This window comes from Glandiceps talaboti, chromosome 17 (assembly GCF_964340395.1).
Source record: "Glandiceps talaboti chromosome 17, keGlaTala1.1, whole genome shotgun sequence".
NCBI classification, from domain to species: domain Eukaryota; kingdom Metazoa; phylum Hemichordata; class Enteropneusta; family Spengelidae; genus Glandiceps; species Glandiceps talaboti.
Window position 1 is genome coordinate 14,656,803 of NC_135565.1, and position 72,089 is coordinate 14,728,891.

Sequence of the window (72,089 nt, forward strand, 5' to 3'; positions counted from 1 at the left end):
CCATGTGCATGAACAGACTGGAGGTGGAGTGGCAGTCCTCGTTGGACATTTGCATATCATAGTCAAAACTGAAACAGCTGAATAGTAATACATGAGTGATGGATTATATACTACTGTAGTACTGACATGCACCCTTTGCGCTTCGCCCACCATGGGATTGAACCCCTGGGTTATGTGGATTGACTGGACGGAATAATATGAAGATAACGTAGGTGTGGTACTGAATACATGTACAGTGGTCCGTCCACAGGGGACCCCAGGAACCGTGTGACAAACAAAACAAAACAAACAAATAAATAAACCATCATTAGTGATAGGTACAAAAAACGTATGTACATGTAGGTATACCCCCACGAATATCTGTTTATTTGCTGGTTTATTTAATTATTTTATTTGTCCCTATATTTGTCGTTTGTTTGTTTATTTGTCATTTATTTGATAGTTTATTTATTTGTTTGTTTTGTTTGTCATACGGTTCCTGGGTCCCCTGTGGTCCGTCAGGAACTAGACCACCTGGTTTCAAACTTGTATTATAATACATATGAGTTTACCGTGATTTATAGTCGAAACCAGATGTCACATGAATAGTTTATATCTGCCTTGGCCATAATCACGGATTCTAGACGTAGTTCCCCTTAGAACCAGAAAATTGTTCAGATGTGTAAATGAATATTACATATGCACCATGCTTTCGCCGTGTCATTTATGAGATGAATGAACACTGTGTGATTGCAAATATTATTACTCAATCATGCATCAATGACAATCATCGCCTCGATCCCTTATTTTCTACGTAATATTTATCAGAACTTATTGCACCACGTTGCCATGGTAAATTATTACTCTTAGTACTTACCGTTCGACGTTTTTAAGACAGAAAGGTTACTTGGTAATCGTAAAATTGTACACTGGACTGACTGCGCTGCTCGCAAGAAGCAGGTCAAGTTACGATTTTCACTTTGCCGCCACTGAACGTCATCACTCTCTGTGTAGTATGACATCATCAAAAATGCGGTAATATTATCATCCTTAAATTGAGGAATGAGTTGTGTGTTATTGTCTGTAGTTTGTTACAAAATCTTTCTACGATAAAATAATGAACTCACATTGTCCATAAATCTTGTGACAAATTATATTATTTGTACTTTTTTTCTTGACCTATATATCTATTACCCATCATGCAATAGAAAAAATGGCAGCAGTCGACGTAAACGAATAACGCAATGTTTTGATGACTTTTTTTTCTAAATGAGAAAGATCTGATATGTTTAGAAAGCTATTAGAGGTGAGAATTAATGGTTGTTATTAGCGAGGGAAATCTGTAATGTTAAGCCCTCTCTTCACATTTTTTCCTACCAATTTTATATGTAGGTGCTGTTGCCTGCCTATTCGTAGTGTTTTACCAGCTACCAGGGGAGTAGATCTGACCTTGGAGTAATTATACTGACAGTATAATTACTCCATGATCTAACTAATACACCCGACAATATAACATACCGGAGTTGAAACAGCTGGTACTGATATTTGTTATAGCATTCAGTGCAATGTTCAAATTTGAATGTATGTACGTCAGGTGCTTCTAATTCTGCTTGATACAATGCAAACACCTTGCCGCTTGGGGACCGCTTGCGGTTATCACGGGTCTAGATTACTGACACGACCCTCAACACCTTACTCCGTATGTAAGCAGGACTAGTGTGGTACTGGAGTGATGTTTGATGTGCTCTATCTAGTTTGTAGTTCTTGTAAGTTGTAAGTTTACCTGTTGAAGAAGTGCATTGAAAGAGTTGATATCCCTAGCTGCATGATCGAACAATTGATGGTAGTAGATTACATTCACGGATTTATCTGTGATAAATTGAATACTGCTAGGTGTGCATTCCATGTACATGTATGTATGTAGTGATCGGTATATTCTGTTTTCTAATTGTTTTAGATAAGTCTTAATTCATGGTGATGATGTTGTTGTGATTGTCAATACCGAATTGTTTATTTTGAACATTTGATGATTGACGAAAATGTCGTTTGAAGTTTCCTTGTACAATGTGTACATGTAAATGTAATCCAAGGAGGCGCTGACTTGAGTACCTAGTCAGATATTATTTGGTTGGTATGACTTCGTTCCCAGTCAGAGATCCAAGTGGTCTCAAACTTGTGAACAATGCCTTCTAATGAGATACAATGTATTGCGCCCTCATTCACTGACAAGCCCACATTGACCATTATGATAGGGTCGCAAATTTGTATGATAGATGCATATTGTTCTAATTACACATAGTAATTAGTGAGCAAGGATGCAACAATAACATCTCATTATCATTCATGGCCTGGAAGTCAACTCTTGGAGAGAAAAGTCATCATTCTTGAGCTGTGCAGTTCAAAAAATTGACTGGAAATCATTTGACAAGGTGCCTTTGAAGGTTGCATGGAAAAGATGTATGATGATCTATTGACAACTTTACATATGTTGCATGGAGAGATCGGTGCCGAACTCAAAAAGTTCTACATCATGTTTGATCACAAGTTTGAGAGCACTTGGATCTCTGACTGAGAACAGAGTCATATTGATCAATGTATCTGACTCCGTACTCAAGTCTGAGCTTCCTCAGACTAATGTATATTAAATTATTCGTGTACGGTTATTAAGCTCAAGATTTGGTGAGTCTATACAGAAGTGATACCCATTTGAGTGTGTTCAAAATTGAGATGATACTTGAGTCCCATCTGTGTACTCTCCAACATCTAAAGGAGCAGTATGCACATAGCAGCATGTGGCATTGTATTGTCAAGTTAAATTACATGTATGTCTCAAATGGCTGAGTAATAATCAAGTCTATGTCTTGACCAATAGTGCATAGGCTATGGTTTTGGTATGTGTATCACAATGATAAATGTTCTCTTCAGAAACCCAAGCATTTTGTTGGCTTTTGCACCGAGATTAGCTTACCTGTAGACTTGAAGAACTAAGTAAACGCTACTACGTATACACACGTACTACATGTACATGTATTTCTGCTATCCTAACTGACCAAGTCTACAGGTAGGCTACATCAACAAATAATGCAATATATACAATGCACATGTACAGCTTTGTATAACTTACAAGAAGCAATACAGATAATTAAAATAAGATAGTTTTTATCACAAGAATTTATTTTCATCGTTTTCAGAAAGCAACTAAACTAATGGGACAGGCACAGACAGTTATTGATGAGAAATTACAACGTTACGGAGGTGTCTTAGGACAACTTGCAGTATTGAAATATGATGATTTCCTAACGGCTGTATTTGAATTGAATGAAATGTAAGTAGGTACATTTGTATGCTAATACCATATTGCTACCATATTTTTTTACTCATATTTTGAGCATCACAGAACTGATGATGTAGACATTTGTTGTCCTGACATACTTGTAAACCTGGAAATGTTCGCGTAAGATTTATTTTCGTTAATTTCGCTACAAAAAAACCCCGCGAAAATAAGTAGTAGCGAAAATATATATTTCTGCATAATGCAATGTACCAGTATGGTTATTAGTGAAAATTAATCTTTGTGAACTACATGAAGACTGTAAAATCGCAAAATTTTCTAGTCGGGAAAATATGCAGGTTTACAGTACATTTTTAGAACAAATAAATTCCATACTGGGCTAGCATGAGGATAAACATTAAAAAAAAAACTATCACAGCTACAGCACCATTGACACTATTTCTACACAAATCATGCCTGAAGTTTAATTTTCAAATATTTTTTTTCAAAATCAAAGAAACAAAACCATTTCATGTAACAAAAGATGTTATCAAAATTAGCTATAAAAAATGTTGGGAAAGAGTGGATTACAGATAATAAGAGTATGATTCAATTCTAGCATGCACTTCCAGCCAAATATGCTGTTGAATAGCACCCTCTACAGTTCAAACAATATATTCCTTTATCTTTATGATAATTGGAATACAATGATTTCCTAGCAGATCATGATGTATGTATGAATGTAAATGAAAAGTAAGGATTTGATAATTGAGATATTACTACAATTGTGTTGTTGTCTACAGACACCTTTTGTATGCCCTTTAGTGTTAGTCATGGTTACCCAGACTCCTGTGACTTGGGGAAAGCTTCAGTAAGTGATTGGAACTTAAGCTAGTAGTACTGTCACTGGACTAGAACAGTACTGATTGAAGGAATATGAATCCTAATTTTCATTTTCATCAACTTTCATGGAAATCAAATTTTTGAAAATCACCTTTGTTTAAGTAGAATAACTAACACACTCCAGAACAGTTGCCACCTTGTAACTTTATGACAGATATCATGCTATGGATCAGCCAGTCTGTGCAGTCACCTTATTTCAGACACTTATGCAACATTCTCTCAGAGTCTCTGGCAAAAGCAGAGGTCAAAAGAGGCAGGGGTAATTGCGAATTCTTTTAGCACCTGTTCTCACTTCTTAAATAATGGACATCAAGCCACTTTGTGGGAGTTAAAACTAAAGTACGCCCAGTGTCTTTGTCAAATCACTCAGCTCTGGAGTAGTACAGTACCGATCATGGTCATCGGTAGGTTATTCAGATTTTGCAGATCTTGTTCCGGACATTAACCATTCAGGAAGGACTTAAGCCTTTGAGGAAAGACTTTGCCATTCAGAAACAAACAGTATCTGGAAGGCTCAAACTTATACCCTTCAAATAACGAACTGACCATGGTTAGCAGGAATCTAACCTTTTGGAATTCGTGACTCCATATCTTCTGTTTTCTTTCAGATCTTGTTCTCTTCCTGATCCACACGGCAAAACACTCCAATTTGAAGTCAAGGAAGGAACAGATAGTACAGTACTATGGAAGAGTACTGTTAGAATCCGATGTAAAAAGGTAAGTTTAACGATCTACCCAAACCGTACAGGAAATGATATCATACTTACCACAGTTGCTATGAAGACAAAGGGATTGTGATAGCTATGATGTACATTTCCATGCAAGTTTTCCCACAAGCCCTTGCAGTAAATTCCCCAAATGGCAGAATACATATACACAAATTTGTAAGTACAGTAGGGCTTGCCTACAGGATTTCAAGGCTGTGTAAGTTATCAAAGTGCTATTTTATCACCTAAAAATCATATGAGAGTTGGTAGCAGTATTAATACAAGTATACATGTACTGAAAAGCAGAAATCAGTCTGACTGAGGTTTTCCATTAAAAGCTGCATTAGTTATAACTGGGGTATTATTTTTGTAATCAGACAAACAACAAGATATTCACTGAAAAATTACAGATTTTTGGGTGCATACCCATAAATTATACATATTGATATATTGCACCACACTCTGCGTACCACTGCAAATGTTTTTCCCCAGAGGTGATTCAATATTGTTCTGGGTGTATAATATTACAAGAGAGTTATCATTATAATATTTATATCTAACAAAATAATTTCCAAAAAATCGTTCCAGTGGTAAATAGTGCAGCGTTAAACAAAGTGAAGTAAGTTAATTCATATGTACAAAGTGAAGTAAGTTAGTTCATGTACAAAGTGAAGTAGGTTAGTTCAACAAAGTGAAGTAAGTTAGTTCATGTACAAAGTGAAGTAAGTTAGTTCATGTACAAAGTGAAGTTAGTTAGTTCATGTACAAAGTGAAGTAAGTTAGTTCATGTACAAAGTGAAGTTAGTTAGTTCATGTACAAAGTGAAGTAAGTTAGTTCATGTACAAAGTGAAGTAAGTTAGTTCATGTACAAAGTGAAGTAAGTTAGTTCATGTACAAAGTGAAGTAAGTTAGTTCATGTACAAAGTGAAGTAAGTTAGTTCATGTACAAAGTGAAGTAAGTTAGTTCATGTACAAAGTGAAGTTAGTTAGTTCATGTACAAAGTGAAGTAAGTTAGTTCATGTACAAAGTGAAGTTAGTTAGTTCATGTACAAAGTGAAGTAAGTTAGTTCATGTACAAAGTGAAGTAAGTTAGTTCATGTACAAAGTGAAGTAAGTTAGTTCATGTACAAAGTGAAGTAAGTTAGTTCATGTACAAAGTAAAGTAAGTTAGTTCATGTACAAAGTGAAGTTAGTTAGTTCATGTACAAAGTGAAGTAAGTTAGTTCATGTACAAAGTGAAGTAAGTTAGTTCATGTACAAAGTGAAGTAAGTTAGTCCATGTACAGTAGAAGAATTATGAAATCAGAAAAACAATATATTCACTGAAAAATTATTAAAATACCGATAAGGCAAAAAAACAAACTGTTTCTGTAAATAGACTGAGTGACAGGTTTGTTTAGAATTAAAAAAAGAAACCGCACATGAAATAAGTTAGTTCATGTACAGTAGAAGAATTATGAAATTTCTTCTTTCACAGTTAAACAAAGTAAAGCAGGTTGAAGAATGTCGGATTATGAATTTACATCAATTTGTGCAACTCTACAATAACATCACACTATGTGTGTCATCTCAGGAAAGGTCAGAGGTCACAGCTAGTCAAGGAGCTGCTGAGAAATTACCAGAAGCACTGGAGGCATCCATTATACTGCAGAGGTAAAATACAGCTAAAATGATGTTGGTTTGGCATTTCACTAATTTGATATGACATTTAATACACACCCTCAGACAACTTCTAATGCAAAACACAATTGCATAGGTACCATGCACAGTGGGGATGTACAAGTAGTAATGTTGACATGTTGAAAATAAAACACTTGCAGTCATTAAATCATCAAGTCCATTTGTAATGTTTTCAATAAAAGCCTGTTTTTTTCTGCACTGTAAAAGAACAGCAATGCTTATATAATACTAATAAACTAACACCAGCCAAGTGTTGGGGTCAAAGGTCAATTTTTATTTATAATTGACAAACTGCAAAGGTGGTCAATTCCGCCATACAACACATTATTTAACACAAAATTTTTTCTTTTTCTTTTCTTTTTTTTTTTGCTGGATGGGTGGGTGGTAGCAATTTGTGTCACAAAGCAAGTGCAGCTCAAGTACAATGGTCACTAAGCACACGTAATCCTCATTCCAGGGACACAGCCTCATACCAGCACATTTACTTAAATGCCACTAAAACAATTGTTATTGTCTACTTTAATGGTTATGTATTGTTTCTTATTTTACACACAGCATTGGTGGGTATGAAGGAGATGTGCATGAATGCTGTATATGTATGGATGCTAAAACTGACATCATTCTCTCCTGTAATCACATGTATTGTGAGAAATGCATCGACAGATGGTAAGTGCTTTAGTTAATCCATGGATGCATTAGGGGAGAATGTATGATGGAAGAGAATTACGGATTACTTTCAATTAACATTTTCTGTGAAGCGATTTTAGTAGATATACATATTATTAAAAATGTAATGCTAAGGCACTGTCTGTGATTAATCCTATTTTCACAAGCCATTGATAGGCTTTTGTCCGACCTGTGTAATTTAAATTGCAGACACTTTGTAGTAATTATGTGTGGCTAATGTATTTTATATCATGTCTATAGATAATGCAGAGCCAGATAAACATACAAATGCATTACTTTTGGTGCTCAGCACTTTTTACTCAATGGCAGCCATATTTGTAGTGAACAATCATGATTTACCAATTAACTCATACATGGAGACTAAATTAAAGTATGTGTGTGTGGGGGGGGGGCTATGTCTTCTATGAATACTTGTTCATACTGTTACATTTTATAGAATTTTTCAGCAAATTTTAAATTCATACTTCACAGTATAAATTCTATCAAAAATGTTTTAATAAAAATTAACATGTGGTGATTCTTAATATTTTCAGGGATGTAAATCATCACAAATGTCCAGTATGTAGACAGGAAATGAAAAATCAGAAAGAGTCTTGGGTATTGCCAGAGAAGCCAGATGAAGAAGAAGTAGCTGATTATGTGATGGGAGTGGCAGATAAGGCAGGAGCTCGAGAACCTCTAGGAAAACCTGTTTAGTAGCTGTGATGTGATTGGTGCAGCAGATATGGCAGAAAGTCAAGAACCCCCATGAAAGCCATTGCAGTTGTATTTGTAAACTGATTTGAGTGGCATATAAGACAGAGTCTTGAGAACCTCCAAGAAAGCCACTTTAGCTGACTTGAGATTGGTAGATATGGCAGGATCGCTCAAACCTCCAGAAAAACCAGTGTAGTTATCAACTCTGTGGAGGTATTGACAAATACGGCAGGATCTTTAGAACCTCAAAGAAAGCCAGTTTAGTTGCAAACTATCTGATGAGATGAGGTTAAACTTGAGAACATTGAGGAAAGCTAGTCAAGTGTTGCAAACATAACAAGGAGTGTGGCTGGCATGGCAGGATCTTGACAACCTCCTGGATAGCTAATATACTATCTCAGAATGTACAACAAGTTGAACAACATATAGTACCGTTATACCACTTAACTTACTCAGTATCATTTACACATGCAAAGCATCATCCATTTTATTTACTCTTAACAGCTAAACTTTGACCGCCATTAACAATAAACTTTTTGCAGAATCAGACAGAAAGTGGGTTTTTTTTGGTCACTTGTTACAATAGACCTTTTGCATAAATCTACAGGATGTAGTAAGTAGTAATTCATGTAAAAATAGACATTTTGCATAGTCAAACAGGAAGCAAGTAGTTAGGAAGCCAAGTACAATCTATAATTTGCACAGTTACTTAGGAAATTTCAACTCATGTCAACGAATGTACAAAATTGCATAGTGTAAATAAATGGTTGATTTTCAGTATTCATGAAAAAATTATGATTTTAGCAACCCTTGACATGATTTTTTATACTCGCTCTATCAAATTCTAATTATTATAAATGTAACAGAGATTACTTGCACTGGTGCACCCGCATACTAGTGGTAATTTCACTGCAAACCATATCGAAAACATTATTGCATACCTGCATACAAATAATATGCATTATGGGACACAATACTTCGCTACACACAGAATTGCACTATGATTTTTATGGAAATTTGCCGTTTCAGATAAACGTGTAATAATAACAGAACCCTGTGCCATGTGAGTTCTATACTCAGGGGTATTTTCCCTTGTGCTTACAGTGTTTTCTGCTGCACATTCACTTGCTAGGCTCATGAAAATAAGGGTGCAGAGAACACTGCAAGCACTCGTACAAATACCCCGAGTACGCCACACTTGCACTGACGTGTCTTGGGGTTCTAGCATATTTCTTGCCCCAATGAATGTATAATTTTCATGAACTGACACCAGTATTTATTATAAAATAATTCTATGCCAATGGTAATATTTATTAAATTCACTCCCTTAATCTTGTCTTTGTCTTTGAACTTCACTCATCTGAAGCCTCAGTTTGTACAAAAAAACCTCAATTTCTATATATAGGATACATTTAATGACTCAATAGTTAAAAGGAAATGCCACTCCGGGAAATAAATTCATGCATTCATAAATGAATGTTCATGACTCCTAAGTGCTTATCACCTTAAGATACATGTAATAATAATAAAATATATTTATTCAGGGTAGCTCAAGTAAGTATTACAGTACAAAAGTAAGTGAAATACTTCTTTCCGTTGAGGCCCTCATACTGGACAAAAAAAAATCATACACACATGCTCAGACAGAACGAAAGCAAAACACTGCACAATAAATTAATGTGAGAAAAAAAATACTCGATGAGCGAATTGTGAACTAACACACAACAGCTGTGACAAAGAATTCGCAAACGGCTGCAATGAATACAAAGTTACATGACTGAACAAGGGGACAGAAACAGCTGAAACTAAGACAATTGGTGATAACTCTTCTTGTACCTGGCTGAAAAACCAGGTGACGTTTTAGCACCTGGCTACTTGGGCTGAGCGTCCAAGTAGTGGGTTTTGTATAGCCTTTTAAATATACTAGTGTTTTCAGCTGTTTTCAAGTTGTCTGGTAGGGAGTTCCAGGTATTTCCACCCCTGTGAGTGAACTTTCGTAGGGCATAGTTATTTTTTGCTGGAGCAATGAAAACACCATTTGCTTTGCTCAGCCTTGTGTTATGCCTTGTGTTATGACTATGTAAATACATATTATGTAGCCTTGAATATTTACTGTTCATATAATGAATATGCATATCTGAGCTAGAAAAATGGATGTGAAAAAGAGTTTCACTTGGTGTTTCTTGGCAATAGCACTTAATTTATGTAATGTGAAATAATGAAGTGACTCTCTACAACCCAGAGTTTATTGAAATACATTTATTTCATGGAGTGGTGTTCCCATTTAACAATTATTTATGTGTAAAATACCAATGTAAATCTTTGAAATCACATTAATTTTCGATGATGATGTAACATTCCATATTCGTGTTTTATCAATATTAGATAAATGGTTAATAAACATGGCACAGTGTTTTTTACTTCTCATATATTTTTTTGTTGCAAATTACACAAACAAAATATAGGCACTGATGGTGCACACACACACACACCCACACACACACACACACACACACACACACACACACACACACACACACACACGTGAAGTGTTACATTTTATCTCGCTATGAACACAATAAACAGTTTTGTGTTTGAATCTTCCTTGTTTCATCCGACAGTGATGTTGATCTGTGTTAACAGTGAGATAAAATGTATCACTTTATATGCTTGCGTGCTGTCAGTGTTTATAATTATTATAATGTAGTTTGTAATAAAAATCTTACGTGAGACATTAAAAAAAGCGTACTGCCTAATTGAAACTCTATAGTCACTTTGGTTTTGTATTTGATGGTGTTCATATTAATTGACTGTACAACATAGCATAATATTTGATTGCTTGCAGCGACTTAGATTGAACTCTTGATCTGTCTTGGTTGATGATCCTCGTCAGAATGACAAATTCCATGCTATTGCCATGCTATAACTTTGATCTGTTGTGTATGACAACCTTTGTAATGGAAATCATTTGATGTAACAAGCCGACAAACATTTTCACAAGAATATTTCTAAATGTTTATATGTTAGTCACCTTTTTATTTCGTTAGAATATTTCTAAATGTTTACATGTTAGTCACCTTTGCATTTCATAGATGAATGTGTCTCTCCAACTATCTAGATTGGTAACGTAATTTCCAAAGAATACAAACAATTCTCTTTACAACATTGTGTAATGAATCGATATTTATATATTTGTCAGTCAAATATTGCTGACAAAAGACGCTAAAAATCAATATCATATTCGTTATATGTTTACGCGATATAATAAACCAACATAGACTGATTCATTAGCCCGACAATCGATTTTCCACCTTTAAAAGGAAAGTCTATTTAGCGTTTTGCATTGGCGTGGTCTTGTTGCTAGACATATTGCATACATTTTCTGGATGTTTACGCAGACACTTGCCTACTAGCTGATGTTGTTGTCTTTGCAAATATGCTACCATTTGATTGTCGCAAAGGTCGTAGTCATGGTTGTTAGGGCCAATTATGTAAAATGTTTTGAACATCATCTGCAGAATAACACGTCCCTAGAAACATCAAAATCACATCTTTTGACCCAAAACACACCTCTGATGATGCAATCATTTTTATTTGAACAATTTTCCGTCTCCACACCCTATAAGTAATGTTCCCATCAAATAGCACGGCAAATTGTTTACACACACACACACACACGCACGCACACACACACACACACACACACACACGCACACACACACATACATACATACATACATACATACATACATACATACATACATACATAACAAATTAAAGTGGCCATATGGATGAGGATTGGGTATTTATTTTGGATTTATAATTTACAAAACAATTTTGTCATGGTTTTGTACTTGAAAAACCAATCTTAAACAACATATCCGAAGTCCTTGTTTGTAACTCAATATCTTGCAAAAGTTTATTAACTAATTATAAATAAAGGTGTAAAATCTTTGTTTTGTACGTCCAATAACAAATTAAACTTTTTACGCATGCTTTAGCTTTTTTGCAAAGTATTGAGTTACAGACAAGGACTTTGCATATGTTGTTTCACGTAGGACGAAGCCATGATAAAATTGTTTTGTAAATTAAAAATGCTAAATAAATACCCAATCCTCATCCGTATGGCTACTCTAATATAAAGAAAAATAACCATACGTTTGTGAGGGCTTGAAGTGACCTATGTCAAGCGGGTTCACAAATGAATGTTTCCACTAAAAGAGTGGTTGGTATCAAAGTAAAAGCCATATCGCAATAGCACAGAGCATCAGTAACATGTCAACAAATGGTTAGCCTTATGTGGTCGATGAGGGCCCACAGTGCACGGACATTCTAGTACAATTACACGGAATATATCGATGCACACAAAACAGCTAATATATCGGTTCTCCAGCCGAGGACAGTTGAGAGAGTCTGGTTGCAACGTTCTAATTCTAGCCGTCTAGTCATAACGTTCTAATTATAGCCGACGACGGGTACGGGTACATGACAATTGCCCCACATTGGTGTATATTGTACCGACACCATATCAACATTACGGCGGCATTGAAGAGACGAAATCCAAGCTGGTGTTTCGTAGAGTTACAGTAACAAACTTCGGCGCAGCACGACTTGAACTGATGACCTGAATTCAATGTAGTCGGTGTTAATCATTAATCTGAACTATAATTATTGATCGTTTGGGTACACCACAAACACGACGTCCGATAGATGTACTGTGCATGGATATTCTCAACCTGTTGTATTTGGAATCATACAAGTTCAGTATAATCGTACCTGGCAGTGTTTGACCTTTACCGTAGTCACTGCTTTTACCATTTCGGGTAAGTTTATTATATTGTTACTAAATTTCCTAAATTCGGCAAATACCTTCCTCAATGATAATCAAAATATTGAACGTCTAATGGCTTGTGTATGCATATACAATTCGTACAGTTCGTGCTGGATACACCCTACATTTTGATAATGGTAATAATTTTCGGATTTCAGTTCTAGGCACATTTGTAACATGCTGTAACGTTAAATTTTGTTTCTATGAATCGAAAGTCAGTACACGATAAGAATTGCGCAGTACTTGACAAGAGATAGGCTTATGAAGTGCAAGTCAATTTTACCACCCCTCAGGGAGCCTTCAGTAAGGAGTAGGACCTTGAGAAACCAGTCTCGCTCTGTTGCGTAAAAATATGACCCTCCGAGTCACCTCCCTCAATTTCTTTTCTCAAAAACATGACCCTCCCCCCTCTGTTGAAATGTTTTAAAAAAACATGATTCTGTAAAGGAATCTAAATATTGAAAAGGACACGTATCTCAGAATCAATTGTTTAAAGGACTTAATCCCACCGCTGCCACCAGTGACAACGTACAACAGTTTAAAATACATTGGTTTATATTTCCAAACTTCTATCGCATTATCACTAATGACAATTGATTACCTGGCCATAGTTGTGTTAATATATTCTTTTGACATTTCATGGTGTAAACGATTATAACGGTGTTGAAATCTACTAAGAGGTCAATATGGACAAACTATCATTTCATATTTATCTGATCTGGAAGAGGTGCACTTACTCTATTGAAATTTAAGCTTATTCATTGGAGAAAAAATGATTTGTTGTCCAATTACACTGGATCGTATTCTAAACGTTCATAATGCTAATTTTTGTGAATATCGTGACCTTTGAAAAAGTATAATTTGCTGCACGACTCCAGGTTAAGTCTCGTAATGTGAGATATTCTCGCGAGGGTTACCGAAGCGACATGCCGCTTTGCGCGCGATTCAGCTTTGTATCGAAATACCACTTTTATTTAGGCAGGCCCACTCAATTTTGATCACAACGGTATGTATCTCATAACGGTTTTTTAATAGTTTGAAATTCACACATGTATATATATTTTCGCTTACATTATTTCAAAATACCTCGTAGCTTTCCTGGTTGATACAACAACGCAAAGCAACAAGAAACTGAACACACTAAAGACACGTACGTATACACACACATCCATCCATCCATCCATCCATCCATCCATCCATCCATCCATACATACATACATACATCCATCCATCCATCCATCCATCCATCCATCCATACATACATACATACATACATACATACATACATACATACATACATACATACATCCATCCATCCATCCATCCATCCATACATACATGCATACATGCATGCATACATACATACATACATACATACATACATACATACATACATACATCATACATACATACATACATACATACATACATACATACATACATACATACACACATACGTATCAACTCTTTCTGATCAGCAAGGCTTAGATAAACTGTATGCGAGACGATGTTAATCTGGTGTAACTTGAACATAGACTTCATTTATCAAAGCTCCGAGTTTGGCCTCGCGACCTCACTCCAAGGCCAGATGCTCACAGCTCGACGGTCAAAAGCCAAGTCCTTGAATCTGCGACGCTATGGTCGTTGCAAAATAATTAAATTCCAATAAGTCACGCATATGATATAAAACAAAGGCCACTAAACTTTAACTTGAGCGACATCTCCAGATATACAATAATAGTGTACCTATTGTCTTGACACCCACGCGATCCATATTCATTTCTTTAATTCTCTAACTGGGGTGTTTGGCGACATGTATAAGCAGTGTCATGTCTGAACCCAAACACATTAATTACGAATTCATGACATATACATAGTGAGGTATATACTATTTCTCGTCAGGCCAGATTGCGTGATAAATCAGTTAAATAATAATAATATGTCGTCTAATTTTGTATTATTTTTGTGATTTTGGCATTCAGTAGCAGCCATATCGGTTAGAGTTAGGGTTAGGGTTAGGGTTAGGATTAGGGTACTGTACTATCAGACCACAGCAATAAATCACAGCTGATATCGTAACCATGCAAGTAATTAATTGTTAGTTGTGATATTGCGATAGAAGTTTGCAAATAATTATGGCTAATCTATGCAAATGCGGGAAATTCAAACTGCTGTACAGAGCACTAGCTTCTGGGTCTTGTTTTCAGCATTTTTTCTGTGCTCCGAGAAACACACAGGTCATGTATCATGTACAAATTGTTTGTGAATGTCGTAGGATGGTAACTTGATACACAAATTAGTTGAAATCAGTCTGTTTGTTTCATAGAATGAAAAAACCTTTCCAAATGAGACAAAGTCCCCTGCAAACAGCTGCTTAGATTGTGTGTCATTCAGGATTATTCAAATATGTGGCATTTGCATGTGAAAAACCCAGATATAGGGAATGTTTATATTTTGGTGATTACTTGCCAGTGAGTCATCAAACATCTATCGCAATATCACAACTGACAATTAATTACGTGCATGGTTACGATATCAGCTATGATTTATTGCTGTGGTCTGATAGTACAGTACCCTAATCCTAATCCTAACCCTAACCCTAACCCTAACTCTAACCGATATGGCTGCTACTGAATGCCAAAATCACAAAAATAATACAAAATTAGACGACATATTGAGTCAAAGTAAAATGCTATCCTCCCCATATCCAATTTTCTGAAATTTAACCCTCCCCGAGAACCAGTTTCTAAAAAATGTCCCCATAATCCCCCCCCCGTGTAATTACTGAAGGCTCCCTTACTAAAGGTAAAGATATGGGAAGGTAAAAATGACTTATCTTTGACATTATATTAACCTCTATTAATAAACCCCAAATTTTTCAAGTTACACTTGATTATTTTCATTTTATTTTGAATGAACAATGTGTTTCCGTTTCTTGAACAATATAACAGCAAGCGTGTACTATTTGTATTTTGGGGAACATACTATATTGAAAGGAAGAAAGGCGAGACTGGGTATATCCTACTTGCATTTTTTTCATGTTTAGAGGAGCCGGAAACTTCATTTTCACCAACTCTGCATACATGTATCGCACGCCATCTTTGAAATGTAGTCGTATAAATGGGTAAATGTGTCCCAGAAACGGCCTTACGTACACAAGGCGTGACACATCGTATATATAGGAAGTAAACAACGTTGTCTAGTTTCACACCCGTTAAAAAATCAATACTAACGGTATCCGTCAACTTTCGGTATTTGGTACGTACATATTTGGTGTTAACATATTCTTTTGACATTTCACGGTGTAAACGATTATAACGGTGTTGTATTCTAAGAGGTCAATATGGATAAACTATCATTTCATATTTATCTGATCTGAGAGAGGTGCACTTACTCTATTGAAATTGAAACTTATTTATTGGAGAAAAAATGATTTGCTGTCCAATTACAATGGATCGTATTCTAAACGTTCATGACGCTAATTCCTATGAATATCTGTTATGTATATACGAGGTTGAGTCTCGTAGTGTCATATATTCTCGCGAGGGTTACCAAGGCGACGTGTCCGCCTTGCGCACAATTCAATTAATTTTTTATATCCAAATCCCACCTGGATAGGCTCACTCTTGTTTTTTGTCGGCTTCGTTCAAAATACATCGTTAGACGTGTAATTACTGAATCTCCCTGCACCATCTTTATCGTTTGAATACCAGAAAATCTTCAATTCTGATGACAGAGGTATGTATCTAACAGCGGTCTTTTAATAGTTTGAAATTCATATATATATTTTCGCTTACATTATACTATAGTAAATTTCAAAAATACCTTGCAGCTTTAACTGGTTGACACAATTAAGATCCCATTTCTTTACTACATGTATTCTAAATAAAATAAACGATCTAAATGTATTACTGTATTGCAACTCATGCATACAATCGGGCGCCAGTGTTTTCTTAGTATCAAACACCTGATGAAGGGTGCGTAAAAATGTCTTTTTTGTTCATTTGGTGTCTGTATGTAGTCAAGTCAAAACAAGGTTTGATTCGGACATAATTGCAATAGAAATTATTTTTTAGTGTATCTAACCTTTCAATAGGAATAGTTGTACAATCGTACAGTGAGTCAGAATTAATTCCTCCTACCCATAGACATGTTACTTACATAGGTTTTTGAACAAATGATATTTCATGAATATTATTTTTTCACTAAGTATGCTAATTAAGAAAGGACATGTTTCATCATGTTCCGCCACTTAGAGTTTTCTAGACTTTTGATATGTTATTCAGCTTAAAATTCTTATCAACATGAGCTAAAAATTATTTCTGTTGCAATTTTGTCGAGGTTCGGCCTAAATTTTAGCTAGATTAATTGGTCATGCGCATGTGCAGTTCATTTCACTAGTAGACAAAATGTAGCAAGAAACTGAACTCATTCAATCTTGCTATCTTAAAGTGTAGAATGACCAGTTTGTTATTGGTTTCTGCGTGGAACAGAAAAGCTGAACGGTGTTTTGAAATTGACTGTATATGTGTGCCTAACATCTCAAGATCGGCGAATTATTATTGTCACTGTTACGAGAAGTGAAAGCGAAACACACACACACACACACACACACACACACACACACACACACACACACACACATACATACATACATACATACATACATACATACATACATACATGTTATTATTTGGGATTATATCGGCCGTATGTAAGTCATTTCAAAAGACCTTGAACAAACCATTCAATCATCTAAACAATTGTAATGCCAGTAAGATGTGGATTGTGGGTGAATGTATTAATTATATTTCTAGTCACACCGCGGACTGCGCATGCCTGATATATTAATTACATTATCATAACACTTTGTTTAAGTTAACGTTTTTTGATCTGCTTGAGCTGAGATGGCACTAATCATACCATATATCGATGTGGTCTGCTATCAATAATCCTTGGAAACAACACGAGAATTAACGTAACAGATGTCGACTCACTGCTTGCTCTTACTCCAGCTAAATGAAGAAACTCCCCAGGCTTACATGGGTTCTCGTTGTGTATTCAATCAACTTTAGAATACATGAAATTATGTCTATATTATGTATGTATGTATGTATGTATGTATGTATGTATGTATGTATGTATGTATGTATGTATGTATGCATGCAAGTATGTATGTACGTACGTATGTATGTATGTATGTATGTATGTATGTATGTATGTATGTATGTATGTATGTACACGTACGTACGTACGTATGTATGTATGTATGTACGTACGTACGTACGTACGTACGTACGTATGTATGTATGTATGTATGTATGTATGTATGTATGTATGTATGTATGTATGTTTATCATTTGCGGTGTAGTGTAAAGGCGTTACCTGCAACAATTGTGTTCTTGAGGATTAGTGCGTCTTCGAATGTAAAAATCACATTTACAACCATTACAGATTGGAAGAAGACTTTTATATTGTCTTTTTAAGATGCGACTTATGTTAGCTTCCGCATCCACTTTCACTAATACAAGACTTCACAATTTTCGCGATTTTTATTATTTTTTTCTCGAGTACGAAAAAAAATGTTGAAGGTCGGCGTAAAAAAAATAGGTAAAAAAAACATTTTTTTAGGGCTTATCGGGAAACACCGTCGATTACCGGCGTGTCGTGTGTACATTGCAAATAATCGGCCATACGCCACATCTCTAAAAGTATCACTATCAACCTATACATTTATTTATCCCGAAGTGGCAACTGAATTCGGGATGAATTCAGTTGTACAAAACGTCATGAATTATCAATATATAAGCATACACGTGATGTAGTTACCAATTTTACAAATTAATACAATTATCTGTAAAAAAAAATTAATTAAAATTGGCAGGTGCATATCAAATTGTGAACATGTATTTTTTATGAATCATAATTTGCATATACATGAACATATTTTTCATTATTTTCCTGATCTTCATTGAATAATTTGTTTTAATGGAAACTCTTGTTAAAAATCAGCCATGAATCACCACATGCTCCAAAAGTGCACATTTGAAAACTTTTAACCTCTTCTGAGACTTTGTGACTCACAGTAGATACAATAAAAATCAAGACACTTGAAACAAATGGTTTCGTGATGGCGACACGACACATTGTGTTTGCCAAAAAAGAAAAAGTGCTAATCCTAACCCGAAGTATCATTTCAATTCTGATACGCGCCAAAAGAGATGCACTTATAAATACATACAACCTGCAGCTTTTAAGTTCAACGACATTGTCGTTAGAGCGAGAGCAAAATTGAGAATAAACCATATACTATAGTCAACGCTTTCCAGCAGTCCTCTTTACGGCATCCAATGCATCGTCGTAAACCACAGGCCTGATTTCGGCACCATCCAATACGTATACCCTTCATGTTTCGTTGCGTCGACAGAAATATGTGCTCTGGTTTGCGAGAATGAGCCAACGTGTTTGCAAATGGAGTTGTCGTGAATGGAATTGAAGCGGTAATATCATTCCCATCATCATTTCTTTTTTTACCACTGTCATATATATATATATATATATATATATATATATATATATATATATATATATATATATATATATATATATATATATATATATATATATATATATATATATATATATATATATATATATATATATATATTATGCTGGTTATTTTCCGGTTGCGCTTGACGTCAGAAATGCTGGACCTGCTGCCGCACTACTAATAAATTGTGCCATATGGATGACGATTGTGGTATTTATTTTGGATTGCTAGTTTATACAGTTCTTATTTATTTTGTATTGTTAGTTTTTCACTGTATTAATGTTGTTTTATTCTCAAAACAATATACAGTGTTGTGTTTAGTCATTTGAGTTGTATGTTAATACTGGAACATATGGAAATAGTGCACTGGAAGAAAATAAATCGTATTATCTCAGCATGTGCACAGGTTGTTGCTGGGATCGGGTTCACTGAGTCGCGCGCACACACACACACACACACACACACACACACACTTTGTTTCATGAAGCAACCAAACACATCTTCGCTTCTAACAATTATTAAAATTTGAATAAATTTTCATGTTATTTCGTGAAATGAAGATGCGAACAACTTACCGAAATGTGAGGCTTGCTTTTCATCGAATAAAATGGACGTCTTAAAATGAAATAAAATAAAATATGCAATACACTCTACAGCGTAAACAGCTATACAAATTCAATGATTTTTTTCTTTTGCGGCGATATTCTTGTAAATGCATTGTTATACAAAACCACGAAAAACACAGATGCGTTTGCTTGCTTGTGGTAAGTAGGAATTACAAAAGGTTCACGAAAAGACATACACATGTAATTAGTGCCCGTAACTTATGCAAGTATAAACACACAGAAGCCATGACTTTACTAATAGAACTCTACACATTATAACATTGAGTCCGACTGCTAATGTTACATAATTTGTAACTTCCACATGTATAAACAAACCCTGAAAAAGCATTGCGTGAACGTACATCAAAGGCCCCCACTAATATTGTTTTTACCTAGTTTTGTCTTTGCGTGATGTCCTCCTTCCCTGGCTCATTTCATTCAATCAACCGCGCTGATATATCATTTTCCTCTGTGTAACATTACCAGAATGCATCAGGAGGCGGTGACAGCGTTGCAGCTTTCTAAGGAAGAAACGCAGGCTTTGAACACAGGTGTCAATTTATTCGTACGGGGCGAGGAAGACAAATATGTGGTCTTCAAGGGAGGAAGCAATATTGAATCTATCAAAGCATGTAGGAATAAATGTAAGCACCAGGGAGGCACTTTTGTGAAGGATATTGAAGATATAGACTCATGGTAAGTTATACTGTATTGTTTTCTTCTTCTTGTATCACTAGTGGTAAGGCTGCATTCACAAATAATGGGCAGGGGGCGGTCGGAGGAATTGAGGGGGGACTTGAAAATGTGGAGGATGGTGGAGGGGGGGGGGGCTTGAAAATTTTTGGTGGGTATTGGGGGGGGGGGACCTAAAAATATTTTCACATATAATAATGATGAAAACACATTTTGAGATACCCAATGTCTTTTTAATAACTTAAGTGTGTGTTGAGTTGCTTATCCCGCCCATTGTTGATCACAACTATTAAACCAACTGTAAAATGAGCACAGGAAGAGACTGCACAATATAGATAACCCAAAATCACTGCAAAATGAGTATGACATAGTCTATGGACAATTTCAAAGCATTGCACTATTTATCATACTCGACATCGGCTGATGGCAGTTGAACTGTCCTGAAGTGAATTTTAATCTTTTAAATAAACGTTTTGAACTATCTTGAACTACATAAATAAATAGATAAATAAATAACAATGATAAATAAAACTCTTCCAAAAAACATGTATATAAAATCCTTTATGATTTCAGGAAGACAGTGTACTTGTGATATTTCTTACAATTTATATTTGTAAAATGAATGTAAACTGGTAAATAAAAAATGTATAAATATAAATAAATTTTGTAAAAATTAAATGGTTTAATCGTTTAAAAGTTAAATTTGCACCATCCTTAATTATTTGTCATCCATTTGTACCTGATTGATTATTGAAAGTTTTGAGCAAAGGGCATCAAGCTCTGCATCTGAAGGCACATTTTGATAAATTGAACACAACTCTGTGTGTAAAGCAGGAGATACTAAAGGAAGCTATCATTCACATGGAGCAGCAATCATTGGTGGCTGCTATGAAAGGACTTCACCGAGAAGAAGAAAGAAAACAGCAAACTGAGAAGCCATATGAAAGTTACGACTGGGGTAACTTGGTAAGGAGTGGAGCTATTGTCAAACTAAAAGAGAAAGAACTTTGTAATAAATATTTAGCAAAATACAACATTCCCATAGCACCAGGAATGATAAAAGCTGACAAGATAGAAGCTATTATATCACACTTCTACCACCAACAGAACATATTCTTCAACCAGCTCTTATACTGACAGTTATTCTGACAGTGACAATGATTCATCTGACTCGGATATAGTGGAAAGGGAGTTTGGGTCACCTGATATCAGTGAGAGTGAAATTTATATGTATACAAGATCAGGCCAGAGAGCAACAACATGGAAGACCAGAAAAATTGATAAATAGTTGTACAAAGAAACAGTCAATTACAAAAGAATTGTTGCAAACTGAAACATTATATACAATAATGGCCACCATTTTACCTGTTATTTCCATGGATCTGCATCATAGCTACCATGGTGTGTATTTGTTTATTTGCTTGCAATACATACAAGACTGTCAGTGTTTGGCTTAAAGGACAGAGTTGCCCTATTTTAAAAGTTTACATGTATTTCTTTTATTTTGAATGCAAATTTGTATATGCTGTTTGCAAAAGACTACAGTAGTCTAATTTTCTCTAGATCCATTAATTTTAAAAACACTATGCAAAAATAATATTGGAAAGTATTCATGTAAATTTGTTAACAGGGTAGGAGAATGGCTTTAAAAAATAATTCAGCACTGTTCAACCAAAAATCATTAGTGAAACTGGAGAGAACTAAAAATCATGTCAAAATTTGACAGCCTTTTAACAAAAAATGGTGCAAACATGAATATACATAGGTTCCTGTATAAAAAACAACTAACATTAATTACCTTGTGTTCAGCTTCAATATACACTCAAGTAATGTTAAAGTCTGTGCAAATGAGTAAAATCTAGAGATTGCAAATGTAAACATGTTCATGCAAGTACATTAGAGACAATGTATGTATGTATGTATGTATGTATGTATGTATGTATGTATGTATGTATGTATGTATGTATGTTTGTATGTATGTATGTATGTATGTATGTATGTATGTATGTATGTATGTATGTATGTATGTATGTATGTATGTATGTATGTGTGTGTGTGTACACATGTGTATGTGTGTGGTTATATATATGTTATAAAAATATATGTGTGTGGGGGGGGCTTGAAAATTTCTGACTATGTGGAAGGGGGATCTGAATTTTTTGGGGTTATAAAGGAGGGGGGGGGACTTGACAAAAAAATCTAAAGACAGACAGATAGACAGACAAAGAAGCGATGGAGTTTAATTTAGAATGAGTTGAAAACATAATATAATGGAATATATGTATGATTACTCAATTGCCCTTTCATCAAGTCTGTCATAAACTGATGATCCTTTAATGACACTTTTTATTGCCATGTAAAGAAAACTAATCGCGGAATGACCCCGTTTTTCTAAGAATTAATCATGTTAGCTGACAGTTCACTATGACCTCCAGTCACCCATGAAACATCATAATACGTCAAATTGTGGACATTACGAATATCGTAAAGTGTATTTTAGTCATCCATCATAGTTCCATGCAATGATAATATTCATTTTGTTAGCAATATTACTACAATCTTTATTACTACCTGATGTGTTTTATAATACACACATTTCTAACCCTAACCCTAACCCTAACCCTAAACTATAACCCTAACCCTAACCCTAAACCCTAACCCTAAACCCTAACCCTAACCCTAACCCTAACCCTAACCCATTGTACATACATGTACAGTGTAATCTTTACAAAACAGAATTTACAGATCATGATTCATTAGCATCCATTACTTTCAATATTTCACTGTCAAGAATAAAAGTAGACCAAATACTAGAGAGTGTTCCCATTCATATGTCAATGTACTGCAGAAGAAAGTAAGCTGTGATGGAGCAAAACTTAGAACGGATATAATTTTTGCCTTTCTCTGTCTCTTGTAGAGGGTGATTTATATACATTGTAATACAATTGTTGCATGTGTCTGTCTCTAAATCTTGCAGAGGGTGATTCATATAAATTATGATACAATTGTTGCACGTGTCTGTCTCTTGCAGAGGGTGATTCATATACATTGTAATACAGTTGTTGCATGTGTCTGTCTCTTGCAGAAAATTCATATACATTGCAATACAGTTGTTGCATGTGTCTGTCTCTTGCAGAGGGTGATTCATACACATTGTAATACAATTGTTGCAAGTGTCTGACCCTTGCAGAGGGTGATTTATATACATTGCAATTCAATTGTTGCAAGTGTCTGACTCTTGCAGAGTGGATTTATATATAGTCATACAATTGTTGCATGTATCTACACTGTATAGTCCGCATGTACAATCATTATACGATGCATGTATTTGTTGAGTCTGTCGAAATTATGACAGGGGCGTTCGCTACCTTTCATGTAGTCATTGTTTAGTATTACAATATATCAACCAATTCTACAAGACAGACTCGCGCAATAGTTACAATGTATATAAATCCATTCTACAAGACAGACACATGTAACAATTGTATTACAATGTATATAAATCCACTCTGGAAGAAGACAGACACATACAACAATTATATTACAATGTATATAAATCCACTCAGCAAGAGACAGACACATGCAACAATTGTATTACAATGTATATAAATCCACTCTGCAAGACAGACACATACAACAATTGTAGTACAATGATGTATATAAATCCATTCTACAGACACATGCAACGATTTTATCCGTTCTGACTTTAGATCTGTACAGCTTACTTACTTTTGCTGTAATACTCCTGACCTATCAATAGTATATAATGTATTCAGATCTAGATAAATATACATTGTACAGTTTATTATCTGGACCAACCGCAGCGAACTAATGTATAATTGTCTCAGAATACCAACGTTCTGTTTTAGATTCAGAAACAGAGAATTAACAAAACAAACAATCTCTTCATCTAAACAATGCTCTATACCATAATAGGGGCTCCTCGGTGAAGTCACACTCATGACCGGCTAGCGATTTTTCTTTGTAATCCACTAGTACTGCTTCCCCAGTACGTCATTAAAAAATGCATAATGCTGGTGGTCTCATTAAGATGTTTTACAACCTGTGTATAAAATGAACAGATGGTTTTCCTTTTAAAGTATGAATTCATTTCACTGGTTGTAATGTTACATATTTAGGGATAGACCATTCGATATCCTGGGGGGGGGGGCTTGGAAGATTGGTGGAGAGTCATTATTTTTTTCCCATCTGCTTGCCTGAGAATTTTTTTTTTTCTCCTTCGCCTATGCTGGCAACTTTTTTTCTTTGCTTCTTTGAGATATTCGATTTTTTTTACGCCAATGTTGAACACCTACATTTGTTGCCACATTTTTCTATTTGGTTTTCGCACAGGATAATAAAGAGAGTAAAAAGATGCTGTTCTATCACACAGAAATTTTATTTAGAAAACTACATATATCATACATGTTTGATTTTCAATTAAATAAACATCATTGACAGTTTTTATGCCATGGTATGATGACACACTGAAAATACAAATCGGAAACTTGATTGGTGAGCTCAGACATTTAGATAGACCGGTCAGTTTCTCCAGCTTGGGGGGTGGGGGGGGTCAGTGTTTTTTCCCATTGGGCCAACAAAAAGTCACTGCCCCCGTGAATAAATTTTCATAGCATCTGACAATAAGCTGTAGAGGGAAGAGCTTTGAGACTGGGATATGTCCACCTCTTGTGTGAGTGTGTGTGAATGGGGGGGGGGGGGTTCTAGGTGGTCTCCCCCTAGAATCCCTGGAGGATTTTTACTTCTAAAGGCAATGTTTAGGCTATTAACAGACACTTTCAGACAATAATTTGCAAGCTTTACAAGACAGCTCTAACAATTGTAAAAAGCAACTACTCATGGTTGAAACATTTTTGAAAGTAAGAGGTGGAGGGTAGAACTTTGATTGAAGGCTTGGACATGTCTACCTCTTATGGAGGGGGGGGGGGGTCCTAGGGAGTCTCCCCTAGAATCTTTTTAAGTTTTTTTTTTTTACCAATTTTGGTGAATCTTATGATAGAAACAGAGACAAGAACAAATATATATATGTACCACAGGCTAACGAAACTGACTGGTCCCTGACGTGTGTTTGAAACTGTTTGTCAAGATTTGACAAGTGTCCTGGTTGGAGAGGTACGAGCAGGTTGAACAGTATACTCGAACCTGTGCATCATTTCCAAGCCAAGACATTTTTTTGTCTAGCAGCAGTGGTCCATCTTTTTTTTTCCATCGCCCACTCGTATCCGGATTTTTTTATAAAGCAAATCCATTTGGCATCTTTTTTTCCCCCGAAATCTTCCACCCCCCCCCCGGGATATCAAATGGGCCACACCTTAGTATCGATTGTAATTAGAGTGAAACTATTGTCATACGTGGAACAGGTTGGAACGTTATATATCATGTATGTAGTTCAGATGTGACCATAGTAATATTTTGGCGGATATGTTTGTCACTGAATGATACAAGAAGGGGATATGCTACCAGTTATGACTCAACTCAAACTCAGAACTAAAAGCATGTACTTACGGTATAAAATAGATATTATTCCACCTAGTTTACGTTGTTCAGCCAAAGAAAAGATTAGTGACCTAGGGGGCCTTGTCAATACGACTCGCTAGACGAGTAGTGAAAACCTTTAATTCGGTCACTTGGGTTTCCTTCGGCCGAAATACTGGGGGATAGTAATAGTATGCCTTCCCAAACTGAATTTATGACAAACCGGGAAATATAAATTTGAAACGTTTTCACTCATATCTCGAGAACCGCAGAACAAGTGGTGTGACGTACAACGACCAGGGCATACAATCCACAATTTTACTTTCAGAAACAATAACTGGGCTTTTGGATGTTATTATAAGGATGAATGTTTGCCTCTAAAATTATCATTGCTGGTGTGTTTTTTTATCATTTAAGTATCCTGCGCTGTACTAAGCATGGCTGGAAGCTTGACAGTTCTAATATGAGATATGTGAACCCACCAGATAGTTTCAAACAAGAAGAGCTTGGTGAGCACATATGCATTCGCATGACATGGACAACATATTTTTTATTTTAGTTTGTATGAATGAGAGAGAGAGAGAGAGAGAGAGAGAGAGAGAGAGAGAGAGAGAGAGAGAGAGAGAGAGAGAGAGAGAGAGAGAGAGAGACAGACAGACAGACAGACAGACAGACAGACAGACAGACAGACAGACAGAGACAGAGACACAGTAAGAAAGAAACAGATGGGGGAGGAGAATGACAGATTGTGCATATTAGTCTGTGAATGGAGGTTACATGCCATGCAGGTCTTTGTACCATAAAACACATATACAAGGGATTTGCTCGTCAGTTCATGTACAAAATTCACAAACCGCAAACTGAAGAAATGATAGAAACATTTCACCTCTACTTGACATCTTTGATATTTACTTAACCAAAACGTTAGACATTCGTGATAATTATCTTGCCATATTTAATAAGCGTATATTATGGAAATGTACACTTACTCAAATTCTGGTAACAAGCACATATTAACTTTGAGTGGTTAAAATATTGATATTATGAGAGTAAAAGTATATTGATTGTTAGTGGATGAAGTTTAAATCCCAAGATAACACGACATAGTTACATTTGCAAAGAGAATGCATGAATAAATACATAAACAAATGAAATAAAATATGAGGACACTGTTTGTAAACCGCTGCTTTGTATGACCATTAGGTTGAAAGTGTAACCATTAGAGATGAAATCTGAATGACTATCAAAACCCCACGAAGGGTATTTTTAAACCCTTTGTAGTTCTTACAGCTGTCTTATTATTTTCCTTACAGTTCCAGAAATTGATGACGATGGGTGTCTTAGGTTAATTGAATTGAGACCACCGCAGCCATGGCAACATGATCCTAGAGAGAAAGGGACCATCCTGCCAGGTGAAGTAACGGTAAGTTATCAATGTCACATTATCATCTTAGCATTCCATCTCTTCTACCCCCCCCCCCCCCTTTCAATGGATAGTGTTGTCAAGTACTACCTTATATATGGCATACACATGCTTTCTCGCCGAGTTATTCTATAGAAACATCCGGGATAGTAAACTGTACAATACGTCATATCGTTCTGCTTTGTGGACGATCTCAGTGTAATACTCGGCATGAGTGGTGGCTGTTACCACAAGACAAAACATATCAGACCACAGAGAGCTTAGGCTCAGTTAGTTTTGTTTGCAAATACATACAAACAAGCAAGCAAACAAACAAACAAACAAACAAACAAACAAACAAACAAACAAAAAACAAAAACAAAAAAACAAACAAACAAACAAACAAACAAACAAACAAACAAACAAAACAGAGAGACGGAGAGACAGACAGAAAGAAGAAGGCGTACGTACACGTACACATATACATGTACATTCATAATGATATCACCCAAATCGTTGTTAGGGTTTAGAAGTTATTTCGTCGAAGCCTCTAGAAAGGTTTAAAATATACTCGGTAAACGACCGCTCCTGATGTTTAATTTGGTTCAAATCACCCTTTGAACCCTCAATGTTTTTCATGCACCCCCCATTTCTCCCCAGGCCCCTTCCGTAAATTCTTACCGCAGCCAGTCGAATTTATTTTGTGAATAAATTGTTAGAAATCGGGTAGTCCCGTTTTGCATATACATATAATTTGTCGGAATGTTTTTGTTTTTGGTAAAAAAAAAATGAGAACATGCTGAAGAGAACTATGACTAGACATGTTTTATAGTGTGAGTTTTTAGACGTAGGAGCGTGACGTGTTGAATGTACTGTGTTGTGTAGCTATGTTTAGCATGATGTAATTTTCCAGTTAGACACAAAAATGGCCACAAAATTTGCAATATTAGTGTTGTGCATTTGCGTCTTTTTACATTGATTGCGACATGTGCGCTGGCGTACAAGAAATTTCAAAATAAAAAAACAATCGACTCTCAGAATCATGGTAGCAAAACATACAATCGGACTACGCATTGTTTTTCCACAAAATATACCATCATAACGAAGCCTTCTTTATTAGTTAAAACAACATTTTCAAAGCATTTCGTATATAAGTTTTCCGTCGTTTCACTTTGATCATTCCATACCCGTGGGGAACTCCGGTAAATTGATCGGGGAACCCCGGTAACATTTACGGGCTTACCGGCTTTACAAAAACACTGTCCATGTTTGGGCAGAAATGCACCAGTTACTTCCACCTGTTGAATAGAAATTCTATGCATAACAACTCACATTTCAATCATCTAGCTCCAATGAACCGTGATTAAAGAGAGACACTGACTGATGAGATATTGCCATTTAATATATTGCCTTTTATTAGATATTCCATCCACACCTGCTTCAATAGAATTAGTAAACATTATACGTACTATATATATAACATTGAATTTTCATATTTCGGAAACAGGCTGGTAGTAATAATGTTTATGGCATACAGTTGCATTTGATCTCACGCTAAATGATCGGTTGTCAAGGGCGACATAGGGCATGCGCAGTGCACCAAATCTTGCCTCAAGATCTCTCTTGCTAACTCGAACCGTACGTGTCATCACGATGCTTCGGTAGGTTGTCGAACAAAGCCGAAAGATTATTGTATCACGGGTCCTGGCGACCTCAACTCTCTGGTCGCTGTAAAAGTAAGAAACATACCCCTCCCCGCTGTGTACTTCCATAGAAAGGGTACTTTGTAAAGGAAAAATCCCTAAACATGGGTCGAATTTTCATCTGAATATTTCCAAATTAGTGGGTAACGTCTTCATTCCTTTTAGAAATACCTTCACAGCATCGTAATGAAGGTGATTTGGATTCATAACAATTGGTCAGTTTTTGCATTATACTTGGGTACATGTTTGAATTTCGCCGGGAAGTACCACCACCTCTGAGTAATAGCCAATGAGCATGAATAGCTCGAGTCCAATATACCTCAGTGTCACAAAGCAGGATATTCACACATTTCCAGATAAAACTATATTACTACAATTTCTTCTTTCAGTTCACGTACTTCTCTCATGCATGTCTTGAGATTAAATTTGGTGACGTCATCATGTTTACTGATCCATGGTTGACAGGTCCATCTTTCGCTCGTGGTTGGTGGCTTTTACACGAACCTCCTGCCGATTGGCTAGATCGACTGGCTAAAGCTGACCTCATCTACATAAGTCATTTGCATTCAGACCACCTCAGGTAGGTTAACATAGGTTCATAGGGTGGGAACTTCATGTTTTAATACTATCATATTTTTACATAGCATCGATTGCAGACGTGTGACCGCTACAGTTTTCATCTTTGTTTACATCATATATAAACGTGTAATGTCGACACTTTTGAACATTAGGAGGAGGGACTTACTCCTAAACGAACGACGTTGGTTTTTATTGAGATTTTGCGCCATTGTGCGATCATCCCTTAAAAAGGATTCGAGACATGAGTGTGCAAGGACAACGAAGCTATATAAATGGGGGTCCTCACTTGGAGGAGAGAGTTTGCTGTGTAAGTACTAGTAGAGGAAACACAACGTCAACGAGGTGATTGTTAGCACAACCGAGTTAACTTGCACTTCCTATTATTAGTACAAATACCACGGATCTTTTTGTGGTGATGATTTGATGATCAAAACATCACTGCATCCCCATCTCTTATTTTCACATATACAATATTTACATTCAGAGCAGATATCAGGGGTTAAACTGTAATATTAAGAATTTTAATCCTATGCACTTACATAGGCTACTATGAAGTGTATGCTTCCCAGGTAGTTTAGGAAGTATGAGCGGCCGTTGTGTTGATATAGGTCTCTGCAAAGAGGTAATAATTATACAGCGGTGGGCTATGATCATGACATTCATGTTGGAAGGTGCTTTATAAATTATATGATTAACAAATTAGCATTATTAAAGGTATTTTTTTTTTACATGACAGTAAACAAAATGAAAAGAGTAAAATTGGTAATTCATCAAATATCACATGATATTTTACAGTGTGGGCACAATTAGATAGTAATTAAAGGAATGTTTGTGAAGGCAATATTTCAATAGGTATGCAGATGATCAATCATCTCATTTGAGATTAAAGGGTGGAAATTAAAGACCTGGCATTGAAAGAATTGCATTATCATAATTTATAATAATTGATGGAATGATATTTCTTTCAGTTATCCTACCCTGGAAATGTTGCAAACGAGAAATCCAGACATACCTATATACGTTGGAAACACGACTACACCCGTATTCTGTAAAATGCAACAAAATAATGTTAAAATGAACAATATAAATGTATTAGAATTCGGAGTTTGGAAAGAGGTTAGTTGTATGTATGTATGTATGTATGTATGTATGTATGTATGTATGTATGTATGTATGTATGTATGTATGTATGTATGTATGTGTGTGTGTGTGTGTGTGTGTGTGTGTATGTATGTATGTATGTATGTATGTATGTATGTATGTATGTATGTATGTATGGATGTATGGATGGATGGATGGATGGATGGATGGATAGATGCATGCATGCATGCATGCATGTATGTATGTATGTATGTATGTATGTATGTATGTATGTATGTAAGTTTGCATGCATAGATGGATGGACGTGCATGCGTGCGTGCGGGCGGGCGGGTGGCTGGGCGAGTGGTTGGATGGATTGATGAATGTGAATGAATACACGCTAATAAAGAACATATGAAGAACATAAATGTGATTTGCTGGGACGTTTGCCTACACAAATATACTTTTAGTTTTTTATAGAATTTGATGGAGACGTAAAAGCATTAATTTATCAATGTATTAGTCTTTTTATCTGATGTTGATTTAGTGTTTTTTTTTACTTTGTAAATTTTCGAATAGTATATGTGTTATTCTGATAGTATGAAATTGGATTATCCATCAATTGATGCAGTTGGACCACAGCCAATCACCACTCATTAGTCGGATATTCATGATGAATGGGATATTAATATTCAGTGACGTCGATACTTGGGGTCTCGCTGATGTCCCTAAGCTTTTAATCTGTATATCATTGCCACCTGATCTCTATCAAGTAATCTATCTTCTTTTATTTTTTTTGATATAGATAAATGAAGATCTACGTTTCATGATACTGATGGATGGGGTACACCCTGAAATGGACACATGTATCATTGTGGACTACAAAGGTATACCAAAACTTGAGCTATTGTCTCGACAAGGCGACACATGAAAAGTGTGGCTTTGTGTGACAAAATAGATTGACGTGAGTGGATGCCCCATTTTTATGCAACTCTGACGTCAGAATTTATACAGGTCTCTGTAAAGGAATGGAACAGGGAATACAAAATAGCAGCCATGCTGTCCTTCTAACAACACTCTTAGCAATACATTACTGCGAGGGTGATCATTCTTAAGGTAGAATGTGTAGTGTATTTGTATACTGGGGAGTCTCATTAAACCTGAATATTTATGATTTACTTATTGACCCACCTAGGGTCAGATGAGTTGGCACTGAGCACATGTGAATGAAAATACAAAAAGGAACAGCTACAATAACTGGCAGTTTAGATTATTCCACATCACCTTGAGTTATTACAGAATGTTCCCCTGTTTTGTTCACAGGCCATTTGATTTTAGACACAGTGGATTGTACCAATCCAAATGGTGGGAAACTACCTGAAAATGTTGACATCATGCTGTCAGATTTCGCTGGCGGTGCATCAGGATTTCCCATGACATTTCAAGGTGGTAAATACACAGGTAAGTTAGTTTGTGACGTGTGTTTGTGTTTGTTTGTTTGTTTGTTTGTTTGTTTGTTTGTGTGTTTGTTTGTTTGTTTGTTTGTTTGTGTGTGTTTGTTTGTTTGTTTGTTTGTGTGTGTATGTTCGTGTTTGTTTGTTAGTTTGTTTATTTATTTGTTTGTTTTATTTATTTATTTATCTATTTATTTATTATTTAATTAATTTGTTTGTTTGTTTGTTTGTGTTTGTATGTTTGTTTGTGTGTATATGTGTGTGTGTGTTTGTGTTTGTGTCCGTGTGTGTGTTTATTTGTGTGTGTGTATGTTTATGTGTGTGTGTGTTTGTGTTTGTGTTAGTGTTTGTGTTTGTGTTTGTGTTCGTTTGTTTGTTTGTTTGTGTGTGTGTGTGTGTGTGTGTGTGTGTGTGTGTTTGTATTTGTATTCTTTGTTTGTTTTTCTGTGCGTTCGCACATGTACGTACGTTAGGTACGTTAGTGACTACATCTGGTATGTGTTTTATTCCAATGTTCGTATAACTAATGAAACTTTTGTATTCTTTAAAAATACGATTTCATATATTAATTATTGTTGTCGTGTCGTGTAATGAAATATTTTTTTGTGTAGATGAATGGAAGGCACAGTTCATCAAACGAGAAAGAATGAAGTTAATGTACTATAAAACACAGGTGGTTCGTCAAGTTAATCCTATTGTGTATTGTCCTTTTGCTGGTTACTTTGTTGAGGCACATCCTTCGGATTGGTGGGTGATTGTTTTAAAGTATACCTATATACTGGCTAAAATGTACACCACTGATTGTTAGGATTGTGTATGTACAGGAATAATCATAAAAGTAGTTACTTGACATCTCCATATTCATGTTTCAATGAAAATATACTTAATGAAGAGCATATCACCTGTCTGTCTGTCTGTCTGTCTGTCTGTCTGTCTGTCTGTCTGTCTGTCTGTCTGTCTGTCTGTCTGTCTGTCTGTCTGTCTGTCTGTCTATCTGTCTGTCTGTCTGTCTGTCTGTCTGTCTGTCTGTCTGTCTGTCTGCCTGTCTATCTGTCTATCTATCTGTCTGTCTGTCTTCCTCCTCCTTTTTTCAACCTGTACATCCCTTCCCCTCTCTTACCTCTTTCCTGTATCTTTTAGTATCTGTATGTCTTTGTCTCTGCGCATGCCTTTCTGTCACTCACTCACTCACTCGTTTTCCCAATAAACCCATGAAAGAAATCCCCTAAATAGCCTCAGGAACACGTGACATGTCAAGGAAAGTAAGGCTTCTTTTCAAGCCTCGGAAGCTTTCAAAGTTAATGACGTCCGCACGTTTAAAATTCATTGCGCATTGTTCTGCGCACGACGCATTTAGTAGGAATGAACTGTTAACTCAGTCGTCTGTCAATTGTTTTGCATAAGGTATTTTTCAACAATGATTTATAAGATTTAGTTGTCATCACATGTAGGTGGAAGCAATGAATGTACGTTTTGTTTTATTTTTTCCAATGTCTACGACAAACACATTATAAACCCTCAGTAAGTGTACAGGGCGAAAACATCGTACCGGTACCGTGTACACACAACTACGCATGTTCCAACTGGCACTAATATAAGTTACATACAATCGATAATAGATGGTACGATTTATAAACAAAAAATTAGATAATCAAATCCCAGCATAAATCCTTCTTGAAGACACAAATCGTTTTGTCATGATTGACAAAACAATAATTTCGTTTATCATTTCTGCAAAGGAAACAAACCGAAAAGAGTATCGAAGCTGTTCACAGCTGTTGGTAAATGTGAGCGACGGTCGAATAACATGGGAAACAATTTTCCGAAACATTTTACTCGACGCTATGAGTTTGGCAGGGTACATTTTCGTTATGTTTGTGTACGATTGAAATGACAATTACCAGACTAGCACAGAACAAGACGAGCGGTACTATGACGCCATACTAAGGTCAAAGGTCAATCGCGGCACGCGCCATCCGCATGCGCCTATACAACACTTTTCAAAGGTGAAACAAGGGGCTGTCACTTTGTGGGATAAAATTAATGTGGTGACCATATACATTCTATTAGTTGGATACAAAAAGCTACAGTTACCTTTCACAGGAAGCTTAGATAAGATGGTTAATTGTAGTAGATTTCCTGCAATTCTCTTTTGTTACATAATTTTGAATGAAAAATTATATTTATAGACTCAAAATAACACAAAACAGATGACATTTTTTTGACGATATTTATTAATGTGGGGTATGTATATCAGTGTGGGCTAACAAAATGGAATGAAAAATTGAATAAACTGTAAAAAATATTGAAAGGATATACATGGTTTTCAGAATTCATGCAATATGACAATTTCTAGCTTTTTATGAAATATGGTGAAATATGGTGACCCATACTTTTCCTTTTCATAATTGAATCATTCTATTAGATTCTATACACATGCACAATTTCGTTTGGAATCTATGGTTAATATGAAACTAGTGGATCTCCTAGATGAATATGATGATAAGATGATAAAATGCCGAAGTGTGGTTTTATCACACAACGTGCAAGTTGATAGCGTGCAGTGATCAATACAAGTGAATTAAAGACTGGACTTCTTCCAATCTTCATTTTCCAGGCCTAGAATATTTGAATCTGTACATTGTAGAATTCCACCTAAGACATTAATGATATTTCATCTCTATTTTCAGGTACATAAAAGAAACTAATACAAAAGTCAACCCAAAAGCCTTGAACGACCTGATCAATAAGTTTTCTCCCAATATACGAACGTGGACGCCGATTCCAGGGGCAATCTTAGATCTCGGCAAAATATTGCAGGATAGAAAAGACCCGTAAGTTTATTAATTCATTTCTGAACTGAGCAAGGAACACTCATCAAGCTGAGTATAAACGTATTTACATAATATGAAGGGGTTAGTGCCAAAATTGCTTAACACAATTTCATGTGATTCTTTTCATTTAACAATTTTAATTTTGTTTATGTACGTCTGATTCTTACAAAAAGGTCAAAACTTTATTCTGAAGGCAAAAACATGATTTAAATTGGCTTAGATTTTAAAAAAAAAGACGTGTTTCACAAAGTCCCTGAAAATATTTTCCGATAGTTTACTGTTCTTTTCCTATTCCACAAAAAATGCCGACCGCGAAGACAGACAATGGGGAAAAATCGTAAGGACTTAGGATCATAAGAGCCGAGTACAGAAAATACGTATTATAGGAATATTGGAAATATGTGAAAACTGTCAATTAATAATGATAATGTTAGTTTATATATAGCACTTTCCCAATCTGTGCCCAAAGCGCTTCACAATTATTAACCCCCCCCCCCACTATATATAGGCACAGTCAATATAAATAAAACACATCAAACATTTATTTTCCATAAACCTCATCGAGGTTGCCGGAATGTAAATAATTCTAGAATTGTCATGTTTTACCACGAATTACTGGTTTGTTTTATATACTTTTTAGGTATTATCTATTATTGTTCCTTCTCTTTGTAGAAATGCTATACAAAGTCCACCCAAAGGCTTAAAGGTAATGAAAGACAGGTATGTTGTTCCGAGTATTATGTACTATTGAAAGTGGGTGTGTGCTATTTGCATTTGTTTTTAGCTCCGCTGTCAGTCTGTTACTTAGAATTACTATACTAGAAATTAGAGTGTCGTACTGTTTTGTGGAAATTGCTGAACACTTCGTAGCCTTGGAAATAGTGTTAAGGCTAGTTAGCCTTTCAACTAATTGACAAAACCTAGACGTTCAGGTAAGTTAACCTTTTAATTAACAAAACGTAGATGTTAAGGCTAGTTAGCCTTTGAACTAATTGGTCATATATTTATGTTGCAGTATACATTTTCTCTGTCAAGTTTTGAAAACAACTATACTTGGGAACACTACTTACAAGGGAATGCTGAACCAGTGGAGAAAGCAATTGATCAAAAATATCACAAACTGTTGAATGGCAAACTATTTCACGTAATACATGATTAACACTAGAAATACACCAAATAAGCGAATATAGAATACTTGTTATGTTGTAATTAGCCAAGGGAATAACTAAACGTAAATATGATGTTTTTATTGTTTTAGTTGGGACTTTGACAAGTATATCCATCGAATCAACCAATCCATCTATGATGAAATATTTGCTTACCCAGCATGGATTGAATACTATTACAAGTGGTGTGGCTTCAAAAATTACAATCTAGTGTTAAGGGTAAGCTTTGTTATCACGTCTACGTTGGGTCAGCTAGCCATACTACGCATTGGTATACATGTTCTAGTGTTTTCATAAAGCAGCAAACAATTATTTGAATTTATCTCTAGTTATTTTGTGCCGACAAGTGTGATCTAAATAATATAATTAGAGGGTTAACATACCATAACATTTGAGAGAGAGAGAGAGAGAGAGAGAGAGAGAGAGAGAGAGAGAGAGAGAGAGAGAGAGAGAGAGAGAGAGAGAGAGAGAGAGAGAGAGAGAGAGAGAGAGAGAGAGAGAGGGGGGGGAGGGAGAGAGAGGGAGAGAGGGAGAGGGAGGGAGAGAGAGAGAGGGAGGGCGAGAGGGAGAGAGGGAGGGAAAGAGATGCAGGCAAGGAGGGGAGAGAGATGATGATGGGTGGGACAGACAAGAGAGATTTGAAATAAGATTCAACAATGTAACGACTATTCTTTATGCATTATGTCTACGTAATGCAATATTTTGAAATATAAAGACAGGTAGAATGGATACAATTTCTTAAGTAAGCTGTGGAAAATAAAACGGCTTTCGTGATTACATATGAATTTCGTCAATAATAATGACTGCAATAGTTCATTAGCGTCAAAGGTGTAAAGATAGACCTCACTTTTGTGAACAGATTGACCCATTATTCAGTACACGTGACCTGAGGTACACATGAGTCTGATAAGGTTTGAAACGCGCCTGAAAGTTTATACACAAGATCCAAAAAGGATAATAAGCATATAACCACATTCAAAGGGCGAAATATTAGACTAAATGTATGTTTACGATATAAAAGCCCCTAACATAAGTTTTTTTCTTTTTCCTGTTTGACTGTCGGTACGGATAACTTTTGTACGGATAACATGTATTGTTTGTTGTGCACTATTCTGTAAGAAATATCAAGTAATTCTATAGTTAATAGTTTAAATATTATTTAGATATTTAAATTTTTGCTCATCTGTTATAGTTGTAGTACTTTTCTAACATTATTTCCCTTGCCCACAGATGATAGAAACAAACGATGAATTTGAACCAATTGAAGGAGCTTATGATTATCTTGTTGATTTTTCTGGAGAGGTGCCAACATTTCCAAAAGAACGTCCACACAGAGAACATAATTATCTGGAGGTTAGTGTACACCATTTTACTTTAACAATCCGTTAATATTGCTGTTTATCAATTGATACGTCACGATAACTATATTGCTGTTTTAGACATATTTTAAAAGTAATGTACATGGTAACAGGTATTCTATGACTGTACACATTGACCTATGACGTCACAGATGATTCTTCAATGGCGCCATTAGCAACAGGATTGCAAGAAGACCGAAAGCAATTCAATGTGCATCTTCGCATTGCCAGATGAAACACACATAAATGGTAGTCTGTTCAAACTACAGTGAACACGATATCAATGTCATCCATACCATTACATGTGAATGTGCCGTGTTATCATAGTAGATTCCTGGCACGTTTTTGTTTGAATGTTTAAAGGTTTATTTTCAATTTTACATTTGATATATTAAAGATTTATTTAACAATACAAAGACAGAAAGCAAAAGAAGGGAGACAAAAGGGCAAACGAAAAGCCCAACGAACGCTGACCATACAGCGTTGAGAAAATGTAATAAAGACTGTTACAATCATGTCAAAACAACTATCTGAAATTCTTCAAAAGTGACCATCTCTTTTTAACTTTAGTCTGTCTGTTATTTGTAATGGTAATTTGATTTTGAAACTTATGCAGTTGCTTGATGTAATAAGTCTTGCATCCATAATTTTACAGATTAAGAATCGAATAGGCGTACACAGACAGACTGTTAGGAAAGGAATGATGTGGGATGACCTGTACATAGGCTTTAATAATCGGATTACCAGGACACCTGATACCTTCCACTATCTGTAAGTTTAAAATAGTATGCACACCCGGATTCGGTTTTGGAGTTGGACATGATTAAAAAAGAAAGCATAGAAATGAAGTGTCTTTAGATATAAAATAAACAAAAGATACAATTTTTCGATATTGTTCAACTTTAGAAAGGCGTTCGCCCAGGAAAAAAAAACTCACGTAAAAGACGCAATAACGATGGAATAAAGGTAAATACAGGAAAACCAGCCTATCTAACATCAGATTTTAATCAGATTGCATTGTAATAGTACTTGGATGGAGAGCCGAGAGGGTAGAATGTAAGGGAAGAATATATGGTGAGAACTGGTTCTCTCCATGGAGGTAGGAAGTCCTTCAGAATCCTACCTCCATAAAGATCTTATGATCCTATCTGCATTATACTTGCCGTTAAGCTGTGAAATAAATCTATCTACAAGCATCCTGTTGGTCAATGTGCATTGATTCCTGAGTGAGTACCTCTAAGCTAGCCAAATGAGTGTGATTCCCTGTAAGAAGTGGTTGGTAACAACGAAGTGAAGGTACGTTGAATTTTATACGACCACGTGATCACATATGAGGATATCGGAAATATAAATCATGAACTCCAATTGTCTTTCAGTTTCTGGAATTACATGCAGATTTTACTTCCAATGGATCCCCCTGATTGGAGTTCCTTCTTGCAAGAGCAGGGGAAAAAGGGTGCAAGGTCACGTGATGTTTGGAAACCTTCGAGTTCGGCCATGATTAAAGGTAGATCTGACAGCTTGTTATTAAAATGTATTATTTGTAGATTAAAAAGCTAAATTTAGATTAGGTTGGACGACAAAGATGGGTTATTTGTTAAATTGATTCATCAAGTAATTCACCCTTTTTAACTTTGCCAATTGATCATGAAAACACATACTCAATACCAATACATGTGTCATAAACTAGAAGGGGTATCACACATTGATAATGGAACAATGTGAATAGCATTTTTTGCTAGTTAAAATTGTTGACAAGTATTTACCATGTTAACATTCCCATTATTCAATTTAATTTGATTTAAATGAAAAGGTATGCATTAACCTAAGATAACCTTAACATTAAGTCTCCTCCTATTTGCAGGATTTTCTTTAAAGATATTAAATGTCTCAAAATGAAAACGTCTGTTCATTTCAGTGCAATGCAGATATAACATTATATGAGTCAGTGTCCAAATTAGAATGAAATGTACCAGAGTGAATCTGAACATTTGTGTAGCATGATCAATCAAAATGGTTCAAACGTTCAAATATTTATTATTCTATAAATACTCACATATTCTCGTGTTACCATAAGTGTTTACTGAGCATTCATATTATAGCGTTGAATACACATCGGAATAACGTGTAGCAGTTCGATATCACTTGCATAGTTAAAACCACGAAATAACCATGGTAACCGTACTAAAGGTGATGTAGAGATCAAAATGGTATAAAATTACGCCAGTTTCAAATCCAATTTTGCCACCAAATACGGTTTTAGCGCTAAGATAAGGTGAAGTGAGGTGAGGTGAGGTGAGGCGAGGTGAGAGAAGAGGAGAGGAGAGGAAAGAAGGGGAGCGGAGCGGAGAGGAGAGGAAACGAGACGAGATGAGGGTCTGGGCATTTGTAGCTGGCTGGGGTATGGGGGGGGGGGGTTGAACATGGGTTTTCTCAAACTGAACCCCCCAGTTCCAATGACCAAAGTCACAGTGACCCCACAGTAAAGACCACATTTTCTAAAATGACCCCCCCCCTCCCACATACACCTCTGTATATGTAATAATATATGTCTTACCATAGTGATGCTACTATAACACCATATGAATATAATTGAATGTTGTTATTTATTAAGAGAATACATTACTTTTGGTATTGTTTTTTTCGTTGTACATGGTTATCTAGATTCTATCTAGATTCTATGTCAGGGTCCACAGCATAAATCCACGCGAGACTATAATAGACCTGTTGCCGGTTCCAAGATGCATTGCGCGTCTCTCCATACAATGCCATGTATTTTGTACGCGCTGAGGGGTTGCACGCGCTACTAAGGGGGTGGTTATCACCTGACCGTACCCTGGGTTCACCTGAAAAATCCCTCACTTTTACTGGGGGGGGGGGGGGTTAGTCTTTGTTCTATAAAATCACTCATAATCAACGAGGCCAGTTAGTACAACTCTTTCTAATAAAAAATAGTTTTACAAATGTAGCAAATGTTGACAGAGAGCAACATAAACTAATGTTAGATAATGCTACCTATGGTACATATACACGTTTATGGTATTATAGACACTGCAGTAAAACATGATGTTTCTATGTTGCCCATCTGTTGAACTGTCAACCTTAAACTTTTCTCTGTCCTTCTTTATATCAGGGGAGAAGACAATCAAAAGAACTGGCATTAATGGTTTTAACTTCATGAGCATCGACTTGCGCATCTTAATCTCTGTACTTATCGGAGCTACTGCCATCGCTGTCTGGAAATTTGGATGACAGATCTAGAAATGATCATGTCCACATAAACAAACTCGAATAGTTACCGTTGAAATTCGTCCACGCAACGCAACGCAACGCAACGCAACACAACTTGTCATGTGATGTAGCAGCGCAGCACAACACAAAGCAACTTAACATAACACAAACCAAGCAACACAACATAGCACAACGTCACATGACGTAGCACAGCACAGCACAAAACAACACACTACAACGCAACGCAACACAACACGACACGACACGACAAGACACGGCACGGCACGGCACGGCACACCTCACCCCAACGCACCACAGCACAACACACCTCAACAGAACAGAACAGAACACAACACGACACAACACAACAAAACACAAAACAACTCAACACAGCACATCACAACACAGCACAACATAATATAACATGAAACATAACATAACATATCGGAGAGCACAATTTTTTAAAAGCTACAATATTATTAATAATGGCAATAATCAATACGTATCGGAGAATGGCATATAAACTTTTACTTGTGAATAATTCCTGCGCTCAAATTTCTTTTAGAACAATAATGTTATTTAAATTGGTACAGACAGGGTTTGTTAGTTTTCCCTGAAGGAAAGCACTGACATAAACCCTCCATTAAACTATTCGAGTATAATGGTAATATCCATGCATACCTTCGTTTGTAGAGATTTCCTTGATATTTATTATACATATAACAAATTACGTCATTGGTCGTTTATGAGGTATATCTTATATAAGGTTTGAATTCATTCCTTAGCTAGTAATGGTTGAGTATCAGTAAGTAGTGTACCACGAGTACATTTTAGAAATTGTGCTCGAAAACGGAATTTGACGACCTGTCAGTACTAAAACAGGATCAAGCTGAAGTTATCCATCAGCTATTTTACTGGGTTTTCTTTTGAGATTGTAATGCTGGCCATTGTGTTACATTTCAATGAGATTTTATCAAATATTGTTGGGACATATTGAAGGTTGTACTTTAACTCAACGCAGACAGACGTGTATAGAAGAAAACCTATTCGTTTAATTTAATAATTCCTAGAGTAAACATATCGTCTTAAACGTCTACTCATTATTCCTTTATTTATAAACTAATTAATGCGCCAGACGTTTTTATAGAAGTGGTGGTTCTGCCATAAATAACATCATTCATGAAAATAATTAACGCAAATAATGCTCTATAAATTGGTCAGCGTAGAGGTTTATGAAACCACTAAACATATATATATATATATATATATATATATATATATATATATATATATACATACATATATTATATATATAAATATATTATATATATATATATATATATATATATATATATATATATGATTATATATATATATATATATATATATATATATATATATATATATATATCACTACAACAATACTTTTTAAGGATGGGTTTATTATTCGGTTAAAATTTAACAACAAAAATAGTTTTAAAAGGTAATTGTACGAGTACATGATGATACTTTCAAATCGTGATTGTACTTTAACGGTATAAATGACTTAGAAATGACAGTTAATGTCAGGAGGAAACTTTGGACCACGTGTTCGATTAAATTTCCCGAATTTCAGCAATGAAGGATTATTTCGATAATTTTCGCTCGTAGAGTTTACATCTGACTAACATTGGCGTTGTGTTTTTTCTAAGCCTGCCGTAGAGGGCATATATTTTTTTTTAGATTCCGCCTCAATGAAGTATAGGCTTGCTTTTAAAAATTGGTCATGAGAAACATACTGCCATCCTTGCAATCTTGCCAGGGCTTTGGCCCCAATTAGAGTAGTAAGATATGGTTTAAACATTCGGCTAACGACAACCCAAAGTCGAACATCAGATAAAAGTTGCACGCATATTGTTGATTTGTCACATACGATATTCATACTCTTTTCCTGCCCCCACTTAAACAGTCGAAGCTGTTCGTCGTGAAAAGCGCCCACACCGAGGAATCTTTCAGTTTACGACGTCGGGGAATGCACGCACGTGAGAAACGGATAGTCAAATACTATAAAACTGAACAAATAAATTGCAACTATGGTCCGTATCATTAATGACTGCCACATTCATCTCCCAGAGAGCGCAGGAACCATATAAACCAACCAAACAACAAACAGATACCTAGACAGGCAGACAGACAGACAGACAGACAGACAGACAGACAGACAGACAGACAGACAAACAGACACATGTACACTGCCCTCTAGTTACTTTGCTTTAGTAACGTTGTAACATTCCAGTGTTTACGGTGTCAGACTCGACTAGCATTATGCTATTTTTCTGACTCCCATTACCAAATTATCAACCTGTATTTACTTTATTGTGCGAACTGTAAAAAAATCTTATATATGGTAATAAACAAATCTTACTTCTTACTTCTTACTTACACACACACACACACAGACAGACAGACAGACAGACAGACAGACAGACAGACAGACAGACAATACTGTATATGATTTAATGAAAATACATTAAATGCATGTACATGAGTAAGGGCTGAGCACTAATAGTGCAATGTAGGATAAAAACTAAATTTGTTTTACTTTGGGGTGCGGGAATTTGAGCCATTTTAGTTCTCAAAAAGATCTAGAGCCCACGACCCCTCCCCCTATTTTTCTCACTACATACTGGCTTTGTATTCATATTACTAAATACTACTACATACTGATTCGAAATTGTTTGCACTATCTGAAACATCTTCAATGTGGGCCAATTTAAGTAGAAGGGGGTGGGGTCTGAGGCCTAACTAAAAGAATTTAGTTTTTTAAAAATACTTTTGATAATTATTGATCTCACCCCTACCTACCTTCCATTACATATTCTTGTATGCAAATAAATCAACCAACTAACCAACTATAACCTGCAATAGCATTTTACCCCATGCTACAGGGTCAAAATTGAACAAGAATGTATACCCATTTTCACGCGTTTCGATAGTAGTGCATGTGAAGCGAGTGGAGTCAACTTATTTCTCTTTGTAGAAACCAATACAAATCCCATACATATTGAGTCAAATAAGGTATGTTTATTTTCCCGTTCCTTCGTTTGCTTGTTTTAACCACGGCTCTTGGAATCCCTTTAATCCAAACATTGTATAATATATATGGCATTGTGTTATCTTGTTTCTATGGTTACTTCTACATACACAATAACATTTGGGGGTATTTTATGCATTGAGCTATTTTATTTTATTTCATTTTATATTACAATCCATAAAGACACCAGGAAACCCATTAAGATGTCGAAATGAAAATAAATGCCACCATTAACCCCCTGTGGATAACACTAGGTCTCATAACATATCAGATTTGCTAAATCATAGGCTTTTATTCATCACGTTCGTTCTATTCTTCTTTAGTTGAAAGGCGTATTGTCTATCGATGACATTTTAGGACAAAGTCTGTATAGATGATCTATTTAATTTATATCCTGAAAAAGTTCAGGTCACAGGTATATATTCTATTTTAATTCACTGTCCATGGAAGTGGTTATAATTTAATTTTTAAATGTTAATTTGGTATATATTGAACTGTCATACTGCGCCTAGTGATAGGGCAGTGCAATATAGTTACTTTGGAACGGTAAAATTGGAAATGAATGACCAACAAAACAACATCAGTACTAGTAGTAACGGATCGAAACGATTCGTTTCCAATTTACCGTTTACTTGATTTTATTTCATTATATTCATTTGCCTACCCATTCTTGTTGTTACTTTTGCAATATGAAACACCATTTGGCTGTTGCTATCGATGTGGTCTTGTGGCAGATATGTATATTTTTCCTTGACTATATATGGGTGAGTTTCTGTGTCAATGTATACTACCAAATGGAAGAGGTTTAATTAAAATTATATTTAAAATTGTGTGCCGTTAAGAGTCATTACACGCTGAGTGATGTTAATCAGTAAATAAATGGTCCAACATGAATGTCGCCCGTTTAAGTGATTTTTAAATCTATCCGTCTGCCCACCCATCCATTCATCCATCGGGCCCATTTGGAACAATGGCTCACTATTTTTGTGTATAGTAAAACACTTTTGTCGCCATTTTCATCAAACGCAATCAGTTATCAATGTTTGTCTGTTTTTACCAATAACGAAAATATCTTTTCTCCACTAAATTTTACTAAAATACTCTACACTATTATAGTAATACATCCCATGTTGTTCCTTCCCTACAGACTGTACGTAACTAGTCACCATTTAAGAACATTTGTACCAGATAACTATAGAGAGTAGACACTGATAGTGTATCACATAGACTAAATTAGACTTGGTTAAGTCTCTGGGCTTTTTTTCACAATTTGAAAAAAATCCACACAATTTTATTCATTGTGTTTTCTTGTGTGTGTGAGGGATTGCGAACAGACTAATGAACACTAGTAAATGGGGGGGGGGGGGACGACGAGAGAAAGTAGACCACATTTTCCTTCTTAAAAATTGAAATGAATAACAATTAAAAACATTTGAAGATATGAGACAAAAAGAATATCTCAAGGGACTGGTGCCTTCAAATAATGACAGTTCTTGATTGATCAACAACTTCGGAATTTTTGTGTGTACTGTCAGCGGTACTAATAGCCAACCATCAGCGGTATACAAGTGCACTTCACTGTACCACTGCATACAGTACATCCACTGCTGGTACATCGTTTGTAATATACTGAGGAAGGCTGGGTCACTTAAAAAGATATACCGACGTAGAACCTAGAAGAGTAACAATGAATTTACACCGTAGTACAATGTAGTTTGATGCTCATGGGAAATTTGCGTGTGTATGCAGAATATCTCATTCGAACAAATCATACAGACAGCGTTTGGGTCATCAGGTTGGGACAAAAAGTGTATGTGTTACAACAATAACATTTAATCAGGCTGAGCTTTATTTGATATTAGCTTTATTCATATCAATGTTAAATCACCAGTACCAATGGCGCATAGCTAGACTTTAACATCTATCTGTATTGCTTGTTGATGACTGCTTATGAGAACTACGAATATCGCTTTGGGAAAAATCAAATGAACTACACAAAGAGGACTTTGTAATTAAGTTTAAATACATTTAGAAATGATGGAAGACTTTCACACAGAGTAAAGAAACGCAACAACTTATCCATAGATGTCCACTCACTGTTAGGACGATTTCAACGCGTTGCTCAAATCTACAGTACTAGTCTCTACGACATCATTTGCGACATAATACATTTTACGGCTCCATTTCACAAACTGGCCGCATAGTGGTAAGATCACAGTCCATATCTTTCCATTTACCAGCTTTATCCTTTGCCATAATAACACAATTCTGAACCTTGTCGTCAATACTTGGTTCATTGGTATTCCATGGGTTAGCGATATTAATGGCGGACAGGTCAAGGATGGAGCCATCCAACCACTTGAATATTCCCTCCGTTCCACTGTCCGTTAAACCTAACGAAGAACACCAATAAACCACAGTCACGTAAGAAAATCATAAATCGAACAGAGTGTCTGCAAGCTATACATGGCCGAACTCACGATCAACTCCGTTCTGTTAGTAGAAACTATGGATTGAATAAACATATGCTTACCAAGCCATACATTGACACTTTCACCGACTACAAACTTGTCATAGATGAACGCATTTTCCTCGGGGCTGTCAATTTTGAGAAAGTAATTCTTGCCGCTAGGATGCAGAGAAAAACAGAAGTAAGATTTCTTAACTGTTCATACCCTCTATTAAACATGTAAAACTAGTATTTTCAATGGTGGCAAAGTGTGTATAACGTAGTCGTGTTATAGTACTGTCACTGGTATAAGATTGGTAATATAATGCTGTAACATCTAGTGACGGGGAGATGTATTTGAATCTTTGAAAGGAAAAGAAGCACTGATTACGTACGATCAATGATACTGATATTGAATATTATTCCGTCAGGTAAAATTTACAATTATGTTCAATTCGATATTCATTCAGTTATATGTCCTCTTTTCTACGTAAACAACCGAACACATTTGTATTTGTTATTACTAATATACAACTTACGTTTGATCACAAATGGCACTAGCATCATCAAAATTGCTCCCCTTCGCATAGAAATAGTAGCAATGGCCGTTGAATTGTACCCATCCTGCAAAACAGTTTATGTAGCAAATTACTACCAAATCCGAATGACTAAAGTGTTTCAATTGGGCGACACGGTAATTTGACGTCGCACACTCAAAAACTTCTATACATACATACATACATACATACATACATACATACATACATACATACATACATACAGACAGACAGACAGACAGACAGACAGACATTTGTTACAAATTACATAAAACAAAAGATAAAAGCCTCACGGTGTGAAACTAGCGTAGGAAAAAGCTTCATAGGGTGATATAAAATGATACATTTGATCTCACTTTGACCACAAATCCACAGCACAGTCGGATGAAGTAAACAAGATTCAAACACAGAAGTGTTTATTTGTGTTCACTGTCAGATACAATATCACACTTCATGTGCATGTGTGCTCTCAATGCCTGTATATCGTTTGTGTAAACTAAAACATCGTGTGAGATGGCAAAGACAAAAACCGCCTAATTCAAACTGTTCAGATTTTCTGATTTTGTAGTAGAAATAAATAAATTACTCAAATCTTCAGTGTTGTTTACCCAGTACAGTATATACATTATGTAACAGAGGCAAGATGACAGATATGTAATGTATAGTATACATATTTCTCGTGATCTTTATTTGTATGTATGTATGTATGTATGTATGTATGTATGTATGTATGTATGTATGTATGTATGTATGTGTGTGTATATGTATGTATGTATGTATGTATGTATGTATGTATGTATGTATGTATGTATGTATGTATTTGACATCGTAGATGTTAACTTGTCGTTGCTGTTCATGTTGAGGGGTAATATGATCATTGATAGGAATGAATGACGTGTAACACACAACTATTTCAAGTGATGCTTACGGGGCTGAATTTCTAGGTAGTTTTAGACAGCTTTCTAGTTTCTCATAACATTTCGAGATTGTGCCAAAAACTGGATTGTTTACTACTGCGACTGTAGTTAGGACAAAGACATCGTCAATCCAAGAACGGAGGGTAAGATTAAACAGACGAATATATTGACGTTTAGACATCACATTGTACGACGAAGATGATAGTGATTGTAAAAATAGCTTACCGTAAGGACAAATCGAATTTGGTAGCGGCCCTACAGGACGAGAGACAAACATATGAATGAGATAAGGTTATATAGTGTGTACATAAGAGATGTAATTCAATCTGACATAATGAGTTACATGTTTGTATGTACAGTGTCAACGATTCAAATTAATTTACGTGACACACAAGAAGTAATATTCTGGTCAATGAAGATTTACATGGTTCCATTTGTTAACAACTTTCTTTTCAATTATAATAATGTAATACCCAACCGAAATCAGAATTTAGTAACCTCGGCATGTGGCATGTGCGATGTATTAGAGTAGAGGGCGTTTATGTTTTTTGTAGATTTAAAAAAAATCAAACATGTTTAGGCCAAATAAAATGACATACAAATATGGAGGGGGGAAGGGGTGGTTATATAATGGCTCAAATCCCCATCCCCACATAACCGGACATGAGTAAAATGTAGGCTATTGGATTGTCTCGGCTAGTGACGTTTTGTGTAGCGATGTCACCTATCTCACGGAATAACTATTCTTAGACTATTCAATGGCTTAGGACACATACATGAGAACCAGTATTTCAACTTCTTGCAAATGCTAAAATTACCTCTAGAGTTCACAGATATGCTTATACGATATATTAAACTTACCCAGTTCACATATATAGTTGTACAATTTATTACAGCTCACATCGTCCCAGTAGAAATCTGTGTCGTACGACAATGCTGTAAAGAAACACGACACAGCGGATTTCAAAATACCGCTCAGCAGCTCAGTTTGATACTACCACGCAGAAACCAATGAGAAACTACACATGCTACACTTTGAGATAGCAAGATTGAATGAATGCAGGTTCTTGCAACATTTTGTCTAATTTAAATCAACTGATGTGTCACTATGAAGACATCAAATACCAACGTCAAAACATTGGCGTCGGCGTGTCTGCATGTTGTTGCAGTATGTTCGTTTAAATGGATTATTTCATTCAGACTAAATGTAGCTGCAATTAATTACGATCTTGCTATTAAAGTCAATGTAGCACGTGCATTTCCCTATTGATTTCTGCGTGGTTGTATCAAACAGAGCCACTCAACGGTATTTTGAAATCGGCCGTATATTATTCATGCATGAGACAGGTTGAATAAAAAAATATGCAATTCATACTGTGGCCGTTCTACGTCGACGTTCAACGCGTATCTATGTCACGACAGCGTGTGTCTACGTCATTGGTTCTGCTGTGTTCGAAAAATATGAGTCGAGGTTCAACATTTCCATTATTACCCCCTATTTTTCTTTGGTGCTACTGGCACTTGTATAATTACATTATTCCCCATATTTTCTTCATTCAACTGGAAAAAACTGATGACCTAAGGGTTTCGACTAGCGACTCGTAGTGACAAAGCCCCTTTGGTCACTCGTATTTCCTTTGCATGAACGAAGACAAATATTAGGGATTAATATCCAAGTATCAACAAGTAACGCACTTTCAATCACATTTCACCAGGTTGTGCAGTTAAAAATATCTAGTATCATTTATCATTTAAAATGCAACCAATATACGACATGTGCTAGCAAGCAGACAGTCAAACAGACAAACACAACAATGGACAGACAGAGAACATGCGATGAAATTGCCGATTGATTGATTGATTGATTGATTGATCGATCGATTGATTGAGAAAAGGCCTCCCTGACAACTATACAGACTGCATACAATCATAGGCCTTCCATCTATACACATCCACCCACCCATCCATCCATCCATCCACCCATCCATCCATCCATCCACCCACCCATTCGATTCATTCATCCATATCCACCCGTCCATCTGTCCATCCATCCATCCATCCATCCATCCATCCATCCATCCTTCCATCCATCCATCCAACCGACAGGCCAGCCGACCCACCAGTCAGTCGGCCATCTATCCCTGTCGTGTAGTAATTATCGCACCACTCAACAAGAGGATACTAAACAGAAAATATGAACTAATTGAAATTGATAAAGTATACTTTCCAACACAATCATAGTCTGATGCTGAGGTGTCGTCATCGGGCTCTCCTTCAGGGAAATAACTGTATGATTCAATACCAAATACAGTACCGTCCAAAAACTCATAGGTACCCTCTGTGTTTCTTTCATTCAAACCGAAATACCAACTGTTTTTTGATCCGAGTTTTAGGGCTTGCTTTGTCAAGAATTGCTACACGGAGAGAACATATGAAGGTCAAAACATAGAAATGAGAAATATTGAGAAATTCAGTGCAAAATAATAAGTTTGAACTGAGGTTATAGCTTGGTTATATTTGGTTTCCATATTTTCATGTACAAGAAAATGGCATAGCTCGTTTCAATTTACCATTCACAAGCCACTTAAGCTATGCGCCACCAGCAGACATCAAATGCACACGCCCGTGTGTCTGCATCTAGTTGCAATACCATAAAATGGTTTGTTTAATGATAATCAAAATGTAGCAAGAAATTGCAACCGTGTTATCTTTAGAGAATATTTGGCTGCTTATTGATTTCTGAATGATTGTATCAAACAGTCGATGGACGGGATCTTGAAACTGGATGTATATATGTAACCACGCTGGCATCTGTTTGCCAAAAGTACCAAATGTAAGAAATAGTGATATACTAACAGTTAGCATTTTGCAATTTTCATATATTTAAATCATACAAAACCTGTGTCTGACCATCTTCAATATTTGCTAGCATTCCACCTCTCATGCTGCAATCAAACGAAGCGTCTTCCCACTTTACGCCTGCAGTCGTATCAACAAGCACGTAACACTTTCCGTTGTGACTGACACCGTCCCCTGCACATGGTATACCACCTACAGAATAATAATAATGAACCCCTGATCACGACGTGTTCGGTGATGTAGATACAGATACACAACTGATACAGATACACAACTGACACCTACACCCAAGCTCTTACGCAGCGCTACCTTAGTAAAAATGTCAACCTCCACAACTTCCGGTCCAACTTGGAAAGGTAGCGCTGCATTCAGTGTGGCCATATTGGATTTTGTCGTAAAACCATAGCATTCAAATACTAACGATAAACATCGTAATTAACGGTAGATTTGTTCATAATAAACAATACAAACGTGAATTACCGTAGTCTTCCTGTTCAGTGAAATACATAATCGTAATTTAACAGATTGTATTTCAGAATTGAGCCAGTGTATTTTATCAATAAATTAATTATTATTAACACCATGAATGTTTTATGTTAAATATGCCTTTCAAAAAAGTAGCTAATGTGACGTAAATGAAAGAGAAAAATGGCCGTCATCGAAGGCAGCGGTGTATATCACCGATATGTAGGAGCTTGACCTACACCCTGTCCACGGGGTATATCACCTCATCAGTAATCATACTTTGTTTCATCAACTATTTTTGGATTTATGTAGAGTCAGGCACTCAACTGAGACCACTTTGTACACATGGCATGTCACATACTGGACAACCATAGTTTAATAATCCGATCATGAAATCTCCCTGAATATATATATTATTAATGCACAACTGAAACCACCCTGTCAAATGCTGCAATTATGTATAGTAATGTAAAATACAATCAACAAAACGTGATTACAAAACAATAAATAAATAAATAAAGATCGCAAAAGATCACTGTGACATGTGAACAAACTTCATGATAAATTGTCAACGAGTTACAACAAATACTACTATTAACATCATTTCAATGTTTCACTTACCATCATTTTTCAAATGACAAATATACTTCCTCTCACTGGTACAGCCCAAGTCATTCCACAGATACCCCCATGACATTTTCATTTCTGAAAAGGAATATTGACAAAACCTCATGAAGCACGAGCGCAAGTGTGGCAAACTCGGATATTTGTACTAGTGCTTTCAGTGTTGCATGCGGCCGTACTTTCACGAGCGTAGGAATGAAAATACACCAGAAAACACTTAAAACACGAATATATCCCTCTATGCCCATACTAGTACTCACACGGCATGAGATGTGTTATTACATATGTTTATCAGAAACAGTAAATTTCCATAAACGTATGCTCGGCCTTTCATTTTGAGATCATTTGCATGAAGTGCAATACTGTTTTTGGGTATTGCACTGCAATGCAAATACCACCAGTATGCATGCGCACCAGTGCAAGTAACCTCTGGTACATATGTAATAATGGTAGTTATCTGAAAATGATATCATATTCGGAGAGGTAAAGATTTGTGTCCATGACAAGCAGGTATTACATTTTACAGAACATGATTGACAAATTTAAACGACTCATTTGTGATGTTTGTAGTACGTGAACGTGAGGTTAGACTTGCTGAGTGTTAAGAAATATGAGTGAGCCAAACCTTTTCGTTTTATGTCCAAATCACACATGTGTAAGTGTTTCTACCATATTCGTCGTGGCTTACCACTTGCTCATTACTTTTTGGATTATTTTCTTATATATGCTAAAATGTAATGACGATACGGTAACATTCCATGGCAGTTCAATTGTATGACGTGGATATCGTTTAATTATTTAAGATATCAAATCTACGTTACGGATACCGATGCTTTAAGCGTTAAGTGTTATTCGCTGAGAGTGCAGCAGAACAGTTGCCGTATCTTTCCGTCGCAATAAACTATATATGCCAATAAAAAGTTACATGTATTGAAATTGTAAACGTTGCGCTTACATACTACGATTAATGATACATCAAATGAATTTCAAATGGTGCCCTTCCAACCTAAAATCAACAATATTTGCTTTCTGGTATTTGCGGTTTCATTGACTTTTATAACTAAGTAATCTCCTACGAACTATTGGCTATAACAAACTGACAATGGTTGTGTTCATGTCTTACCTACACAGTCAGAATTTCCTGTTGAGTCATAGGGTTGTCCAGCTTTGAAATTATTAGTATTTTCCAATGGTGTTTGATCCTTGTCAGCAAATAAGAATGTGCCCTCTTTTCCAATATCGCTCAAACCAATCCAAAAGTCGCCATAGCCGTAGAACTGAATGTTATACTCCACAAAGTTCTATATTTAAATGAAGAGTTTGGATAGATTTTATTTTCAAGTACAAGCTCTCATTTGAAAACAATATCACCAAAACTCGTTTACTTTGCATGGCAGTTTGCTATTCGTATTAGCCGAGTGATAGAGTGATTTATATTTAGAATAGCGGACGCTAAATTTCCTCTGCATTGACACCCGTACCCAGGCAAAAATTCCGAATCAGGTCATTAACATGCCGAACAATGTGACTAATTTACATTTAGAAAATTAATGTATTCATACAAACTTCTCATGCGAAACAGGACCTTTCGCATAATGCATTTGAATTTATTGTTACAATAAGGTAACCTTAACTCTTACAATTCCTAAGTGCTGATGTTCTTTGTATACATCTGCGGTACTGTGTGTTCGTCTTGTGTACGTTGTGTACATCTGATGTACGTTATGTAAGTCTGATGTACGTTGTGTACGTCTGCTATACTCTGTGTATATCTTCTGATATTTCTTGTTTACCTTACCTTCAATTCTTCGTCATAGGGAGTAACCAAATGGCCACCCTCTATCACGCACTGTTGCTGGGCTTCCATCCATGATAAAGGAGTCGTTTTGAATATTAAACAATTATCAGCCATCTGTTTACCATTGCCATATGCACAGGTTTGATCCTTAGGCAGTGCTGTAGATGAGATATACATGTAATGTGACATGTTATTAAGCCAATAATGTCAATTAAACCTAGGGGTACAGGTGTAGGCTCATTTACATAGTTCATTTTGTGCTCCTTGGGAGTTGAGCAAATATAAAGTTTGTCCTTAAATAGTAAAACTTTCAACTGTCAAAAGAGGTTCATCAGAACATATTTTGTTTGACGTGAAATTAGCTATTAGACAGAAAATAAAACTGTTATTGTTTTATATAATTTAATATATGGTAGATTACTCGAGAGGATGATATGGCTTTTTTTTAGATATAATTTTACTCTAATCAATAAAGTCATCCGTCCGTAATACGTAATCTTTCTAATAGCAAATTTCAATTTCATTCCAACCTGGCACAAAGGTGACTAGTCATACAGGATATATGTAAATTTGAGCGTATGGAGGCGCTGTTCAGGGTTAATAAGAAATGTTTATTGGATAACCAAAACACCGTCCAGAATATGTGCACTGCAAGATGATGGAAGTCGCCAGAGATCATGAAAAACACTACCATACCATGAGTATAACGAAATACCTATAGTCATTTAATTGCTTACGTCAACAATAAAAGCAAAGATGACAACCTTAGGGGCGAGATCAATATTTCAATTTGACAAAAAACTAAATTCTTATACCCAGGCTTCAGAATCCTCCATCTAACTAAATCGACCAACATTTTTCTGACGCCAAATCAATTTGAAATCCGTGTCGTATGTAACTATGAATACAAAGCCAGCGGTGAGGAAAAATGGTTCTTTAGTTAATATTTCTGTATTTTAGTGCAATGCACTTACTATGGTGAAAATGCTTCCGTCTTTGAATTTGATGATATTTTGTAGAGAAATATTATATTTAGAGGTACAAAACGGATTCCCCATTAAAAGTAAATTGATTGTGTAGATGAGAACGTAAATGACTCAACCCTACTCAACTATACTACGGTATATAGCATAGTGATGCAACTATATATTACTACATCACAGAAATTAATCTTCTGTCTTTTGGTCGACAATTTGAACAAATCGACCAGTCGTGGAATGAATCATTTTTGAGTAAAGAGAATGAAACATGAACAGAAAATTCTAAGTTTACATGTTTCTAAACAAACAAGCGGATAACAGAATTGAGGAAATGAGGTGACGTTTTTCATTCATTCACATGTTTCTGCAGTAAAGTACGGTATATTGAAAGAATATATTTATAAATATCTGGCTGGCATTGTATTATTTGGATCAGGATCAACTTTGTCTGAAGGTGGGGAATACTCTGCTTCCTGTACTAACCTTTCCCAGTTGTAAATATCGAGTTCCTCAGAGTACCGCCACAAATCGGTCCGTCATCTCCGATACAGTAGTCATTACATTGATCCGGCACTATTTCCTTTCCGTGTCGACCGTATGTATTACCACAGTAACATTTCCGTCCACCTTGTAGGCCTGCATAGAAGAAGCCGGCTGACAGACACCTTTGGATGCATTTTTCACGCGTCACTTCAGTTGCAGGTAGATCGCTTGGTTGATAAACCAAATCACGACTTGTTGAGACGTCAATGTAACAACCCTTATAGTCGCCCGCATCGACATCTGGAAAACACATAGTAGGGAACTGAAGGACTAAGTAATCAATCTCCTGTTTTATCAAACTGCTTCATTTATTTTTTCAACATGGAAAAGACGGGATGGGGATGAGAACCCCAAATTTTCAGACGGAATGTGCGGCCGAAGCTCAAAATATTTACCCTTGTATAATGAATGTTTCGGGACAAAGTTACCCCTTTCGGCGGCGTATGCCAAGACATATCTTTCTATGAAAGTATCCACGGAAACGAGGGGGGGGGGGGTTCAGAGATAAAATAACTCCTACCAACCCTCTATATCTTCCGGAATCTAGATTTATTTCCTATGCAAATTAGCTCATATCGTTCATATTAATTTGGTTTAGAATTCGTTGCTTCCGTCTATTCACAGTTAAGTAACGTCGACATCTTGTTAACAATATACTTGGTTTGGCGATGGATAATGTTTACAAGAAGAACCGAGCAACGTTAAACCATGCATTGCGTCAATGTCATATTCATATAAATATTAGCCCCTTTAATTAAATGTATGCATAACATAATTATTACAATATAGTACCTACGACACAGGGCTGTTGGTTGCAGGTTACATTTTCTGTTTCGTCACCAGTACATGCATCAAGAGTACAGGTACGTGTTCGTACTGTCCAACCTGCTCCACAGTCAGCTGAGCAGGGTGACCATTCACTCCAAGGACCCCAGCCAGAGTCGTCTATCCCTTGTACAGCTAAAGAACCGGGATAGTATAACAACAAAAATAACGACACATGAAAGGAAACGTTGCCTGGCGCGACAAGAATCTTATGAAGATAGCTTCTTTAATCATCTGACGCAAACATGGCTACACTTTATTTGCTCCAATAAGGAGCTACTACTATCAGTTGAACCATAGACGTTGGAGCGCTCGTCTATGGTTAAATGTACAAGGACATCAAATGATGGTACCTAAGGCCAAAAAAATATATATCTGGTTCTGGTCAGCGTGCGCGTGTCAGCGTGCGCGTGCCCTGAATACCCTCGCGTCGATCCTTTTTCCCCCGATAATTTTTGCTTTCCCGTTCCTTATTTATTCCCGATATCAGGAGAACAAGCAGCTGAAATCTACCCTACATGCCAAGACTGCTTAAATACAAAGTCTAAACTGCTTCGAAGAAAAAGGAAGTTTTTCAAGAGATAAATATGATAGAACAGTGTATGTAAAGTGTCAAAAAAAATGTGTATTTACTAATTTGCCAAAAAAAAAAAAATAGGAAAAAAAAAAGAATTCGCGTCGTCGCACCACTTTAGAAAGTTTACCCTGACCAGAACCAGATTTTTTTTGGCCTAACGTTGGCTCTTTCATTCTAATATTTTTTAGACAGTCACTTGACTAAAATGTAACAATTGTACTTCAATTTTTGTCATGCCGGACGATAACATGTCGAAATATTGATAAATATTGATAGATTTTTTTCAAGCCAGAACATAAAGCATTAAATTTAGCAAGTCTCTGAGATATTTGTCTGGCCAGATGATAAAATGTAGCAATGTTGGTAAGATGTCTGTCGAGCCAGACAACATTTTGTTTCAGGATTCGTGATTTTTCTACAATTAGCTACTCGAAAGCAATATTGTTCATTTACTATCTGCATGCATTCATTGGAAATAGTCATTTTCTTTTAGAGGCGGTCTACGGAAACGACTTTGTCAATTGTTGCACCTTGCGGACGTGACTTCAGACTGGAATCGGGTGATGATATTCTACCTGAAGTCCTGGTATAACCCTGAATTTGACAGTCGAACTGTTATTACACTTAAATTACTGAAAACATTGATATAACAATATTTCAGGATGGGATTTCAAAGTACGGGAACTCTAGACTCGAGGGAAGATCCATTGAATGCATAAGTTGAAAATTTCACTATATCATTGCTAATAGTTGAGCTCAGATACTCTCATCAGAAATAAAGAACTAGATGCTGTGTACGTCTCCAATTCTATGTTAAATAGACCTATGAAGTTTACATCACAATTAATTTCCCAACCCAGTAATTCATCCGCCTGAATAAAAACCTTCAAATATAAAATGTAAAGAATTCCTTTCTTTTTGATACTGTTCTTGAGATGAGTTATTTTTAACAATGACAAACTCCAAAACGAACACACACACACACACACACACACACACACACACACACATATATATATATATATATATATATATATATATATATATATATATATATATATATATATATATATATATACATACATACATACATACATACATACATACATACATACATACATACATACATACGGAGAGAATACTAGTGATTACAGCAACCGAAATTATATTGGTTAAGTGTGGACTGATTCAGATTTTGCGCTACATATCTCTAGTATCCAATATCGAAATTTATCTACATTATCCATTTTCAATTTATGGAATGATATATTATAATAGTATAAAAACAAAATACACCATATCACAAATCACAATCATCTTTTCAAAAGACTTGCTTTATACTGTACATTTGTTGATATCATATACAGATGATAAATTTCAACTTGATAAAATTTGATCTAAATGAAACTCTTCCTTTACTATTGGCGAAAGATTTCTAAACGTCATCATACCGCCTAATTCATACCATAATCATGCATGTAACATAATATAAAGATGACCACATTATCAATATTTTAAACTTTAGAGTCGTCTACATTGCGGTTGAAAGCAAATATTCAAAAACGAGTTTTAAACATTAGTGTCTACATTGTCGCTGAAAGGAAATATTTGAAAACGAGTTTTAAACTTTAGAGTCATCTCCATTATGGTTGAAAGGAAATATTTGAAAACGAGTTTTAAACTTTAGAGACATCTACATTATGGTTGAAAGGAAATATTTGAAAACGAGTTTTAATCTTTAGAGTCTACATTGTGGTTGAAAGGAAATATTTGAAAACAAGTTAGATCCACACTAATGAATTCATAAATATCAAAGGTAGTTGTAGTATACTAGACACGGCATTGTCAAGTGACCGGAGTCTGCTTTGTAGCATCGGCACAATCGAGGGCGTCCAGCCCGCTGGGTGTCCGGCCTGCGCTCGTCCTTCATCTTTTGTTCGGCAACTTTTGGAGCTCAGACCCGAGGTCTTATTACAAGACTAAGTTAGCTATATCAGTGCATGATCAATAACTGATTGAACATTATTGACTGCAAAACGCACATCGAAACAAAATTGTCTAAAATACAACAATCAACTGATTTTGTAGGACACAGGGTAAGAATAGAGTACGCGTACGCTGAAATGACAGATATTGCGCTTAAATGTAGAAGAATTGAAAAATAAATATGAATATATAAATAAACAACATTGAACGTTTTCACCGAGAGCCATTTAGTGGAAAATTTTGGTAGCAAACGGATGTTACATGTCTGTATTTGATCTGCTAAAATGCGAATCTCATACCAATATACGAATATTGCGATATATATATTTGGAGTCTGAGAATTAAAGTAGCATACAGAACAATGCACAATGTAAGGATATGACTAGACCTCTAAAGAAAAAATCCTAAACTATCTTACTAACAACTATTTTACTAACACTGGTACATTATATGTTATCGTCTGGCTCAACATATATCTTACCAAAACTGCTACATATCGTCTGGATCAAACAAATATCTTACCGAAAGTGCTACATTTCGTCTGGATCAACACAAATATCTTATCAAAAGTGCTACATTTCGTCTGGATCAACAAAATTCTTACAGCGCTATATTTTATCTTCCGGTTCAACAAAATGCTTACCAAACTTGCTACATTGTACTTACATGCCAGTGATGCCACGACCAGAATAACCGAGACGAGTATAGGACGTTCCATCTTGCAGTACATAGTCGAGAATACCGGCAAAGTGAGAGTGGGTGACGTATACCGTCTCGTTTTATTCAACGGAACCATTTAGTCGTCATTTGTATCTTTAAAATAATGTGCACTTTAAAATAACATTGAGGACGTCACGCATAGATCAAAAGAGCCGCCATGTCACGGATCGTTTAACCTGATGCTTGAGAGTACAATAGTGTCAAAATATGTCATTTTAGGCAAGCTGTGAGTCTAAGATGTGCGTATTTTATAACTGAGGTCTCCACCTCTGTAATTTACTCTAAAAACAATAGACAAAGACTACCTCTTACTGCCTACAGAGTGATGACGTCAGGGTTTGAAAAGACTTTCATTATTTGAACACTTACATTCTACAAAGCATTTTAAGTGGTGGTGAACGGTTGCATTAAATGTCGTTTTATTTTTATAAAAACAGGTTGGAATATATGATATCATTAAAGTCTCTGTTGTTTAAAAAATTGTTTTCACGACCATGATATGATATCATGCTATTCCTCTAACAGAATTAATGTGAAGTTACAATAGTACAAGGCTTGCGATTTGCTATAACGATAATGAGGAATAAAACTAGTTTTCCGAAATCTATGTAAACACATTGTGTTATATAATGCAGCAAATCATTGGGAAATGTAAAAGAAAAAGTTAAACCGTTTTCATCTAAAAGCCTGAAACAATGGCCAGCCAGCGAGCGAGCGAGAGAGAGAGAGAGAGAGAGAGAGAGAGAGAGAGAGAGAGAGAGAGAGAGAGAGAGAGAGAGAGAGAGAGAGAGAGAGAGAGAGAGAGAGAGAGATAGAATGAGAGAGAGAGAGAGAGAGAGAGAGAGAGAGAGGGGGGAGGGAAGGAGCGATGGGAGAGGGAGAGAGAGAAAGAGCGAGAGAGAATTTCTAATTAAATAGTAAATGATGATGTCAGGCATATTAATAGAGATATACTCATATTATTATATTTTATTACATCATGACACTGGTTGGGGGCGTGAATGAGTGTGCTCTGCAACATACTGGTAAGTAGCCCTATAGACACTTTCGGCAACACTTTTGGATATCAAATCTAACGGTGAATTACTCTTCACATTAGCATGATTAGCTCGTTAGAATAACATTTCAAAGCTTTTAGGCATCACGTTAAAATGATTTCGACTACAACGAGGCTGATGGACAAGAATTGTGTAAGAATCGTATAATCCAAGTTTTTTTCGTGTTTTTTTAGAATGTGGATTACAATATTTTAAAACATAAAACCGCGATAAATGATATTTTGGTATAATATTAATGTCGATGGCATTGCATGCCTTTGATGGCACTTTAGATTCTTGTCAGTACAGAGTCGACATTTTTGTATATATGTATATCACATTATTAATGTTATCGGACCGTTTAAGTGCTACCTTAAAACCCAAGGAATATAGTGTCCTTCGCATTCAAAATTTCACAATTTTTCTACATACCACCAATATAGGTTAATGTAAGAGTTCTTTCACATAACGCCCATACAATTTTTGCCACATACTTATAGTTTGTTTCTCTTACCTCCGATCCCATACACTTTTGCCCACATGCCTCCCTTATAACGTGTTCCGTATATACACACCTCCAATGTAATGTATGCCATTTAACTCCCATACAATTTGTTCAAACACCACCAATATACTTTGCTTCTCATATACCGCTAATATAATGCGTTACACATACCTCCCTTATAATGTGTTCCACGTGCCTAAAATGTAGTATGTTGCACCTAACTCCCTCCCATACAGTTTATTCCACATACCGCCCATACAAAGTGTTCCATATACCTCCATATCATTGTGTACACGGTGTAAATCTGTCAACAATCACGCACATCCATCATTAGCAAACAAATCAATAGCTCGCGTCAACTTCGCGCAATCAACAACAGCAACAAATCAGTATCAGAATCAGAATCAGAAGAAGAAGAAGAAGAAGAAGAAGAAGAAGACGTCCACACATTGGTTTATGCTGCATTACAACTGTCACCAAAAATAACACTTTATTTCATAAATTCTGGTTTAATAAACGTACCCTGTCAAAGTAACACTTCGATACCAATAGAGTTAATGGAAATCACAATACACGACTACCAGGACATCAATATGTACACAATGAAAATGTTAAACTTACACCCCAAATATGATATAACGATAGTATATTTAAATATTTGTGAATTTGCGGCGTCACTCTTTTTGTGGTCAGAAAGTCGCCTGCAACTGAAACTCCACGTGGAGCAAATCGCAAACTTGATTCTCGAGGAATTGACAATGTTTGTCAATCACAGCTATGTTTTCGTCAATTACTGGGGTCTGCTACTGGAAACTGACAACGGTGTTTGGAAAATTTGCTGAGTAAACAAGTATACATTCACAAAAAATATGCACGGGTTCATAGCTAGCTTTCAATTTATCTTAATTCGATCACTTAGGGGGCTCTAAAGCTGTACAAACAGTATAATGAACCACCCAGTTAACAAAGCAATTATCACTGGTTTAATTAGGCAACCTTATATACATATTTCTAAATAACACACCTGTATCGATTGGAGAGTTGTTTGTATTCAAAGATAATGCCAAAGTCTTGCTTTTCCCACATAACTTGAAAATGATATGTCATTGATTATAGCACTAAAACATATACGTTGGAGAGAGACAATGTCTATGATTAACATAGTCTGGAGATGAATAAATAATCATGTAATTTGCACATGTACCCATTAGAATTGTAATATTACCTCTAATTAACATTATTTCACTTATATGGTTCAAAGAATCAACACTTAACAATCCCATCACATCCTATATTTTCCCCTAAATTAAAACATTGTTGAAAGAGCATTATAGGTAATTTATACCTTACTTAGCTCAATTCTGATTGACAAAGTCAATTGCTTACGTCGTATTGTACACTTTAACTCTTATCACTATGGGAAACGGACTATCGGCAAACTTATGTAGACACAGAATAAAACTATTGTTGCATATGGAACATTATTCAAAATGACTGATATCATGTTATGTGAATAGAATTTTAATTAAGATAGTGTAAACACTGAAAAACACAAAAATGTACTCTGGAAGATCATAAAAGTCTGTAAAAATATTCACAGCATATGGCTTCCCATGAACAGCAAAGTCTAAAGCTGGACATGGGGTAGACTGTAGCGCCTCCTGAAAAGTATCGCTGTCAGTGACGCTACCTTACTGTGAGTGTAATTACATCAACATCCATTGACAGTTTATATCAACATATTGCAATAATAGTTTCTAGTTTATGTCTTTGTAAACTTCCCGATAGTCGATCTGCCATCACCCTTAGTTTCTAGCTACTCGTCTCCGTGGCCCTTGTCCATGTAGATGGCACATACGTATCTGTTGCTCGATTCGCAACTACTAGCTTTCCATTGGCCAGTAGTTTTCAGTAGCACTGTACAATCATTTCCCTCTTCAGCATTAGGTTCATTTCTGCCCCAATTTGAGTATTCAGAGTGACACTGTGTATCCTGCCATTTAAACGTGTCCTTATCCACAGCATCAAGACCTAATATGGAAAATTAATATTCGTGCTATGAGGTTTTTGTGATAATGATACAGAATAATCCAACAAGTACACAAACCCGGCACTCAATTATATTCGCACACTGTTAACAAGTACGTGTGCCATGGTATTGATTGGTTGGGTGGTTGACTGATTAGTTGTTTGCCTGACTGATTGACTGACTGACTGAAAACGTGCCTGATTAATTAATTGATTGAGTGATTGATTGATCGATTGACTGATTGATTGATTGATTGATTGATTGATTGGTTAATTAGATGGTTGGTTGGTGCAATTGGTTGGTTAGTTGACTGGGTGAATACATGAACGAATTCATGGCTAATTGGTTGATTGATTGATTGATTGATTATAGAATGAATATATGAACGAATTCATGGCTGATTGATTGATTGATTGATTGGGTGATTGATTGGAAATAAGTGAAATAAGTTCTTCATTATTCACTGATTTAATCGAGGATGCTGAGACAGTTGGCCATAATACAGGTCAAGGTCAAACAAAGATAGAAAGTATTAATAGAACTTACCAATCCAAATATGTGTACCTTCCTTAACGGCAAATTCGTTGAGGAAAAAAGCATTGGTGATACCATTATCTATAGTGACCAATGTCCCTTCACTGAAAATATACATGTAAACTAATGTCAAGAGTACGTCATGGTTTGGGTTGCAGTCAAATGAGGAACGACAGGGAATATGTGTATTCCTTGTACCCATCTTTAAACACTATTGCCCGTGCCATATTATCAACATATACCATTTTCATCAGAAACGTTTGTACATCAATAGTGTGAAGAAATAACCGATTTCATTTTGTGTTTCTGCACATAGTTGCAACTCTGTTTTGACACCCAACAGTATGAAGTTAATACAGGTTCATATACCTACACTGAACATTGCAATACCATTGCAATACCAAGACAAGTACCTTCGCCCCGCATTAGCTTCTAGTGTTAAAACAGTTGCCCATTTACTATAAAACACATTTCACTTGATTTAATCCTATTAACTGCAGAGATCATCACTTCACACAATCGTATATTGCGTCACCATCATCCTCGTTCCTAAGCATTTTAAGTTCAGTGTTAAAGAAATACTTACGCAACGTCACAGTAAGCAGTAGCTTCAGCATATGTAGCAGGTTGGTCTACATAAAGATAACACTGCTCCAAGTACTCTGTCCATCCTGTACAAAGAAATCAGTAACCACAATGAATTATCAGTAATTTGAATGTGTGTAGGAGTGCAAACGTAATGAGCAGAAGAGTCATGATAAATAAATGCAAACCTGACGTTTCGAATAGATATTCTTTCACAAATAAGGCAAGATATAAGTAGGTCATCGCCTGACAATATACATTAATTTTATTTTATGTACGTATATATATGAACGCGAACGCGACACACACACACACTCTCTCTCTCTCTCTCTCTCTCTCTCTCTCTCTCTCTCTCTCTCTCTCTCTCTCTCTCTCTCTCTCTCTCTCTCTCTCCTCATTCAACATCAAAGTATTATCCCGACTTACCAATAGGACACGGGTTATCCTTTTCATGTGCTGGAACAAACAGATCAAATTAAATGACAACATTACTTAAGATATTTATGAACATTAAAATAATAAAATAGAGAATGGCGGTCGGTTTCACTGCCAGTTCTTCAAAACAAATCAAAGAAATTAACAACTAGAGAAAATGTGCAATATGAAAGCTTCTTCCCAGTCCTTTCGAATTAAAGAGAAACTGGATTCGGAGTTCGCAAGATTGTTTTGAAAGAAATCGACTTTTTGTTACATTTTCCAATACAGTTAACACATTGTTCAGCGGCCATATTGGATTCTAAAATGGTTACATTGTGACCGTAACTGTAAAGATTTATACTGTCACCCATGGATTTTTCTTGATTTAATTGAGAAAGGGGTTGAGTTTTTTCGAAGTGGGTAACAATACACGTTTAAGATTTTATGCTAGATACTTTAAGTAGAACAAGATTAACAGATGAATAAACAACGTACAGACTTGACATACTACACCGCCACGTGAATTACAGGAGACTTCTTGCCAGAAGTAATTCTTCTCAAATACCATCACTACATAGATAGATAGATAATTAAGCTTTTAGTTATATGTTCATTAAAACATCTTTTAATGAGACATGTAGTACTTACTGAAACGAAGATTTGATAGAAAGGTAATTATTGATATGGTAAAGATGTGTGTACTTAATTATAATTAATTTTGGTCTGTCTGTCTGTCTGTCTGTCTATCTAGCTGTCTGCCCATTTATAGTGATTGTATTAATAGTAACGGCTATAATCACAAACGCAATATTGTTTTATCACTTTCCAAATTATGATTATGATGGAATGATTGAATCAAGAACGTGACTTACTAGTACAATCATTGTTATCTTCTCCAGGTGGTCCTCCATCGGCATATGCGTTATAGTGTCCCCTTGGTGTGTAATCCATGAATGTATAATTACCCTCCTTGGCAACATCATTCAATCCAAAATACCAGTCCTTATCCGATGCAGTATGAGCCACTTCATGTTTGAGGAACAACTAGAAAATACAATTTTTTACACCAATTACAGGGGATAGCACAGACTTTGGCAAGGTTTTTTCACAACAGTATATTGAATCATGGTAACTATCACATCTCCCACAATGCACCGGTCCGGATATTCAAGATGGCGGGTTTGTGGGTTCCGTATTGGTGAATGCGAGACTTGATTGAGTGAGATTGCTTACAGTTGTGGTTGGTGAATGCAAGACTTACTTGAGTGAGACTGCTTGCAATTGTGGCGGGCACAGCTCTTCTTATCATGCACTGACTGCAAGCTTCAGTCCATCGCCACTCACCCTCCAAAAGCAAATAACACTCAGCATAATTACTGTGGCCCTCATTATTATGGCCACAGACGTCGTCTCCTACAAGAAGTATAACAATAATGTATTCTTTATTTGGATATTTAAAGGGTAACACTCCTTCAGGAAATAAAAGTATTTTCATAAACTTTGGGTTCATTTTTTCATATCACATATAGTTCGCTCGGTTGCCAAGAAACATTAAATGGAAAATCTTGCTTTTTCAGGTGAACACCATTGCATGATGGGTCTTAGCAGACATAATTATTCATTAGATGCATGCTGAATATTCATGATTCCTAAGCGCTTACTTCCTCCAGATAAATAGTCAATGAAGCTATCATCCTAAGGTTAAGTATACATTGTGCCTAGAATTCAATGTGCCTATTTGTTTACGATAATCTTGCAGTTCACAACTAAATGCAATGAGTGCTGTGATTTAACTATAATAAAAGTAACAAACAAATTCATTCACTCTTTCACTCATTCGGTCAGTCAGTCACGCAGTCAGTCTGCCAGTTGGTATGTCAGTAAACCAACCAATCAATCAACCACCTAACCAACCTACCAACCAACCAACCAACCAACCAACCAACCAACAAACAAACAAAGCAACCCACCCCAACCAACAAACCAATCGCTCGGTTTTTTTTATTCGTTCGTTTCATTCATTCATTCATCCATTCATTTACTCATTCATTCATTCGTTCATCCATCCATCCAACAAACTATCAAATCACTCACTCAATCACTCACACTCACACACTCACTCACTCACTCACTCACTCACTCACTCACTCAGTCAGTCAAAGACGATTGAAGTTAAAGATGTTTTACCTGTTACTTCTACTTGACATATATACATATATTCTTTACCACAGTTGGTATCACTCCATTCGTACCCATCATCCACTTCCATAACTAGGAAATGAGAAATACGCGAATATTGTATGTCATACAAACTTCAGGTGGACACATATACTAAAACTGCTTTGTAAACGTTTTTTTTCTCCAAAAACACGTTCACATAACTGAATCAATAAAGTCTGATATTCACCACATGTCTATAGACGAGCATACCCCCCCCCCACCCATTGTCGGGACCGAGGTCTACATGTCCACAACTTCATCCGTAATATCTTACCCAACTGTTCCCGTTTTACTTGTGTGAACGCCCCCCCCCCTTTTTTTATCACAACTGAGAATTACTTCAATACATAGCTTAATAATATGGTCTGATATTACCGCACCTATTCCTATCCCTCACCCTAACCCTAAATGATGAGGCAGTAGTGGGATTTAGAACCGATTGCCAAAATAACTATATATAGCACACTTAGACAATACAATGATCGAACGAGCTAAAATCAATTGTGACTCTTCCCTAGTCCAATTTTCAAAAATATGGCCCATCCCCGAGAACCGATTTGGAAAAAGTTAACCACCCTCTTCATTCCCCTGGCCCTCCCACTTGTAATTACTGAAGGCTCCATAACAGACAGGCAAACAGGCAGACGGAAACACAGACAGAGAGACGAACAGGTAGAGACACATAGATAGAGAGACAGATAGATAGAGAAACGGGTGTACAAATAACCTCTGTGAAGATAAAGGACTGGTTTTTTTTGGGAGGGTCATAATTATTCGTGCAAGTGTTTGAAGAAAGAAAATTTATTATGCAATGATATTTTTGATCACAGATATTCAAATGACATGAGAGAAGATGAGAGGGGCAGTCATTTCTATGCAATGCGTTGGAAAAGGGTGAATTTTTTTTCACTCATTGGGCCTCTGAAAAAATACCGCCCCTAAATATCTCTACTCTAGTAGTAGTAGTTAGTTGCATTTTATGCACCGATATTGTCGTCGGTGGGACTGTTGTGCGCTTTTGGTTCTGACACTTAACCCGACGAGTTTCTGACGCGTACATTGCATTTCAGTGTTTGCTAATGAAAAGACACTCTAGGCCTTATTGATCTATTTATATAGCACGTACCTATGCAATCATCGTCTTCTTTAAGACCTGCTGGCTTTCCTTCTGCAAAATTATGCCAACCTCCAAGATGAGCCTGCGTGTCATCAGTGAACTCAAAACTTCCCTCGCTTTGTATGTCATTCAAGCCCATCCAATAGTTTCCCATTCCAAATTCCATGGTAAAGTACTCGATAAATGCCTGATGTTAAAAATTGTGAAAATCATGCATTCCTCAATTGAGGATCCAAATATGAACAAAGTAAAGATAGCGATGTATGCAACAAAAGTGTTCTTAGCGAATTAAATGTCAGTCAAAAAGTGACATTTTTGGATGAATAAAATGTTTGAATAGCAGAATGCTTAGATTAGTGTATCCGTACTGAAATCGATGTTTCTAATCCACTCCTTAAAAATTCGGTTGGTCGGTTAATTTTTTTTGTAAAGTAATAAAACAGTACATGCAGTAAGTATATGACTAAATGTTGGTGAAATTTTCGATAATCCTACTTTAACGTTAATAGTCTGTATGACTTCGAAACGAAAATTAACGATATTTTTCACTCACATACATGCTGGTCGGGTCGCCATCGTACAATCAGTGACGTTTTTTTTCTAATCCTGCCATAGAGGGGGTATTTTTTTTATTTTACCAGGTTGAAGAAATACAGCCTTGGTCGGTCGGGAGAAACAATGAAGTAAGTACGGCCACCCTTACAATGTTAAGTAAGTCACCGAGGTGCTATTTATCACCGAATCATAAATAAGTTGATGGCAGTAATTAATGTAAGTATACTTTATGCAGAAATACGTCTGACTGGACTTTTCTTTAACACATCAAGCAGTTTGTGCTCACTTGTTGATTATGATCCAAATCGGTCATGAGATCACCACCACCGATGATGCAATCTTGTTCGGCCTCGTACCAGGCTTTCGGTGTCGACAGAAAAACGAAACATTTATCCTCGAGTTGAACGCCTCGACCACCCATACATGGTTTTCGATGGGGTAACTCTGACGGAAAGAAGGATACGTAGCATGGTTAGGAGTATCTTGAACGATTTAGGTATTTTGACCTCAACATTTTTTGAACGTTTTTTTTTGCAAGAGATGGCTGTATAGCAAGTACGTCCCCAACGGTTCCAATGATTGGCAACCATTGACATTTCAGTGTCAAATAGTAATATAAAATACAGCACCCTCGCTTAAATTGGGGGTATCACTGCCTCATAGTACCGTTTCTTAAGAGCTTTGTCCCTTGGTATTCTGTAGAAGTGTAAGTCAGGGATGTGTTTTGTATTGTTCAGACATCAAGGAAAGCAACAACGCTCTTATGATTAACCGAGTAACCTATACCATGTATACTCTAAAGCGCCGCCACAGCAAAATGTTGGAAAGGCCAATTGGGCGCCTTTTTGTGTGAACTAATTTCAAAGATGACAAGGCTCATACCTTGTCCATCACAATCACGTGATTAAAGACTTCTAACGTCAAAATATGTTGGTTTGAATACCTTGTTTGATTAAGATAGCTTAGAATATGATGGCATGCTGTTCATTTATTTTCATGTTTGTTATTTGTTGACGGGATAATTATACATTATACAATTTATATATATGTTCTTCCGTCAGCAAAGGAAAGTATGAGTGATCTAAGGAAACTGGTCACCACGAGTCGCTACACAAGTAGTAACAAATCCTTGAGTCACGAGTATTTTCCGACTGAGTGAAAAAAACATATTGAGGAATTAGTATAATTATACTTCTCCAAGCATTTACGAAAAATCGGAACATTTTGATTCATATTTCGTTGCGGGTACGTTTAGGACGATGTCTAAAAGATCCTCGTATTTTACGACGTTGAATTTCGAGCACCGGATCCGGAGAACCAGTAAGCCGAGGTAGACACGTGTTCTTGTAACATAGAACGTTTAGGGTAAATAATCCATATATTCTGTTCAGAGAAAATAATTTGGCTTGCGATGGCAAAGGCATTGCTGTCACTCACTTCTATAACATACGAAAACACTGCTCTTAGTGTATGTCTATATCTTAGTTTGTTGATAGCTTGTTTTCTGTTGTAGTACCTCGTATTCAAGTATACAATATGGTCGAGGTGTGTCTAAAGTACAAACATTACCAGGTTATAATATTTAAAAAAAACAAAAAAAAAACATTACCAGGTTGCTTACCTATACCCGTATAGTAGAGATCGTTACGATACGCTCCCCCACAGGTCGACGACTCATCTCCAGGGCATAGTTTGTTACATTCTTCGGTTGGCGCTTTACCGTACCTACCATAGTGATGTCCACAAAAACAGTACCTTCCATTCTGTACAGCTGCGAAGAAATATCCATAATGTACACAGTGGCCTACACATAAGGCTGGTGTTAACGTCTCCTTGTCATCAACCGGCATCTTCTGTAAATCACGTACTCGATTGTCGAGGTAGCACCCTAGATACGTATAGTTCATGTACCTTGCTATAACCACTTCATCAATCAACGCTGCAGTAGCTGAAAAATAAAGATAATGAGTTTCATTATTAATTAGTAAAAATGAAAGTCAAAATAACAGATACAATGTATGATAGTAAAATATCAAAAACTCAACCGATGGTAAAGCATTAACACGACATAAGATGAGTCTGATATATAGTTTTATATTATAGTATTCTACTTACTGAAGAGGCTTAACCGTCCCTTGCTATTCTCAGAACCAAAATGTTGTATATATGTTTATAATACAAAAGAAACAATTTGTTTTGATTTCTTTTAAACGTAAAATCTAAATTGATAGAATAATATAGATTACAGATCTTGATAGGTTCTTTAAATTCTTACTTGGACATGGTTCAACATTGCATATTTCAGTTTCTTGAGCTTGACCTCGGCAAGGCCGACCGCCATACACTGCTGGTGGGTTGTCACAGGCACGTGACCGATTGCGAATACCTCCCCCACAGTCAACAGTACAGTTGGCCCATGGTGTCCACGGTCCCCAGTTGCCATCAACTGGGCATCCAACGACACCTAGACACTGCTCAACCTCTATCGCATCGCCTGCGCACAGAAGTCCGCCATTATGGGGTGAAGGATTGTTACATTCTCTACTTCGTTCACGTGATCCATCACACGTGTTGGAACATTCCGACCACGCTGTCCACCCACTCCAGTTACCATCGACTGCAATAACACATTATGATTGGATTAGGTGATATTCAAATAACACCTTATAAGGAAATATTATATAAATTATATATGCACAAAGAATTGAGCTTATAATTACTGTAGTAAATGGCCTTCAAGTCAGATATCGCATTATAGAGGGTACCACACTCCTTTCGAACATGAAACGAATGGTTTCAGCAATTTTCTTTAAAGAAGGCAGGTTTCTTCAAAATTCTTCACTATGATTTTACAAGTTATTAAAACAAATAAAATTCTATTTTTTTAATGATGGGAGTGTCCTTTGAACACATAACTGTATTAGTCTATATTCTTCACGATATCGTTTCAGGGCGTGGTTCACTCATTTATTCTAAATTGATTAAACACACGTTTAGAAAAACACGCACATTTTCTTTTAAATATAGTAGTTCTTACCAAGATGTGTATGCTATAAGTATCGTAGGTGTTTAATTGGGAAGGTTGTATACTAGTTGAAGCGTTCTCTTTAATAATTTCACAATTTTAAACTGAAGAATGATTCATAAAAAAAAGATCACAAACAAGGCGGAGTGTTTCTAAAGTTGTATACGTGCAGCGTAATATACATTATATGTATGATGCAGAAAGCGAGACATTTCCACAATTAAGGCTAGGCATAAAATTATCTAATTGTGGAGTCATGATGGTCGAATGTTTAGAGTGACCGGTTTCGAATCCGCAGGTTGTGGATCTGTTCCACTGTTTTTGTCTCTAAACGGCTAAAGTCCCTGGACCTGATTTGAATCACGACTGTGCCTCAGTTGACCCAGCCGTATATTTTGGGTACCTGGTAGGATTGAGGTTGTAATGTTAATGTTTTAACCGTATACACTAATAGAGGCTGCAAGGAATTGAAGTACAAATGTATAAAGGGCCGTTCATGTGTCATTATAGGTCCCTAACAGGTGTAATAATTGTAAAGCGCTTTGAGTACTATAGTGGAAAGTGCTATTATATAAATCCTAACATTATTATAACACATGATCAGTTAATATATACATGTATTTCGTCAGCTAATTGATAAAAATTGATTTTAGGCTTGGTGTTGTCAAACTGATTAGAACTTACCTATGTATAACGAATCTGTAGAACGTTCTGAAGAGAATGACAATATGATGGTTAGTTATAATACTATAACACTGTTTATTGATCATTTGTCTTTGTACATT

At 36.1% G+C, this 72,089-nt stretch overlaps 3 protein-coding genes across 3 annotated transcripts; 2 read left to right on the forward strand and 1 right to left on the reverse strand.

Annotated features, from left to right (window-relative positions):
- Nucleotides 1-1,196: 1,196 nt before the first annotated feature.
- Nucleotides 1,197-8,574, forward strand: LOC144448571 (RING finger protein 141-like). Its single transcript, XM_078138846.1, has 6 exons — nucleotides 1,197-1,285; nucleotides 3,171-3,304; nucleotides 4,762-4,870; nucleotides 6,340-6,515; nucleotides 7,098-7,208; nucleotides 7,763-8,574. The coding sequence occupies exons 1-6, from the start codon at nucleotides 1,265-1,267 to the stop codon at nucleotides 7,923-7,925; spliced, it is 714 nt and encodes a 237-aa protein (XP_077994972.1). The 5' UTR covers nucleotides 1,197-1,264; the 3' UTR covers nucleotides 7,926-8,574.
- Nucleotides 8,575-16,375: 7,801 nt separating this feature from the next.
- On the forward strand, nucleotides 16,376-42,140 carry LOC144448440 (cytidine monophosphate-N-acetylneuraminic acid hydroxylase-like). The gene is made up of 16 exons (XM_078138689.1): nucleotides 16,376-16,494; nucleotides 20,398-20,607; nucleotides 26,518-26,609; nucleotides 27,414-27,523; nucleotides 29,595-29,785; nucleotides 30,753-30,900; nucleotides 31,670-31,751; nucleotides 32,188-32,325; nucleotides 32,930-33,065; nucleotides 35,009-35,152; nucleotides 35,825-35,872; nucleotides 36,411-36,537; nucleotides 37,549-37,671; nucleotides 38,332-38,447; nucleotides 39,053-39,183; nucleotides 40,810-42,140. The coding sequence occupies exons 2-16, from the start codon at nucleotides 20,399-20,401 to the stop codon at nucleotides 40,926-40,928; spliced, it is 1,914 nt and encodes a 637-aa protein (XP_077994815.1). The 5' UTR covers nucleotides 16,376-16,494; nucleotide 20,398; the 3' UTR covers nucleotides 40,929-42,140.
- Nucleotides 42,141-46,152: 4,012 nt separating this feature from the next.
- On the reverse strand, nucleotides 46,153-51,143 carry LOC144448103 (uncharacterized). Its single transcript, XM_078138257.1, has 5 exons — nucleotides 51,062-51,143; nucleotides 50,803-50,954; nucleotides 50,127-50,317; nucleotides 46,514-46,608; nucleotides 46,153-46,373 (listed from the first exon to the last, which is right to left on the reverse strand). Exons 1-5 carry the CDS (start codon nucleotides 51,141-51,143, stop codon nucleotides 46,153-46,155), a joined length of 741 nt encoding a protein of 246 aa, XP_077994383.1.
- Between the last annotated feature and the right edge of the window lie 20,946 nt (nucleotides 51,144-72,089).

What these genes read in the sequence shown, in the direction of transcription:
- LOC144448440 (XM_078138689.1), top strand. Translation starts at nt 20,399, where the DNA reads ATGCATCAGGAGGCGGTGACAGCGTTGCAGCTTTCTAAGGAAGAAACG. An exon ending in TTTCAAACAAGAAGAGCTTG is followed by an intron (nt 26,610 to 27,413) that starts GTGAGCACATAT and finishes TTTTCCTTACAG; the next exon opens with TTCCAGAAATTGATGACGAT. An exon ending in TTGCATTCAGACCACCTCAG is followed by an intron (nt 29,786 to 30,752) that starts GTAGGTTAACAT and finishes TATTTCTTTCAG; the next exon opens with TTATCCTACCCTGGAAATGT.
- LOC144448571 (XM_078138846.1), top strand. Translation starts at nt 1,265, where the DNA reads ATGTTTAGAAAGCTATTAGAG. An exon ending in GTATTTGAATTGAATGAAAT is followed by an intron (nt 3,305 to 4,761) that starts GTAAGTAGGTAC and finishes GTTTTCTTTCAG; the next exon opens with ATCTTGTTCTCTTCCTGATC. An exon ending in GAGAAATGCATCGACAGATG is followed by an intron (nt 7,209 to 7,762) that starts GTAAGTGCTTTA and finishes TAATATTTTCAG; the next exon opens with GGATGTAAATCATCACAAAT.
- LOC144448103 (XM_078138257.1), bottom strand. Translation starts at nt 51,143, where the DNA reads ATGGCCACACTGAATGCAGCGCTACCTTTCCAAGTTGGACCGGAAGTT. An exon ending in TTGAAGATGGTCAGACACAG is followed by an intron (nt 50,318 to 50,802) that starts GTTTTGTATGAT and finishes CTCTCCGTGTAG; the next exon opens with CAATTCTTGACAAAGCAAGC. An exon ending in GACTATGATTGTGTTGGAAA is followed by an intron (nt 46,609 to 50,126) that starts GTATACTTTATC and finishes TCTGCATCCTAG; the next exon opens with CGGCAAGAATTACTTTCTCA.